This window comes from Lolium perenne, chromosome 5 (assembly GCF_019359855.2).
Source record: "Lolium perenne isolate Kyuss_39 chromosome 5, Kyuss_2.0, whole genome shotgun sequence".
In the NCBI taxonomy this organism is placed as follows: Eukaryota; Viridiplantae; Streptophyta; class Magnoliopsida; order Poales; family Poaceae; genus Lolium; species Lolium perenne.
Genome location: NC_067248.2, coordinates 43,019,447 through 43,091,535, shown reverse-complemented (window position 1 = coordinate 43,091,535; position 72,089 = coordinate 43,019,447). Strand labels below are relative to the sequence as shown.

The 72,089-nt window shown below is 42.5% G+C and overlaps 1 protein-coding gene across 1 annotated transcript; it reads left to right on the top strand.

Moving 5' to 3' along the window:
* The first annotated feature begins 26,955 nt into the window (after positions 1 to 26,955).
* Positions 26,956 to 32,740, top strand: LOC127298491 (transportin-1). Its single transcript, XM_051328340.2, has 15 exons — positions 26,956 to 27,203; positions 28,138 to 28,478; positions 28,570 to 29,146; positions 29,231 to 29,518; positions 29,594 to 29,725; positions 29,813 to 29,887; positions 29,982 to 30,035; positions 30,119 to 30,232; positions 30,469 to 30,567; positions 30,645 to 30,770; positions 30,838 to 30,927; positions 31,094 to 31,162; positions 31,322 to 31,444; positions 32,113 to 32,214; positions 32,398 to 32,740. Exons 1-15 carry the CDS (start codon positions 27,018 to 27,020, stop codon positions 32,485 to 32,487), a joined length of 2,466 nt encoding a protein of 821 aa, XP_051184300.1. The 5' UTR covers positions 26,956 to 27,017; the 3' UTR covers positions 32,488 to 32,740.
* Positions 32,741 to 72,089: the final 39,349 nt, after the last annotated feature.

The following is a 72,089-nucleotide window of genomic DNA, read 5'->3' as shown; positions in this document are numbered from 1 at the left end:
CATTCGCGTTGGCAGCACCAGAAGTGCCGAATTCACCGGCATACGTCGTCTACAAGATCGGTGGTGACCCTAGCGACTACCAATTCTTGCATGAGGCGCCTAAGGAGATCCCTCACGGATACACGTGCACATACGTGCTGCATCGCAGAATCGGGCACTCACAAACCAGACTGCAACAGCAGGGACTTCTGGAAAAACAGGAGGAACTTCAGCGACAAATCTTGAGAAGCAGACGTGGCTAGCCAAGTATGCCACTCCGACAAACCTCAAGAGCTCAGCTCCTGCAGTTGGCTCAGAGCTGGAAAAGCAAGCATGGCTGGATAAGTATGCCACTCCGGCGAATCTTCAGAGTTCGACTCCTGCAGCCAGCACCGCGGATCAGATCAGTACCATCCTGAGAGACCAGTTCGGCATGGTGCCGAAAAGGAGGACAATCGGCTATTCCAAACCGTACCCCAACGAGTACGAGTTGATCCCGCTACCACCTAAATATCGGCTCCCTGATTTCTCCAAGTTTAATGGATCAGATGGTTCCAGCTCCATCGAGCATGTGAGCCGATATTTGGCACAGCTGGGCACGATCTCAGCAGCAGATGAACTGCGTGTGATGTTCTTCGCACAGTCCCTCACAGGATCGGCTTTCGGGTGGTACACATCGCTGCCACCAGATTCAATCCGGACGTGGAAGTAGTTGGAAGAGCAGTTCCACATGCAGTATCACTCAGAGGCTTCCGAGGCCGGCATTGCCGATCTAGCACAAGTACGTCAGAAGCGTGGAGAAACTGTGGCAGAATACGTCCAGCGCTTCAGACTTGTTAGGAACCGATGTTATTCGGCTCGTGTAACTGAAAAAGAAGCAGTCGAGTTGGCAGTGGTGGGCCTTGCATCACCAATCAAGGATATGGCCTCCCAAGCAGACTACCCTTCACTGGCGCACATGGTTCAGAAACTGTCGTTATATGAACAACGCCATCCAGACTTGTACCAGGACAAATTCAAGCGTGCGGTAGTCCTGGTTGAGGCAGATGAAGACGAAGGCTCTGCGGGAGATCAAGAGGTAGCAGTGGCCGAATGGACTCGGGGGGCAACCCCCGTATCCTGCTAATGGGTTAAGCCACCAGGTCCGCCCAGAGGGTTCGATTTTGACGTAACTAAAACTGAGAAAATCTTCGACCTCTTACTCAAGGAGAAGCAACTGAAGATACCCGAAGGCCTCAAAATCCCCACGGTACAGGAGCTGAACGGAAAGCCATACTGCAAATGGCATAACTCGTTCTCCCATACCACTAACGACTGCAGGGTGTGGCGTCAGCAGATCCAAATGGCGATAGAACAAGGACGTCTAATTTTCAACCAGTACGCCATGAAAGTCGACACTCACCCCTTCCCCGCCGTTAACATGGTGGAGTACACTTACCCTGGAGGGTGCCAGCCAAGATTCTCGTTCAACATCAACATGGTAGGACCTGGACACCGCTCTGGTAAGGACGGAGACGAGGGCAGCTGCTCTCGTAGCAAGGACACAGAGGAAGCTGTTCCACGCGATCGGCTCCGTCACGATGGCAAGCGCTACATCACAGAGGGAGAAGTGAGGAACGTAAGATATCAGCGACCTCTCTCTGATCACCTCCTCAACAAGTATGTGAGTCAATATGACCAACGCCGACGACCCAACGACGATGATGAAAGAGATCGTCTGGCTAGGGACGCCAGGAGACGTCGTCGGCATGATCGCGACGAGGAGAGATACGAGCGCCGTGCCAAGGGAAAGTCAAGGGAGCAAGACGACGAGGATAGGCACTGGGACTGTCCCTTCTTCAAACACTGCTGGGATTCAGGAATGAGCCGATTGCCTACAATCGGTAACTGCCCGGAATGTAGACAGAAGAGGAAGGATGCAGCTAACGTGTCCGTGTTCAAACGTCTAGGGCCTCTCCCACCTCGGAACAAGCACGCTGAGTCCCCTCGGGTGGAAGATCTCGAGGATTTGGAAGACGATGATGAAGAAGAAGAAGACAGGTACCACCGACCAAGGTGGTGCCCTGATGGACTCAGCCGTTCCCAAAAGCGTAGGGTTCAGCGACTGCGTGGCTTGGAGGAAGCCGAAAGGTTATACCTGCACACGCCAAGGAAGGCGCGGCCTGATCTGGCCGCGAAAATTCAGCGAGCCTTGGATGAAGAGGTGATACGCGTTCAACACGCGTCCGTTGGGAACCCCAAGAGGAAGGTGTGATGCGTACAGCGGCAAGTTTCCCTCAGTATGAAACCAAGGTTATCGAACCAGTAGGAGCCAAGAAGCACGTTGAAGGTTGATGGCGGCGGGATGTAGTGCGGCGCAACACCAGGGATTCCGGCGCCAACGTGGAACCTGCACAACACAACCAAAGTACTTTGCCCCAACGAAACAGTGAGGTTGTCAATCTCACCGGCTTGCTGTAACAAAGAGTTAACCGTATTGTGTGGAAGATGATTGTTTGCAGAAAACAGTAGAACAAGTATTGCAGTAGATTGTATTTCAGTATAGAGAATTGGACCGGGGTCCACAGTTCACTAGAGGTGTCTCTCCCATAAGATAAACAGCATGTTGGGTGAACAAATTACAGTTGGGCAATTGACAAATAAAGAGGGCATGACCATGCACATACATATCATGATGAGTATAGTGAGATTTAATTGGGCACTACGACAAAGTACATAGACCGCCATCCAACTGCATCTATGCCTAAAAAGTCCACCTTCAGGTTATCATCCGAACCCCCTCCAGTATTAAGTTGCAAAGCAACAGACAATTGCATTAAGTATGGTGCGTAATGTAATCAACAACTACATCCTTAGACATAGCATCAATGTTTTATCCCTAATGGCAACAGCACAACACAACCTTAGAACTTTCTATCACTGTCCCAGGTGTCAATGCAGGCATGAACCCACTATCGAGCATAAATACTCCCTCTTGGAGTTACAAGCATCTACTTGGCCAGAGCATCTTCTAGTAACGGAGAGCATGCAAGATCATAAACAACACATAGATATAACTTTGATAATCAACATAACAAGTATTCTCTATTCATCGGATCTCAACAAACGCAACATATAGAATTACAGATAGATGATCTTGATCATGTTAGGCAGCTCACAAGATCCGACAATGATAGCACAATGGGGAGAAGACAACCATCTAGCTACCGCTATGGACCCATAGTCCAGGGGTAGACTACTCACACATCACACCGGAGGCGACCATGGCGGCGTAGAGTCCTCCGGGAGATGAATCCCCTCTTCGGCAGGGTGCCGGAGGCGATCTCCTGGATCCCCCGAGATGGGATCGGCGGCGGCGGCGTCTCTGGAAGGTTTTCCGTATCGTGGCTCTCGTGCATCGGGGTTTCGCAACGGAGGCTTTAAGTAGGCGGAAGGGCAGGTCAAGAGGCGGCACGAGGGCCCCACACCACAGGGCCGCGCGGCCAAGGGGGGGCCGCGCCGCCCTAGGGTGTGGCCCCCTCGTGGCCCCTCTTCGTCTCTTCTTCGGACTTCTGGAAGCTTCGTGGCAAAATAGGACCCTGGGCGTTGATTTCGTCCAATTCCGAGAATATTTCGTTAGTAGGATTTCTGAAACCAAAAACAGCAGAAAACAAAGAATCGGCACTTCGGCATCTTGTTAATAGGTTAGTTCCAGAAAATGCACGAATATGACATAAAGTGTGCATAAAACATGTAGATAACATCAATAATGTGGCATGGAACATAAGAAATTATCGATACGTCGGAGACGTATCAGCATCCCCAAGCTTAGTTCTGCTCGTCCCGAGCAGGTAAAACGATAACACAGATAATTTCTGGAGTGACATGCCATCATAACCTTGATCATACTATTTGTAAAGCATATGTAGTGAATGCAGTGATTAAAACAATGTATATGACATGAGTAAACAAGTGAATCATATAGCAAAGACTTTTCATGAATAGCACTTCAAGACAAGCATCAATTAAGTCTTGCATAAGAGTTAACTCATAAAGCAATAATTCAAAGTAAAGGTATTGAAGCAACACAAAAGAAGATTAAGTTTCAACGGTTGCTTTCAACTTGTAACATGTATATCTCATGGATATTGTCAACATAGAGTAATATAATAAGTGCAATAAGCAACTATGTAGGAATCAATGCACAGTTCACACAAGTGTTTGCTTCTTGAGGTGGAGAGAAATAGGTGAACTGACTCAACATTGAAAGTAAAAGAATTGTCCTCCATAGAGAAAAAGCATCGATTGCTATATTTGTGCTAGAGCTTTGATTTTGAAAGCATGAAACAATTTTGTCAACGGTAGTAATAAAGCATATGTATCATGTAAATTATATCTTACAAGTTGCAAGCCTCATGCATAGTGTACTAATAGTGCCCGCACCTTGTCCTAATTAGCTTGGACTACCGGATCATCACAATGCACATGTTTTAACCAAGTGTCACAAAGGGGTACCTCTATGCCGCCTGTACAAAGGTCTAAGGAGAAAGCTCGCATTGGATTTCTCGCTATTGATTATTCTTCAACTTAGACATCCATACCGGGACAACATGGACAACAGATAATGGACTCCTCTTTTATGCATAAGCATGTAACAACAATTAATAATTTTCTCATTTGAGATTGAGGATATATGTCCAAAACTGAAACTTCCACCATGGATCATGGCTTTAGTTAGCGGCCCAATGTTCTTCTCTAACAATATGCATGCTTAACCATAAGGTGGTAGATCGCTCTTACTTCAGACAAGACGAACATGCATAGCAACTCACATGAAATTCAACAAAGAGTAGTTGATGGCGTCCCCAGTAAACATGGTTATCGCACAACAAGCAACTTAATAAGAGATAAAGTGCATAATTACATATTCAATACCACAATAGTTTTTAAGCTATTTGTCCCATGAGCTATATATTGCAAAGGTGATGATGGAATTTTAAAGGTAACACTCAAGCAATTTACTTTGGAATGGCGGAAAATACCATGTAGTAGGTAGGTATGGTGGACACAAATGGCATAGTGGTTGGCTCAAGTATTTTGGATGCATGAGAAGTATTCCCTCTCGATACAAGGTTTAGGCTAGCAAGGCTTATTTGAAACAAACACAAGGATGAACCGGTGCAGCAAAACTCACATAAAAGACATATTGAAAACATTATAAGACTCTACACCGTCTTCCTTGTTGTTCAAACTCAATACTAGAAATTATCTAGACCTTAGAGAAACCAAATATGCAAACCAAATTTTAGCATGCTCTATGTATTTCTTCATTAATGGGTGCAAAGCATATGATGCAAGAGCTTAATCATGAGCACAACAATTGCCAAGTATCACATTACCCAAGACATTAATAGCAATTACTACATGTATCATTTTCCAATTCCAACCATATAACAATTTAACGAAGAAGAAACTTCGCCATGAATACTATGAGTAGAAACCAAGGACATACTTGTCCATATGCTACAGCGGAGCGTGTCTCTCTCCCATAAAGTGAATGCTAGGATCCATTTTATTCAAATAAAACAAAAAACAAAAACAAACCGACGCTCCAAGAAAAGCACATAAGATGTGATGGAATAAAAATATAGTTTCAGGGGAGGAACCTGATAATGTTGTCGATGAAGAAGGGGATGCCTTGGGCATCCCCAAGCTTAGACACTTGAGTCTTCTTGATATATGCAGGGGTGAACCACCGGGGCATCCCCAAGCTTAGAGCTTTCACTCTCCTTGATCATGTTGCATCATACTCCTCTCTTGATCCTTGAAAACTTCCTCCACACCAAACTTAGAACAACTCATTAGAGGGTTAGTGCACAATAAAAATTAACATATTCAGAGGTGACACAATCATTCTTAACACTTCTGGACATTGCATAAAGCTACTGGACATTAATGGATCAAAGAAATTCATCCAACATAGCAAAAGAGGCAATGCGAAATAAAAGGCAGAATCTGTCAAAACAGAACAGTTCGTATTGACGAATTTTAAAATGGCACCAGACTTGCTCAAATGAAAATGCTCAAATTGAATGAAAGTTGCGTACATATCTGAGGATCATTCACGTAAATTGGTATAATTTTCTGAGTTACCTACAGGGGAAAACAGCCCAGATTCGTGACAGCAAAGAAATCTGTTTCTGCGCAGTAATCCAAATCTAGTATGAACTTTTCTATCAACGGCTTTACTTGGCACAACAAAACACCAAACTAAGATAAGGAGAGGTTGCTACAGTAGTAAACAACTTCTAAGACACAAAATAAAAACAAAGTACTGTAGGTAAAAACATGGGTTGTCTCCCATAAGCGCTTTTCTTTAACGCCTTTCAGCTAGGCGCAGAAAGTGTGTATCAAGTATTATCAAGAGACGAAGTGTCAAAATCATAATTTGTTCTCATAATAGAATCAAAAGGTAACTTCATTATCTTTCTAGGGAAGTGTTCCATACCTTTCTTGAGAGGAAATTGATATTTTATATTACCTTCCTTCATATCAATGATAGCACCAACAGTTCGAAGAAAAGGTCTTCCCAATATAATGGGACAAGATGCATTGCATTCAATATCCAAGACAACAAAATCAACGGGGACAAGGTTATTGTTAACGGTAATGCGAACATTATCAACTTTCCCCAAAGGTTTCTTTGTAGAATGATCAGCAAGATTAACATCCAAATAACAATTTTTCAGCGGTGGCAAGTCAAGCATATTATAAATTTTCTTAGACATAACAGAAATACTTGCACCAAGATCACATAAAGCATTACAATCAAAATCTTTAACCTTCATCTTAATGATGGGCTCCCAACCATCCTCTAGCTTTTTAGGAATAGAGGCTTCACGCTCTAGTTTCTCTTCTCTAGCTTTTATGAGAGCATTTGTAATATGATGGGTGAAAGCCAAATTTATAGCACTAGCATTAGGACTTTTAGCAAGTTTTTGTAAGAACTTTATAACTTCAGAGATGTGGCAATCATCAAAATTCAAACCATTATAATCTAAAGCAATGGGATCATCATCCCCAATGTTGGAAAAAATTTCAGCAGCTTTATCACGTGCGCTTTCCAGCTTTAGCAGCTTTCAGGCGGTTTCTCGCTTTGCATTAGAAGTGGAAACATTGCTAACACCAATTCTTTTATTAGTATTAGTAGGAGGTGCAGCAACATGTGTAGCATTAGCATTACTAGTGGTGGTAATAGTCCAAACTTTAGCTACATTCTTCTCTTTAGCTAGTTTTTCATTTTCTTCTCTATCCCACCTAGCACGCAGTTCAGCCATTAATCTTATATTCTCATTAATTCTAACTTGGATGGCATTTGCTGTAGTAACAATTTTGTTATCTAAATCCTCAGGTTTAGCAGCCATTTTATTAATTAAATAAGATTGTGATGCAGACATGTATGAGATTCGGTTTTCAGCATTAGCAAGTTTAGTTTGCAACCCCGAGATCTCCCTATTCAGATTTTCAAGTTGATTCCCTATATTCTTCAACAAGGTAGATTGCTCATTCATAGTTTTAGTAAACAATTTATTTTGCTCATATTGTGATTGCATAAAGCTCTTGGTGGATCTTTCAATTTCTAGCATCTTTTCTTCATTAGATGAAGCATATCTACCATAAGAGTTACCATTAGCAGGATATGGCCTAGAATCATTATGATTATTATTTTTAATGAAATTCACATCAACATATTCTCTTTGAGCAACCAATGACGCTAACGGAACATTATTAGAATTAACATTAGGCCTATCATTCACAAGCATAGACATAATAGCATCAATCTTATCACTCAAGGAAGAGGTTTCTTCGACAGAATTTACCTTCTTACCTTGTGGAGCTCTTTCCGTGTGCCATTCAGAGTAGTTGATCATCATATTATCAAGAAGCTTTGTTGCTTCACCAAGAGTGATGGACATAAAGGTACCTCCAGCAGCTGAATCCAATAAATTCCGTGAAGAAAAATTTAGTCCTGCATAGAAGGTTTGGATGATCATCCAAGTAGTCAGTCCATGGGTTGGGCAATTTTTAACCAGAGATTTCATTCTTTCCCAAGCTTGAGCAACATGTTCAGTATCTAATTGTTTAAAATTCATTATGCTACTCCTCAAAGATATAATTTTAGCAGGGGGATAATATCTACCAATAAAAGCATCCTTGCATTTAGTCCATGAATCAATACTATTCTTAGGCAGAGATAGCAACCAATCTTTAGCTCTTCCTCTTAATGAGAAAGGGAACAATTTTAATTTAATAATATCACCATCACCATCTTTATATTTTTTCATTTCACACAATTCAACAAAATTATTAAGATGGGCAGCAGCATCATCAGAACTAATACCAGAAAATTGCTCTCGCATAACAAGATTCAGTAAAGCAGGTTTAATTTCAAAGAATTCTGCTGTAGTAGCAGGTGGAGCAATAGGTGTGCATAAGAAATCATTATTATTTGTGGTTGTGAAGTCACACAACTTAGTATTTTCAGGGTTGGCCATTTTAGCAACAGTAAATAAAGCAAACTAGATAAAGTAAATGCAAGTAACTAATTTTTTTGTGTTTTCGATATAGCAAACAAGATAGCAAATAAAGTAAAACTAGCAACTAATTTTTTTGTATTTTGATTTAGTGCAGCAAACAAAGTAGTAAATAAAACTAAGCAAGACAAAAACAAAGTAAAGAGATTGAGAAGTGGAGACTCCCCTTGCAGCGTGTCTTGATCTCCCCGGCAACGGCGCCAGAAAAAGCTGCTTGATACGCGTTCAACACGCGTCCGTTGGGAACCCCAAGAGGAAGGTGTGATGCGTACAGCGGCAAGTTTCCCTCAGTATGAAACCAAGGTTATCGAACCAGTAGGAGCCAAGAAGCACGTTGAAGGTTGATGGCGGCGGGATGTAGTGCGGCGCAACACCAGGGATTCCGGCGCCAACGTGGAACCTGCACAACACAACCAAAGTACTTTGCCCCAACGAAACAGTGAGGTTGTCAATCTCATCGGCTTGCTGTAACAAAGAGTTAACCGTATTGTGTGGAAGATGATTGTTTGCAGAAAACAGTAGAACAAGTATTGCAGTAGATTGTATTTCAGTATAGAGAATTGGACCGGGGTCCACAGTTCACTAGAGGTGTCTCTCCCATAAGATAAACAGCATGTTGGGTGAACAAATTACAGTTGGGCAATTGACAAATAAAGAGGGCATGACCATGCACATACATATCATGATGAGTATAGTGAGATTTAATTGGGCATTACGACAAAGTACATAGACCGCCATCCAACTGCATCTATGCCTAAAAAGTCCACCTTCAGGTTATCATCCGAACCCCCTCCAGTATTAAGTTGCAAAGCAACAGACAATTGCATTAAGTATGGTGCGTAATGTAATCAACAACTACATCCTTAGACATAGCATCAATGTTTTATCCCTAGTGGCAACAGCACAACACAACCTTAGAACTTTCACGTCCTTGTCCCGGTGTCAATGCAGGCATGAACCCACTATCGAGCATAAATACTCCCTCTTGGAGTTACAAGCATCTACTTGGCCAGAGCATCTACTAGTAACGGAGAGCATGCAAGATCATAAACAACACATAGATATAACTTTGATAATCAACATAACAAGTATTCTCTATTCATCGGATCCCAACAAACACAACATATAGAATTACAGATAGATGATCTTGATCATGTTAGGCAGCTCACAAGATCCGACAATGATAGCACAATGGGGAGAAGACAACCATCTAGCTACTGCTATGGACCCATAGTCCAGGGGTAGACTACTCACACATCACACCGGAGGCGACCATGGCGGCGTAGAGTCCTCCGGGAGATGAATCCCCTCTCCGGTAGGGTGCCGGAGGCGATCTCCTGGATCCCCCGAGATGGGATCGGCGGCGGCGGCGTCTCTGGAAGGTTTTCCGTATCGTGGCTCTCGGTACTGGGGTTTTCGCAACGAAGGCTTTAAGTAGGCGGAAGGGCAGGTCAAGAGGCGGCACGAGGGCCCCACACCACAGGGCCGCGCGGCCAAGGGGGGCCGCGCCGCCCTAGGGTGTGGCCCCCTCGTGGCCCCTCTTCGTCTCTTCTTCGGACTTCTGGAAGCTTCGTGGCAAAATAGGACCCTGGGCGTTGATTTCGTCCAATTCCGAGAATATTTTGTTACTAGGATTTCTGAAACCAAAAACAGCAGAAAACAGCAACTGGCACTTCGGCATCTTGTTAATAGGTTAGTTCCAGAAAATGCACGAATATGACATAAAGTGTGCATAAAATATGTAGATAACATCAATAATGTGGCATGGAACATAAGAAATTATCGATACGTCGGAGACGTATCAAGAGGGTCGACCACAAAAAATGGAGTGGCACCCCAAGCAAAGGAAAGCCGACGATGAAACATCGGCTGGCACAAACATGGTGTTCATCCTTCCGACGGAGTTTAGTGCTCCAGGATAGGACGAAGCACCTGTGGCACAACTTGACTGCGGCCCACGGACGGTTATCTTTGAGAAGCCACGAGAAAGAAGCTACAGACATCTGAAGGCCCTGTACTTGCGAGGTTATATCAATGGGCAGCCTGTCAACAAGATGCTGGTAGACACCGGAGCGGCAGTCAACATTATGCCATACTCCATGCTACGTCGGTTGGGACGCTCTAGCTCGGATCTGATCAAGACCAACGTGACACTGAGCGAGTTCAACGGCCAAGCGTCTGACGCACAAGGTGTTCTGAATGTGGATCTGACCGTGGGAAGGAAAACCATCCCTACGACGTTCTTTATTGTCGATAGCAAGAGCACCTATGCTGTCCTGCTAGGAAGAGATTGGATCCACGCCAACTGTTGCATTCCATCCACGATGCACCAATGCGTAATACAGTGGGATGGAGATGAGGTAGAGGTCGTCCATGCAGATGACTCAGCCGAGATTTCAACGGCTGGCATGAACGCTTGGGAAACAGCAGGCCAAGAGCCACTCTCAGGCATCAATTTGGACGACTGCGAGCGCATCGACGTGACAAAGGATGGGGTTAGGCTGGTCTTATCCACCGGCCTGACCGTGTAGCAAGAACAAGCCTATGGACAAACGTGGCGAGGCCGATCCTTGGGATCGGCCCCAAAGATTTATGGAGGAACATTGCAAAAACCTTCATGAGCGATTCAATTAACGTGGAGGCCGATTCCAGCAATCGGCCAAAATTATCCTCACCATACGTTATGCCTGTATTCAACATCGATCTAATGGGCAGCGGTTACGTCGGCTGATGAGAGTCAACACTAGTCCTAACGGAGCCGACGTTCAAATACAGTGCCTTGGCTAACTACAGAGCCGATATCCGCAGTTACCTGGCAGATTCGGCTCGGGGGGCACCTACACAGATGAACATGTGTGCAGCGAAATATTGGGGGCCGATAGAAAAATCGGCCAGTAAAAAAAAATTTCATAGTATACAGCCGACGCACGGACATCGACTTTAGAGCTAAGAAACAAAGCCGATGCACAGCCATCGACTCTAGTACAATTACACAAGATCTACCAGCTGCGTGTTCAAGACACGGATTTCGACCAGGTCGGTTTTCAGTTCAGCTGTGAGGCCTTCTGCTTCCTCGAGGGAGTGAACAATGAGCCGATTTTGGTGCCGGAACCTTCTCTTCGAGGACTTCCAACCCTTTTCGCCAGTTCAGCAGTACTGTCAGAAGCGTCAGTTTTGGCATACAAGGCAGCCCTTTGCTCATTAAGCCGTTGGTACTTCATCTACAATATCGGCTTTCAAAGGAAGAAAGGTGATCGGCTCTGGTGCATCCTCACCGATATTCTCGCCTTGATTGAGGCTCGGGGGGCAGCTGGCCTGGTAGATGCTCTGTTTTAGAAGCCGATTGGGGTGCCATCGGCTGATCCTGCGTCGCAACCTTCTTCAAAAATTGTGAGTTCTTGCAGAAGAGGATCACTGGACCTGGTGGGAGGAATTTAAAGGCTCTCTTGAAGACTCCACATTATCCACCAGATCTCAAAGTCATCAGTTGAAAAATTGAAGGATGGATTGTGAAGAACCGATGCGTTGCTATCGGCTCATTGAGCATTGGCTAAGGGAACAATCGGCAAAGTCAGTATGAAGGGGAATCGGCTAAATTAGCTTAAAGGAAATCGGCAAGATCAAATTGGGGGAAATTCTTCATTGATAAACAGGATTTCTTACATGAAGAGCTGATTGCTCTCAAAAGAAAGTACTAGGGGATACATTGCCCCATCTACTACTACTGATCCTATGCTAATGGTCCTATCTACGGGCCGTCGCTGCCCTCGTCGTCGCCGTCGTCGCCGCTGTCGGCGCTACTCCCAGCGGGCTCGTCATCGCTGCTGTAGCGGCCACCGACAGGACCCTTGTTGTCCTCATCCTCCTCGTCAGCGTCGTCGTCGTCGCTGTCGAAGTCGCTGAGGTTCCCCGGCCAGGGACAGAAGCGCTTGGCCGGCGGTTCGTCGGAGGAGGTGTCGTCCTCCTCCTCCTTCTCCTCCTCCTCCTCCTCGGGGGAGGTGAAGTCGTCGCAGGAGAAGCGATCGTCATCGCTCTCCTCCTCCGTTTCCCCGTCGGCAAGGAAGCGGAGGTCACTTTCCCCGTCGGTCGAGGACTTGTCGTCCTCAGACCAGACGGAGAAGTCGTGACTAGATTCCTCCCCGGCTTCGATGGCGCGGTGGATGTTGGCCGCGTGGGCCTCCTCCGGGTTCCACTCCGGCGTCGGCTCGCGGGAGGAGGAGGATTGGGTGGAAAGATCCGATGAGGCAGAGGAGGAAGAAGACATGGTGGCGCAGGAGGGCTTTTGGGAGTGCTAATGCGAAGGGGATGAAGAAGTAAACTGTTTGGAGCGGTTAAATAAAAGGGGATATAGTGGAGATTCAATGCCACAGCAGTTTCCGAGGAGGTGGTGCCCAAGAAAAAAAAAACCCTGCCAGGTCACGCGGAGAAGTTGAGAAGGCAGGGCATCATGATGAAGGATGCTGCGACGGTTCTGTTCTGCCACGACATGACCCGACGAAGAAAAAGCAGAGTGATTTTGGAATTATCAATTCCAAAACCAGGGGGCATGTGTTATCACCAGAATTTGACCGAGTTAGAGGTGGGCCGCGATCAAGATGGGCTTGAAGAATATACATGGAAGAATATACGTGAATCAGCCTTATATGCAAAGTTTGGGCTAGTTTGCCCTTGTATCTGTAATATAGTAGGATACGTGTCGGTTAGTTAGAGTTTGTCTCGTGCACGGTTGGGATTATTCCCACGTTAGAAAGTCTACGGACTATAAATATGTATCTAGGGTTTATGAAATAAACAACAATCACGTTCACCACAAACCAATCTAGGTGCATCGCCAACTCCCTTGTCTCGAGGGTTTCTTCCGGGTAAGCATCATGCTGCCTAGATCGCATCTTGCAATCTAGGCAGTACAAGTTTATTCGTTGTTCATGCGTTGCTCGTACTGAAGCCTTTTTGATGGCGAGCAACGTAGTTATCTTAGATGTGCTAGGGTTAGCATTGTTCATCGTATCATATGCTATCGTCGTGCAACCCTTAGACATCTAGCCGCCCTTACGCCTATCTTAGGTGTAAGGGCGGCACCCCGCTTGATCATTATTTAGTAGATCCGATCCGTTATGGTTGCTCCTTGTTCTTCAAGGATTAGTTTAATATCTGCATAGTTAGGCCTTACAAACGGATTGAAGGATCCAGTGGCGCGTAGGGTGTAGTCTGCTAGCCCTAGACAGGATGTTCCGGGGATCAACCTCGTGTTGGTTTTTAGGCCTTGTCTAGGGATGGTTTACGAACACCGTGCGTGGCCGCGAGGCTCAATCACGAGTAGGATGTTCCGATTATGTGGTGAAAACCCTAAATCGTAGTAGATCGTTTTAGCTTTATTCTGATCAAGCAGGACCACCATATATTCGTACACCTCGTGCGAATCATGGGTGGATCGGCTCTTTGAGCCGATTCACAGGACAACCTGAGAGCCGATCGAGGCTCGTATTTAATGTTTACGTGTATGCCATGCAGGAAACTAAGCGAGGCATCTCCATCACCTTCCTGACCAGGTATAGGTCAGGTGGCACGCCCTTGCACCAGCATCGGACGTGCGTGCCGAGTATTTGCGGGCCGTCGGTCGGAGGGACCAGGGCCAGCCGCAGTCCTGGGAGCCTCCCGGCTCTACTGTGTTGCCCGTCGCTGCTCGCCGGTGGGTTTCTGACCGCAACAAATAGTTGCTACATGAGGTGAACAACCATGAAGACGGCGCCATGGACCTTGACGCTACGCCGACGATGATGGAGATCATGCCCGAAGATGATGGTGATCATGTCCGTGCTTTGGAGATGAAGATCAAAGGCGCAAAGACAAAAGGGCCATATCATATCACATATGAATTGCATGTGATGTTAATCCTTTATGCATCTTATTTTTGCTTAGAACGCGACGGTAGCATTATAAGATGATCCCTCACATTAATATCAAGATAATAAAGTGTTCTCCCCTCGTATGCACCGTTGTACAGTTCGTCGTTTCGAAGCATCTCGTGATGATCGGATGTGATAGACTCAACGTTCACATACAACGGGTGTAAGCCATGTTGCACACGCGGAATACTTGGGTTTGCTTGACGAGCCTAGCATGTGCAGACATGGCCTCGGGACAACGGAAACCGAAAGGTTGAACACGAGTCATATGGATGATATGATCAACATGTTGATGTTCACCATTGAAGCTACATCATCTCACGTGATGATCGGTTTTGGTGTAGTGGATTTGGATCGTGTACCACTTAACAACTATGAGGGATGTTGTATTAAGTGGGAGTTCATTAGTAATTAGATTAAAATATGAACTAATTATCATAAACATAGTCTGGGTAGTATTTTGAATTAATTTTGTAGTATTGGCATCCGTTTACTACTATGCGCTAGTCTTGTAATTGAGATAGAAATTATGTTAAAATCTGACAAGAAACTTTACGGACTGGTACCGTATTGTTAAAGAATCAAAATATAATTAAGTCCTATTGCAAACTTTTAGTAAACCTCACATTGTTGATTCAAAGAACTATGGTTTCAATTAGTACCTAAAGTTATCTTGTCTCCGTGAAACTTGAAGTTCAAATCTGTTTGAAAAGTAAGGAGCTGAAAATTTAGTTTTCAGAAATAATCAAGGTATGAGATATATGTGATATCTACGACCTTATTGCAAGATGATAGAATATAAATTTGGTGAGACTACATAAACTCATAAGTTTTATGGGAATGTATGAAGGTTGAAGACGCCAGGCGTCACAATCCTCCAACTATTGGGGCACTAACGATATTCGCATATCCATGAAGTGATCGTCCTTAGTATGCACCGTTGCTAAGACTCGTCGTTTCGAATACTGGGGTATAGATTCTACGTGTGCATACAACGGGTGCAAGCCAGATTTGCACATGCGAATGCTAAAGTTAAACTTTACGAGCCTAGCATGTACAGACATGGTCTCGGAAAGTCGTCATGATATGATGGATAAAATTATGAGTGAAATTGTTCATCATATTACAAAGTTACTAATAGTGAAATCTGAAACACTTGTCATATGATGATCAACTTCAAAGTAAGAACCTCAAGGTTATTGGTATTTGACCAACAAACCTAGATGTTATTGAAAGTGAAGTGTTTTCTGAGAATGAGGAAAGCTAAAAGAGAAACTACGAAAGATATTTTGGCAGAAAGAAAGAAAAGACTAGAAAGTCTAGCTCAGGTGTATATAAATGATATACATGTTATGGATGTATTCCTCGTTTGGTCACACAATGAAATTCTTGGGTATTTGTACCATATTGGTTGGTATGAAGTGTCATACAAAACAACACAATACAAGAATACAATGGCCTAAGTGACTGACAAGGAATATGATAGGAATGCACGTCTGGAACAAAAAAAATAAAGTGTTATTATGTTCATCGTTGGCGTTCTATCTAGCCCTTAGAATTTATAATAAAGAACTTAATAATTGTTATTTTGCTCTGGTCAAATGAAAACAATGAGTTGTTCAAATTATGACATTACTCCATGTACAATGGATAAGTTATTATAAATCTTGATGGTGAAACATACACACATAATACTGACGCTAAAATGCCATAAGGCAAATGATTTGAATTCCACTTATTTGTGGAACCGCCATTTAGATCATGTTGGAAAAGAACGCATGAAGAAACTCCATGCAAATGGATTATTGGAGTCATTTGATTTTTGAATCATTTGGCGCTTGCAAAATCTTTTCTAAAAGTAATGACTGAAATACCGTTCATAGGCCGAGAGTTGAACGGGCAACTAACTTAGTGAAAACATACATAATGATATATGTGGTTCACTGGGCATAGTTGTGTGCGGGAGATTCTTCTACTTCATGAAAACTTTCAACAATGAATTGAGTATATATATGAGGATATATTCAATAAGGAAGAGGTTTGAAACATTTGAATGGATTCAAATAAATTTCAGCATGAAGTGGAAATCATCGTAATAGAAAAGTCAAATATCTATGATTGGATCATAGTGGAAATATTTGAATTACTAGTTTTAGCGAACATCTAAGAGAGTTATGAAATTGTTCTACAACTCACGTTTCTTGGAGTATCATAGTGATGATAAAGTATCCGAGAGATGTATCCAAACCTTGTTGGGTCAATGATGAGATAAAATATTAATGCCATTATATTTTTATGAATTATGCTTTAGAGACTATCGCTTTTACACTAAATAGAGCATCATCATGATCCGTTGAAATGACACCATACAAGTTATGGCATGGGTATAAACCCTAGTAGTCCTTTCTTTAAATTTTGGTCTAAGAATTTACAACCAAAAACGGATAAATGTCTTTGTTGGTTATCCCAAAGAATTGATTGGGAATTCTTTCCACTATGAAATAAAAGACAAAAGTGTTTGTCAATGTTTCTTATTTCCAAGAATTTTTTTTCTAGCGAAGTATTTGAGTGGGAGGACAATAGAACTTGATAAGGTTTATGAACCTGAGCATAATGATCAGAGTAGTGCAGCATCGGAAAATTGGTTCCGGAAGCAGTCACGACGATCATGGCTCCCATGACTACAAAGTGTTTTAGCCATGGAGATCGAAGTAGATATTGAACCTTGTAGGTATGGTTTACTTTGTGATCAAATAAATGATTTGTGGACAAAGGATTGATTTTGAACAATGATAAACCAACTAAAAACAAAGAAGTTATGATGGGCCCTAACTCCGTTAAAATGGCTATACGCCATGAAATCCAAGATAGATGAATACTTTTTGAAAGAAAATGGATCTATGAAATTGATGGACTTGGATGAAATATCCTTGAAGAAGCTCAACTTGTCGAAAAGTTGTTTACGACAAAGTTCAAAGAGTTGACTACGATAAGATTAGATCTTCCGTAGCAATGCTTATAGTCTATGTGGATTATTCTAGTAATCACTACATATTTCTTTTATGAGATATGCTAGTAGGATGGCAAAATACACTACTTAACAGAAGTATGTATTAAAGGTGTATACAAGATGCAACCAATTGTTTTGCTAGTCCATGGAATACTAGATAGGTATACAAACTTCAATTGGATGAAGTGAGTATCACAGAGTTGGAATCTTCATCAGATGAAATAGTCAAAAGTTTTTGATTTCATCAGAAACGATGAAGAGGCTTGCATTTGCAAGAAATTAAGTGGGAGCGCTAAGACATATTTATAATACTTTATGTAGGTGACATATAGTTGGTTATAAATGATGTAATTATATACTTGATTAAAAGGTTTCATTGAGAAATTAATGAAAGGATATGGACTGAAACATATCTAGTGTCAAGATCTATGAAGATAGATTGAAACACAAAATAAGTTTAAGTCGAAGTACATAGAATGGATATTGAAATAGTTCAATATAGAAATATTAAGAAAATGTTCTTGTCATGTGAAGTTTTAACAAGACTTGAGTGTATCTGATACTCAATGAGTAAAAACACATGAGTGAATATGGATCACGAATAATATGTATACAATCAGATGTCCTGTGCTCTAAAATGTTATGAGCATATACCAGAATGATTCATGAGATGATCATTGGACGACAGTAAGAGTATCCTTGAGTACTTTAGAAGAACCAAGGATATATATATAGTTTTGTAAGGAGAAATGACAAACAAATCGCTGTAAGGTGATTACACCGATATTTGTTTTGTCACATATAAAAATAGAATTTCAATCTCAAATTAGACTAAGTGTTGTTTTTAAAGGTAGCACAATGAGCTAGAAGTTGTCTATGTTAGATTTAGAAGAGTTCTAAATATTGTGACGGATTCTACAAACGAAGGCAGAGTATGTCATTGTTTTGACAATGACAAAGGATGTTAAGTCAAAAGGTTCTTTGAGAACTTGGTGTAGTTCCGACAGAGTCAGAACTTTGAAGCTATATTGTGTGTGACAATATTAGTGACATATTTCAGACCGCGGAATTAAGGTTCCACCAGAAGACCAAACATATTTAAATGCCGACTCATTTGGAAATGAGTGATGCGTTGAGACGCAAATGAATTGCAAAATACATACGTTTCTGAGCATGTCAGATCCGTTGACTAAAACCTCTCCCGTGAGCAAAACATGATAAAGCACCAGAAGGCCAAGGTGTTATATCTTTATAAATGTAATCTAGATTATTGACTCTAGTGCAAGTGGGAGACTGAAGGAGATATGCCCAAGAGGCAATAATAAAAATGGTTATTATATATCTTTATGTTTATGATAAATGTTTATATGTCATGCTATAATTGTATTAACCGAAACATTAGTACATGTGTGATATGTAAACAACAAAGAGTCCCTAGTATGCCTCTTAACTAGCTTGTTGATTAATGGATGATTAGTTTCATAATCATGAACATTGGATGTTATTAATAACAAGGTTATATCATTGTATGAATGATGTAATGGACACACCCAATTAAGCGTAGCATAAGATCACGTCATTAAGTTATTTGCTTTAAGCTTTCGATACATAGTTACCTAGTCCTTATGACCATGAGATCATGTAAATCACTTATACCGGAAAGGTACTTTGATTACACCAAACGCCACTGCGTAAATGGGTGGTTATAAAGGTGGGATTAAGTATCCGGAAAGTATGAGTTGAGGCATATGGATCAACAGTGGGATTTGTCCATCCCGATGACGGATAAATATACTCTGGGCCCTCTCGGTGGAATGTCGTCTAATGTCTTGCAAGCATATGAATAAGTTCATAAGAGACCACATACCACGGTACGAGTAAAGAGTACTTGTCAGGAGACGAGGTTGAACAAGGTATAGAGTGATACCGATGATCAAACCTCGGACAAGTAAAATATCGCGTGACAAAGGGAATTGGTATCGTATGTAAATGGTTCATTCGATCACTAAATTCATCGTTGAATATGTGGGAGCCATTATGGATCTCCAGATCCCGCTATTGGTTATTGGTCGGATTGAGTACTCAACCATGTCCGCATAGTTCGCGAACTGTAGGGTGACACACTTAAAGTTGGATGTTGAAATTATAGAACTTGAATATGGAATGGAGTTCGAATATTTGTTCGGAGTCCCGGATGAGATCCCAGACATCACGAGGAATCCCGCAATGGTCCGGAGAATAAGATTCATATATAGGAAGTCATTTTATAAGATTTAAAATGATCCGGAAGGTTCTATGGAAGGTTCTAGAAGGTTCTAGAAAAGTCCGGAAGAAACCACTAAGGAAGGCGGAGTCCCGGAGGGACTCCACCTCCATGGCCGGCCAACCCTAGAGGGGGAGGAGTCCCAAGTGGACTCCCCCTAAGGGGGCCGGCCACCCCCCCACATGGAAGGGGGGAATCCCACCCCAAGTGGGATTCCCACCTTGGGTAGGTTTCCCTATCACATGGAAGGTTTTGGGTTCGGGTCTTATTCGAAGACTTGTAGTCCAACACTTGGGGCTTCCACCTATATAATGAGGGGCCAAGGGGAGGGGGCCGGCCACCCCAAGAACCACCAAGGTGGCCGCACCCCTAGTGGCTGGCGCCCCCCCTCCCAAACCTTAGCGGCTCTCTCTCCTCCACCACATCCCGCACGCTTAGTGAAGCTCCGCCGGATTTCTCCACCACCACCGACACCACGCCGTCGTGCTGTCGGATTCAAGAGGAGCTACTACTTCCGCTACCCGCTGGAACGGGAGGTAGACGTCGTCTTCATCAACAACCGAACGTGTGACCGAGTACGGAGGTGCTGCCCGTTCGTGGCGCCGTGATCAAGATCTTCTACGCGCTTTTGCAAGCGGCAAGTGAACGTCTACCGCAGCAACAAGAGCCTCATCTTGTAGGCTTTGGAATCTCTTCAAGGGTGAGACTCGATAATCCCCTCGTTGCTACCGTCTTCTAGATTGCATCTTGGCTTGGATTGCGTGTTCGCGGTAGGAAATTTTTTGTTTTCTATGCAACGTTATCCTACAGATGGCAAGCGAGAAGTTGCGCAAGAGTACTCCAAACTTTACTCACATATAGGTAAAGATTATAGTATACTAGCGAGTCATTTATCTATCCGTGTATATACACCGAAACAAAAACCTGTCAACATGAAAGAGTCAAGGTGGCAGTTAGAGATATCTCTAAAATTCCTTCAAATAAGATGTTTGAAATGGAGCAAGGCTTCTTCTTAATTGACTTCATGGTGCAGGAAATGATAGAGGAAGTGGGAAATTAATGATGATGATGGAAATGATGATGATGAGAATTAACAGGATGATGGTGTGGAAGAAGGGCTGGGTGATGACTTTGCAGATCATATGCCTGCCGTCGACTCCGTCACACTTTAGTGCCTCCTTAGTTTGAAGTACCGGCATGGGTCTTTTTTGTAATTATTTTTTATCCATGCCATCTGCAGCACTCACATAGTCTTGAGGCTTTAGCAAAGGATAATTGTTTATTGTTATAAGTCCCGTTTGTTTTACCTTCTATTGCAGCGCTCGTATTTTTCAGAGGCTTTAGATGGTAATTTCGGGTATAGTCATTGAAAACGACCCTCGATCTTATTTATCGAGTTTATGAGTCGCAATCAATATTCACGGTAGTATGCGAAAAAAGTCTTGACGAACTTGTTCGGGTGTCCCGAATTAATTCAATAGTCGGATAAACGAAACTTGAGTCTTTATTAATAAGATGAACTAAGAATGATGTGGCTAGAAAAGCCTTATTGAAAGAAAATTTCTAAGATAAAATTTAAAGATGCATAATGCCGCTCGTCTTCTTTAAGCAAGAGGAGGGTCCTTCTTGTCTTGGGTCTTGTCTAGGGAGCCGGTGGCTCTGGAGGTGTCGATGAGTTCTTCAGGAGTACTTGCGACAAGCACCAGAGTGTTAACGTCTTCGGCTGAAGCTTTATTATCAGTTGCCGAAGGCCCAACCACTGAAACTCCCAATGTAGGGTCATCTGGTTTCTTTTTTGACTTCTTGACACTGTCATTCTCCTTGAGTTTGAATTTTTTTATCTCGAGAGGTCAGTTGTTTAGAGGGGAAGTCGATAGCTTCCTGCTTTATTCCAAACTTAGCAGCGATCCTCTGAAACTCGCGATCACAGTTATCCGAGCGAGAAAAACTTCCATGGACTGTGATATTGGTTCCATTGTTACCTGGCATCTTGAGCTTGAGATACGCATAATGCAGCACATCCATGAACTTGGCATAAGCTGGTCTTCCGAGTATATCATGGTACTGCGATTCCCAATTCACTACCTCAAATTCGATCCTTTGTTTCCTGAAATTATCGGGTTTCCGAAGACGACATTCAAGGAAATCTTGCCAAGAGAATACGCTGGCAAAGTAGGAACGATGCCATGAAAACATGTATCAGATTCTTCTAGCATTTTTATCGTAATGCCCATGTTTCTGAATGTCCTGGCAAATAATAGATTTAATCCGCTTTCGCTATCCATGAACACTTACTGAATCCTCCTATTTGTGCTTCAACTACCAAGACAACATGACCTGGCTTTGGGATGGTCATCGGATGATCTGCTCTGCTAAACAGGATGCTCTATGACGACCAGTCGACATACTCTGGAATATTGCCATGGTACTTTCTGCGAGGTTGATTTCTTGTGTGAGTTTCTTCATTTCTCTTCTCGAAACACCAGTTTTGAGAATCATGCTCAACAGGGAATGACTCGTTAGGATTACGAGTTTGTACTTGATGAATTTGGTGCTGAGGTGGTGGTGGTGGTGGCGGGAGGTTCGACTGCTGCTGCTACCCCTGCCTGTTTCGTAAAACTTTTGCATCTCAATAAACTGTCGATCGGAATATCCGGCGGCTACCATGTTGGTATCGTTGTATCCGCGATCTTTCCTCTTCTTGCGGCGATCTCTTCGATTACCCGAGTCGTGCCTTGGCTGATCGTCATCTTCGTCATCACTGCGCGGTCGAGGTTTTCTTACGTGATCTTCTCCATTAGCCCAAATATTGGCGATCTACATCAACTTGGTGATAGTCTTTGGCTTCTTTCAACCAAGTTCTTCAATATATGATTCCCGTCGGATGCCATCACTGAAAGCATCGATTGCTTTGTCGACAGAAACATCTTCGGCAGCGTTCAATAGTTTGGTAAAATGTCCGATGTACGTGCGCATCGACTCTTTTGGCTTCTGCTGGCAATGACGTAATTCCTCGATTCCGACCGACCTTTTGTATGTTGCCTGGAAATTTTTGATGAAAGCATCGACCAGATCTTCCCATGATCTGATCGAACCCTTTAGCAAGCCTCTCAACCATGCTCGTGCCGAATCCTTTAGGTAAAGCTGTAAACACTGTATTGCTGCTATTTGATTTCCTTTGTGCAAGATCACAGTTTGTAAGTAATCATCTATCCAGGATCTCGGCTCCTGCTGCATGTCATATTTAGCAGCATCAGTGGGAGTAGGCTTAAACCTTTTAGGTGACATTGTCTCCCGAATCTTATAGCTCAAACAATCGGCTCCTCACAGTTCGCCGTTGTAAGCCCCACAGACGGCGCCAATTGTCGAGGGTGCTCCTCAGCAATGCCCACCTTTTGGGGCTTAGGGTTCACGGAATCCTGCAGGCTGACACGAGACATCAGATATCAAACAAACGGGGAGAGAGATTTACCCAGGTTCGGGGCCCTCGATGAGGTAAAATCCTTACTTCCTGCTTGTCTGATCTTGTTTATCGAAATTATATGGTTACAATGGGAGTAGCCGAAGGTTCTGGCTATGAACTCGTTGAGAGGCTGAGATTTCTAATGACCTAGCTCTAGTCTTGCGGTGATTTTGGCTGTAATGATTGTGTGTGCCTCGGCAGACCCGCTCCCGGCCCTTATATTTTAGACCAGGCCTCGAGAGTTCTGTCCGGGTTCGACTAGATTACAAAGAATTCTACATCTAAACTTTCCTTTTATCTTCGCCTTCTTGCCTTGTTCTTCAAGAATCCTTCTTTGGAACCGACATAACGGCCCACCTTGGTCGGTGGATGATCTTCATGAGCCCCTAGTTAGCCGTACGAGGTAGCGTAATACTGGTTACTCGAAGGGTAATGCCCACATCACCGCTGCTGCAAGATTCACAAAAAAATGGAGTTGTAGGTAGTTGTCTAGTGATTTGGGAGAAAACAATGCTTTTGATGTGTCTTGATGGGGTGTTTGAGTGCTGTAATGATACTTTTATTCCCATGGTGTGGTATGAGTGTTTGTAAACCTGAATTGTATGGTTTCATGCAATAGAACCGGGGCGAGGTACTTTTCATCTAAAAAAAAGCAGGAAAGGAAATACACTCAAGTGCCGCTATAGCAACCACATGCCAGCTGCCCCGGTGAAATGAGAACTGCCACTGAATTCTAATAATACTCGTGAATCGCAAACATCTGAATGCACTGCTCATCGGGAGTTTTCCAAATATTTGGATTGTTACCATAACATTGTGGAATGGAAAGTTAGGTTCATTGGTGCCTAATCCTACGAGAATCTGACTAGAGAGCACAATAAGGGTTTAGGGTGGGAGAAGAGAGGCACACCTAGGTGGCCAGGCGAATGACTAGTTGAAGCAATCGAGTTTTGCTAGGTTAGTAGGTTATGTATCCTCGTAAGTAAGAAGAGGGCACGGTTAAGAGGAAGACGTTCTAGTTACTCTCTCCGTTCACGAGTAATGTACGATTTTTTCATTTTTGAAAAGTCAAATATTTTTAAATTTGACCAAAATTTGACAAAAAAATAGGAACATATGTGACATCAAATTACCAATTATTAAACTAATCTATTGGTATTAATTTAGTGTCAAATATTACTACCTTTTCTAGGAAGTTAATCAAAGTTAATAAAGTTTGATTTAAGATATGTCGGAAGATACACTTATTTGAGAATCAACTTATGGTTGGATGGTTAGGAGAGCAGTGGCACCTCCAGGCCACCAGAGTTTGAATCCTAGATTTGACACTTTGTTATCTTATAAAGGAAGAATATTTTTTAGTGCGAGCCAATGTTCCGATCGACATCGCAGAAACTCTCGAAGATGCTCATAGAGGTAGGGTGTATGTATGTGCCTTCATAAGGATAATTGCGGGTGTATGTGTGTGCGTTTATAGGGATAATTGCATGTACGTATGTGTGAGTATCTATGTTCGTACTGTGTTTCGAAAAAAAAATACTTGTTTAAGAACGGTGATCCTTACAGGGCTGCCAGGCATGTATGCACTTTGCATATATAATCCGCACGTTCTGAATCGCATCTCAAGAGATTGTTTCACCATCTAGTCTAGGTCTGAAGGGACATCGTGCCTGTGACCGGAGGCTAATTTGATATACCAGATGTTGAATTATCTCACGAATTTGGATTACAGCCAAATGGTAAGGTAGGTAGCTAAGAGCATCTCCACCGGCGCTCCCAATAGCTTTATTAGGATTCTAGTGAGAGAAAACGTCCGCACCGACACTTCCTAAAAAATGCCGGCATGTTTTGGAGCCCCATAAAAGCGCCGGCACTCCCGAAAGAATCCCTATGTTAAGGGCTTCGATTGGAGGCGCCGGCACCAAATTTCTACTCTAGGTCTAAAGGGACATCGTACCTGTGACCAGTCCCTGCCTGTGACCGGAGGCTAATTTGATATACCAGATGTTGAATTGTCTCACGAATTTGGAATATAGCAAAAATAGTAAGGTTGGTAGCTAAGAGCATCTCCACCGGCGCTCCCAATAGCTTTATTAGGATTCTAGTGAGAGAAAGCGTCCGCACCGGCGCTTCTCAATAAACGCCGGCATGTTTTGGAGCCCCATAAAAGCGCCGGCACTCCCGAAAGGATCCCTATGTTAAGGGCTTCGATTGGAGGTGCCGGCACCAAATTTCTACTCAAAAGATGCTAGACGGCCGCCGCATGTGGGGGGGGGGGGGGGGGGGAGGCGCCGGTGTGGGAACATCATCCCTAAATAGAGGATGTTGTGCTGCCGCTTACCATATGGTAGTGCCGGTGCCTCTACCGGCGCCTATTTGGGAGGACACCGGTGGAGATGCTCTAAGCTTAGACAAAGTGAAATTCGCAGCCATGTTCTAAGCCGCCACGTTCTAAGCCACGATCCCCAGGATGTCCTAGCCATCAGGTACTTTCTTCTTCCCGAAATATGTTGCATATATTTTTTTTAGTTAAGGATATTTTTATAGAGCTTTACTATGTATAAAGACAAACATAACGATCTTTGCAATATATAATGCTAGGCCTGGCGCGGCCCGGCCCATGGCCAGGTATACCTGCTGTCCGCCGAAATTGCGCCTATTGTGGGACCTAATTAGGGTGAAGCTATACGCCGACCTGGTCGGCTCGTGCGGGTTGCCGCACACCCCCAGCGACCAGGTCGGATAGTTTGGGCCGCGGCCCATTTACTCAGGTATGATTTTTTTCTCTTTTTTCTTCTGTTTTTTTTGTTACTAATATTTTTCTTTTTCAAAATCTAACATTTTTTATGAAACTATTTTTCGAGATTTTTTAAAATATGAAGAAAAAAATTGAACAGTTTTATATTTTGAACATTTTTCTAATTTTGTTTTTCAAAATTTGAACATTTTTCACGTTTGAACAGTTTTTAAATTTGAACGGTTTTTAAATTTGAACATTTTTCACGTTTGAACGGTTTTTAAATTTGAACGATTTTTAAATTTTAACATTTTGAATTTAAATATTTTCTTAATTTGAACAATTTTTTTAAAAAATATCAAATCTAAAAAATAAATATAAACAAAACCGAAAATAGAAAACAGAAAAGAGAAAAGAAAAACGAAAAACAAAAACAGAAAAGAGAGAAAAAAACGAAAACGGAAAGTACCAACCTGGGCCAGGCCCACCCACGCGTGGGGGGTGTGCGGCGTCGGTGTATAGGATTTGCCCCTAATTATGGCACATATGTGAAAGAAACAAGTTTGTGGACCTCTATTTTATAAAGCAATATCATCGGTGTGTTGCATTTTAGCGCGTCTAGAAAAGCTGGACACTGCTGCATGCCCCAAAACAACAAAAATAGCGTTGTAAAACTGTTTCAGCAAGTTATGTTTTTGGTTGCCCGTTGGAGTAACCTGCACCAGCTTTGTGGGCCGTCTCTTGCTTGGTCACGCCCAATTCGTCTCCGTGTACCGCAGGTGCCTGACAGCAGGTGTGTTGTATGATATTATTTTGGGTTGAGCAAAAAAAAAAAAAAAAAACAGGGTTGCTGCTGCTGCAAGGAAGAAAAAGAGACGAATGAGAGAAAAGACGCTGTGCTTTTGCTCCGCAGGAGAATGGGCTTAAAGGCCCAATAGGGTTTAGATGGATGCATAAACCTTCGCTGCCTCCTGTACACAACACACTACACCACACTAGACGACAGTCACCCCAGCAAAATACCACCACCACGCCAAGCGCAGCAGAGAAGGGCGGGGCAGGGGAGGGCAAGAACCAATCCATGCCATGGCAGACTCCGGCGACGTTGGAGAGGAGGAGGTCCATGTGAAGCTCACCATGGAACAGATCGAGAAGCTGATCGGTGAGGACGACCCAGAACTGGGTCTTGAGGCTATGGATCCAAATAGGAAGGAGCTTGCGATGCTGGCGGCAACGCGGCGGATAAGGACGAGGCCTCAAGAGAGCCTACAGGTGCGTTTCTCGGTCGTTCTTTACACACCCCGGCGGTGTTCCGTACGCCGGACTTAGGTTTGGTGCACCGTTCCGTGCAGAATCGCCACCAAAAGACCCACCTTTTTTATTTGCCCGGCGGTCCGTACGTCGGAGCTTTGCCAATTTTAGGGCCTGTCACAAGCGAGCCCAGTAAAGCTCCTGCGATTTCCTTACTTGGCGAGCCGCCAGGTCGTCTTTCAAGCCCAAAAAGCGAGCCCAGTTAGGTCTCACTGGTTCTGGTGCTTCAGGGCGGCGGCCCCAGCCCCCCTTCCTAAGGGCGGCGCGGCGAAGCGCGGTGGCACGTGCTCCGGCTTGCCGGAGGGCAAGTAGTCCAGTTCCCCAAGTTTTGCCGCGGTTGCTTTTGGTGGATCACCGTTGCAAAGGAACTGAAATTCTGCTTTTAGGCGCTTAATTAGAGTTCGAATTGCGTGGTCTGGGACCAAAATCTCTGTATCTAGGGTTGGCTTGCGTGTCGAATGTGCACTAACAATGTAGCTGTGTAGAAACCATTATGCTATTGTGTAATTCGACATATGAGGTGTGAAACATGAAACCAATGCTGGGGTTACTTGTGCAATCACCATAGAAGTATTCATGCTCTGGTTCAGAAAAAAAATCCTCCTTTTACAGTAATGCATCTCTTGTTGGACTGATGTTTCTCCAATTGTAGAAGGCATGAATCACTCAGCTCAAAAATTCATACTTTCAGTTATGCCACTATGTATATATGCAAGCCCAATTGTTTCAATGGTCCCCCCCCCCCTCGTGTGACGATTTAGGCAAAATATTTACCATTTATTCTGTTTGGCATTGTACAAGTCATCCATGGGCTGGAACCTTATGGTTTGTCTCATGATTCCCCTCTAATATCATTGCTTTTACCTATCAGTACTAAGTAGTTTCCTTTTTCCAGGATGTCCCCATTCATACCATTGATGTTGGCACCGATGAAGATGAATATGACACCGTATTGACACATATTCAAGATTGGATGCGTACTGTCCAGTCTTTGGAGCTATATGGCAAGCCTGTAAGCCCTCCCCTGGTGGACCTCAAGGACCAGAAGTATTACATAATCCGGCTTCAGAAAGAAGGAGATCCAAGACATGTGGACCATCTGTTTCAATCCAGTGATATGTACTATATTGGCTTCATGCCAAGTGGGCAGAAATATTTCTTTCGTTTCAAAGATATCAAGTTGCCTTCTTGGATCCCATCTCTAGCCCTGCCAGAGAATTCCTCACACGGAGCAATGTGAGATGTGTATCTCACTTTTCTTTTAAGTGTACTAGCAACGGCTGTGGTGTCAGAAATGCTTAATCCCGTGCTGTTTTGTTATCTGCAGAGTTGACACTATCTATGGTTCACATTGGTGGGATGAGATCTTTAGTACATGCTTGAAATGCACAAAGGACAACTGTATTAAGATCAGCAAATCAAGAGTCAAGGCCCTCCAAAGGACAACTCTGCTCCTAGCCGAGCCACCTAGGATACTATCCCTTAAAGGAAAGGTCAAGAAGGTTATCAGAACAGGAGTACCAGATGAAGTTGGGAGCTCCGAAGAAGGGATTCACAACTGGATGACAATGAGTAAAGTTGGTTTTGTCTATAAGATTAAGCCTACCTACCTCAAGTCCATGAAGCTTCTGCACAGGTTCACTGAGTACAACCTGTTCAACATAGAGAAGAACGAGTTTCAACCTTGGAAGATCATTGGGCCACAAGGGGAAATTCTGGTGTTTAAGTTTGAAGAAACACTTGTGACTGAAATAATCAAGAAGCAACAGGATGAAGCACTAAATACTATATGTAGGATTCTTGAGGAGGAGCCATCGCCAAGCGGCAATTGGAAGAGGTGTATCCATCGAAGTCAACACCCAGATATTTTGATATATCTAGCTTATCTTCTCACACAGGGAGAGGTACTGAGTTTGTACCAACTTTAGATATGTCCTATGACTGCATTTGTTTTAGATTTATTCCGTCACTAATTAAGTATTTTGCAGGGATATTCATTTGAAATAAGGCGGGATGCTGGTCTTCTCTTGAAGAGGAGCCTAAGAGAGGAATTCTGTGCAATGGTCCCTGCCTATCAAGATTATATTAAGTCACAACTGATTCCATGCATATGGAAAGATAATGCACTAATTCAGTCAATAGCTGGAGATGTAATCACAGAAGTCTTGGAAATCATCCATGCTGAAAAATGGGATGAGCTAATTACATCCCTGCAAATGTGTATAGCTAGTGGTGTGTTTGAGCAGCTAAAAGGGGCAATGAACCTGATTTTCAAGGTAATAATCTCGCCTTATGGATTAGTACATAAATACCACATGTTATTCTTAGTTTATTGTTGTTGCTGTTAACAGATTTCTGTGGAACTGCCGCACGAGCTTGAGCGTGATGTTGCAGTTTTAGATGAAGACAATGTTGCTGTTTTAGATGCAGATGGAGTTGCTCTTTTGGAACCAGTCTTTATCTTTTTGACAACCTGTCTTGAGGTTTTAATATACCACTTTCTTCAAACTTAACTTAGGTTGTATAATTCATCCAGAACCTTGTTTATGGGTTTTTCTTTCTCTTAACAGATGTTAAAGTCCACACATTTGGATATTAGAAGATTGGCACTTCAATGTATCGATAACTACATAATGAGACCTTCAGTAAGTGCCTTACTTCCTCTCTATCAATAATCAATCGTTTTGATGTTTTTTATTGGTCATGTTCTATCGATAACTCATATTTTTTTATCTACAGCTTCTAGACATGCCCGTTGATAAGTATCTTGATGCCTTATTCTGGCTTTATAAGGTATTTTTTTCTTTTCATGAGCTGGCATGTATACCAGCGTGGATGCATTCAATTATCACTCATTGTACTCTATAAATTTGCAGAGAAATGTGGGTACCACTGATGAAAATGGATTGGAGGAGATGTCTGCCATTGTGAAATCGATGGGCTCTATAGCCCAAAGATGTATTAACATGAAGGTTTCTTATCTCCCAAAGGTATATTAGAAACTTAAAAATCAAACAATGTAAATTACACAAACTAAATGCTTGATCTTTGAAAACAGAGCTAAATGAGTTGTAGTAATTTTCTCACCGGTAAAGATTAAGAAAATGCCTTTTTTAACAAGTTAATGGACTTTAGCTATATACGTTCATGGACTCAGAGGGTTCATGTGCTTACTGCTACCCACTGGCCACCTACATTCAAATTAAGAAGTTTTCTTTCATTGCAGATTATTGAATCGTTAACTCTACTGCTTAAAGAGGAGGTTCCTTCTCTACTGAGTGTTGCATGTGTGACGCTCTCTGAGTATAGCAAATACATTGTGCAGGTCTACTTTTTCTAAGTATAGCCAATTCTCAGATTTTTTTTCTCCTTACCACAATGTTGTTCTCTTTCCTGGCGCAGAGCCTTCGCCATCCAATTGGCTGTGCGCAGTTTGAGGAGATCATCCGCGTTCTACATGAAAAACGGTCACACAGTGACTGCTCTGTTCAGTCCAGCGTTTCTCTTGCATTGGACACTATAGGAAAGGTTGTTTATGTAACTTCAATTAGTTTATTTTGGGTATAGTTTGCACCGTACTGACGTATACTTTTAGGAGGATGCTGCTGTTGTACAAGTCATTAATGAACTTAACTCTGACATGGATACATATTCATTCCTTCAGTGTCTTACATCTGTTTCAAAGGTGCGGCCTTTTGCTTGTTTTTCACCTGTCTAGTATTTCTGTAATTTTCTGAGATGTACAACGAAAAATTCCTTTGTATCTGTTTAGTAGAAGGGTCTGCCCAACTTTCTTCTTGAAGCTATTAATTTGTTTGCTCCTTAAAATTGAGACCCCAATACTTTTTCAGGCAGTGCAGCAAAGTCTTTGCCAGTTTATTCTTCCTGTGTTCCGTGGGTGCACTCTTCTATTGGCAAAGGTCAGTGCACCCTGCAAAGTCGTATTACCTAGCTCAAGCTGTCTGAATTTGTTTATCAACACATTAATCTTTGTTGAGAGGATGCTATAGGGTTCAATTACATAGAGATAGAGATAAACTATGCCATACAATTTCTTGATGGATATCTCTGTTCTACAGGAACACGACAAGAATAAACTTTACACCTGCTTGGAAATATCATCAGACGTACTTAAACATGGATTATCTGCTGGTAATGAAATCCCATCAGCACAAGGGATGTCAGCTGGCATTCAAAGCATGGTAAATCCGACTCTTTGATTAGTGACATTTATTTATTTTTGTTTTATTATTTGAGTTGCATCCACACCAAGCATGATAGGTATAATATCATTTTTGTTTCTGAAATATATGCTTGGGCCACATGATCTCTGGACAGTACGCACAAAATACAGAAAATGACCAGATGTCAATGTAACTGGATAGCAGAGTAGCTGTTCCGGGAGTGTAAACTGTTAGCTCTAATTATAGTTGATATACTCAGTAGATAGTATGGTTAACTCGATTCTTTGGAACGACTTAAGTCCTGTTAGAGGTCTCATTAACAATGTGTCACATATGTGGAGGCTTTCGCAGTCCAGTATAGTACTGTTTTGTTTGAAGGGTTTAACTCTAGCACATGCCGTAAGGTTTAAGCTCTCTGACATTTAGCTCGTATGACCAGGCCCAGGGATTTTTATTTTGTTTTGGTGATTACTAAAAGACACGACACACGCACAAGGAGATTGCTGTGAGAAAATTGACATGGAAGCTTCTGTTATGCTAACGATTAATTTATCATAAACCGAAGTTGCAAACTGTTCTTAATATTGCCTGTCCTTTATTTTTTGATTGGAATTTCAGTTTATATTTTAGTATTATGTAAGCAGCACTCTTTGATATTGTGTGAGCCATATTTATTGTTCGTGTAGATTGAAGATGGCGGCTTGATTTGCATACTTGATCAGTTGTGCTCGGATGAAAATGATGACATCAAACACAGCACCCTCGATCTGCTAGGTGTTCTTTCCGAGGTTGGCTGCAAAGAACCAGTATATTTACTACTATATATTATACAGCTCTGCCTACATATAGGGTTAATATATGTTCTCATCAAAGTTTGCTTGTTCCATTTCATTTGTTCACAAATTTAGACAGCAGATTCAATTTGTTCTGCAATCTATATATGTCCTTGACCTCATTTCATACGTGTACAGATTGTTCAAGATGATGAAAGCCTAGCCAGGATGCAAAACATTATTGCTAGGTACCATGGAAACGCGGATCCAGGCTACAGAGGCATGTAAATGGGCATCTCTTAAACTAAAAAAGAGGAAATGTCGTCTTGTTTTGTTCAGATGGAAAAACAAGAATTGGAGTATAACTGTATGAAGTTAGGGGTGTGTGTGTCCCTCCAAATGCAGCGTAGTTTGTATATAAATCACCTTTCTGGGCAACACCAGTAACTTTTACGTGTTGACAGTTGCCAAAAAATCCCTTTATGTTGCTTTGCAATTATTAGAAAACATGGCGGACAAGTTTGGGTGTTTGTTAATTTAACGTTGGAGATTAGAAATAAAGTTATATCACCAAAGAAGCTGCACGAAATGCATATTTTCGCACGACATCGCCGGAGCGAGAACTGTATCGCGAGGCAGCCCGGCATGGCGACTTCAACGCCGACCAGGTGTTCGACAGAAGGCCTGACCCACGATGTCATGGAATCAATGTCCGCAGTCAGCCCGGCAATGGCCCCGTCGTCGCCCTCAGCCACCGTCAACTCCATCTCCGTGCTGCAGCAAGCGATGGAGTCCTGGACCATGATGCCACCAGCGGCTCTGCATCGATGCCTGACACCTGTTGGACGGATGGTCTGCACCACAACAACCGTGTGGACAGTCCTGTGGCAGTGTCCCTGCTCTTCAAAACAACCCCACCCTGTCAATCGTCCTTCGCTCTGGAGCTCAACATCATGGCACCCGCAAGGTGTCTGAAGAAATTCCCTGAGGGAGTCACCTTCGAGTTCGTGCCCGCAACCATGCCGTGCTCTGTGTTGGGTCCTTCGCCGGCCATCAGCGTGAGTGAAGACGTCAGCCTGTATGATGAATCACTGCACCCGACTAGCACGAATGCTGTTCCGCGTGACACGGGAGTGGGCGTGGCTGCTGCATGTGCCATCCGGTCCTCCGGATACACCACACTGCACTTCAGGCTTGTTTTCATCTTGGCAGGCATTTTTACCCGCCCCAATTCCAAAGCTGCCATGGCTACTATTTGAGAGGGTACCAGGACATGGACACCCAATGCCTGTCTTTGATGGTGCACTGCATGTGTTCCATGATAAATTTTCCGCAGTGGTTGTGAAGAGGAGCCATTCAATAGTTGCAAGTGGTGAACAAGAGCGAAGTCACTATCTCGCTTGAAGAGAATGAGTTTGTTATTCTGACCCATCAGCAGGAGGCCTCCTCCAAATTTCTACCCATCAACTTCTCTAGACTCGCAAGGTAAAACCTCTTATATAACCAAATCCGTATGCCACTATTGATTTGCATATTGCAGCAGACACAGAACACTTGCAGGCTAAAAAAAATTGGGCAATCCTAGGACTTGGCCTTTTGGTCATATGATGTTGCAAAACTGAGCAACATCCATTCTACTAATTAGTTTCTCAAGATCCACCTATTTTTTGCCCGACCCTTTGGGATCAGAATTTTAGCCATTGCAAACCTTCTGCATTCCTCTGATTAGTTAGTGTTGGGCAAGATTTAACAAGTTCTCCCACGGATTTTATTTTGGTTTGTGTTCGCACACGAACACGTCGCCGTGTACCCTCGATGCCGAGCGAGATGCACGACAGCACGCGCCGAGGGAGGCTCGTTGGAAGCGAGGTACGCAAGACAGTCTGGTGGGCTTTTGAGACCCGAAACCCTGCTCGCCCGGGAGGGACCCCGTCAGGGCTTGCGGCGGCTATGGGCTGCCCTAGGTTGACCCGACCGCCCCTAGGACCTTGTGGATTCGCAGCCTCCAATCCTGAAGAGCAAGGAAGAACGAGAAGAAAGATACAAGGAAAGAGAGTTAAAAGTAGATGAACACGAAAAAGTAGTAGATTGATTTGTTCGATTGGTGTTGGTTCAGTCGGCCTGCACCCCTCAAGTATATAAGAAGCGGCTGGACTTTCCGTGCAAGAAAGAGGGTTGGATTCATGTCCAAAACCCTAGATTGGGTCCAACTCGGATGGTTTGGTCCGAACTTTCCAAAACCCTTCGGTTTAAAACTGGTAGTACCTTTCCGGGCTACTTTGAGGCAGTAAACAACCTTAAATTAGAATCTCGTAAACAACAAAGTTGTTCGTCTTAAAAACGAAGAACTTTCATGTTAACCACTTTTCCATCTGACTTTATCTTGACTTCTGAAAACCGATCGAACGTGGAACAGTTTTTCTAGTTCGCAGATGCATGATTAAACGATTTCTTTACGCTCTCCACCAGACACTGGAATCTTCCATGTCTGATAAAATGCGTTCATTCCAGAAGTTGCATACTATCTCAGCTCGCGATGACCCAAAAAATCAAAGTTGCTTGTTTCGACGAGATGCACAACTTTCGTTTCTATCACTTCTTCATTTGAGGTTATTTTAAAGGAGCTCTAGTGGAAGCCTTCAAATATTGATCCTCGAGGTTACCTTTGACTGTTAGCATAATCGTCTATCAAGTCGGATCATGGCACAACTTGACATGGTGAACATGATGTCTCCTCAATGAGCAATAAAATCTCTTCAATTGCGTCTCATCCATGTTCATCTGTCATGATGAGGTTATGTCTTTGATTAGCTATCGGTCCAAAATGTGTGTCAACACATGCCCCCTGTTTTCCGGCAGAGCTTGCGTGCCAGAAAATAACTTGCTCCATCTTTAGCTAAGGACAATGTCAACACTCCATCGGCCATTGGTTCAAAGGGTGATAATTCTGTATCGTCCATTTATGTTCAGGTTGGCTGCCATTTTGGTAGAACTTTTTCAAATAATTGCCTTTGAGAACAACCGCTTTATCTCGACGATTGATGGATATCACAAATGCCTTCATGTACATCTCTCATAGCAATCATTGACAAACATTGAGGTTCACTCTTTTCATAAGATTTCTCATGTAAACAAGAATGAGCCTCATCTGGTCTTCATCACCTGCACTCTATCTTTTATCAGTAGCCGAATCAGTGGGATCCAATATGGCCTTACCTATTTTGGCGAAACAAAGCATCGGCTCTCGCAGAATGTGAGATACACCATGAAAAACACGGTAGCCAGATGATAGTTGATCCTATTCATTTGCTCTTCAGTTTTCATGTCTAAATATATGAGAAATGATAAAGCAATTCAAGATAAGAATAGCTAGACATTTATCAAGACAAACAACAACTGATTCGTTGAAACATTAGCAAATGTTGTATTCCGTGAGTCTTCAAAACAGAACCATTAGGAGATAAATAAACAATACCAAATAATTGGCTATTGCTTTCAAAAACTGAAGCATCAACATACAATATCCATGGTAATAGAGAGACAAGATCAACAACCATACTATGCTCATAATTAGTTCTCAACAATGAGAAAAATTTAGAACAATTTGGCCTTTCATAGATTTAGATATTCATAAGCCAAATTACAAAAGCATAAACATAAGCATACTATTCAATGAACTCATACCTTGTCTCGTGTTTCAATAGGACTAGGGACGATGTTACCACGCCACATCGTCCATGATTAGATAATTCTGTCAGGGCGATAGGAGAAGTATCGGCCATATATGTTGTTTGCCTCAAGAGGCCTGTATAATTCATCCACTAAAGTATGTATAGTCAAAATAAACAAACAATAATTCTGATTTTGAACTTCAAATATTTCGGTCTCTCAGATTAGCAACATAATTGCAACTAATCAAATGAATAGCGATTTGGTAATACCCTTTGATGATTGAAAGAATTATGATGTACCCATGTTTCAAAATAAGACCATGTAGGGTAACTGGTCATACCTGAGGATATGTTATATGGAATATGTATAAATGGCATAGCTGAGTAATATGCACGATGTGCCTGACTGAAACTTCTTAAAATGTGATGGAATATTCATGGTTAAGTTTTTATCAGCCTCGGTCTTTTCTTGTTTCATCCTTGCTGCTATCGCAATAGGAACTTGCACATGAGCACATCCTCCTTGCTTTGAGGACCTCCCTTAGGGACTGTAACATCCCAAAAATTCAAATCAATGAAGAAGAAGATTTTCCAAATACTCAAAATTTAGAACCAACAAAAACTTTTATTTTGCATATAGTGCTATGCATAGGATTTGTGTATTATTGTGTGAGATGTCATGATGATTACTTATGTGTTTAGGTGCTACATTCTAAAACCCTAACTTGATCAGGAGAAGATCATCTAGCAAAATCCAAAATCAGAAAAATAAAGACAAATGGAAAATTCACAAAAATCCTCACATATGGTTTATGCCATTTTTGCAAATCTTTAACCTAGACCATTTTGACTTGCACCATTAGTTGTATAAGGTTACTAAACACTTATAAACACTTTTGGAATCAAAGAAACTCAAATCAAATCAAATTTGAACTCAAATTATGCTCACATGCACTAATGGTCAAATCTGCCATTTTTAATCTGATCACTACTTTGAGCCTCTGTATTTAGAGATTTTCAAACCAAACAATTCCAAATCTTTGCACCTCATCCAAGTACACATCAAGGTGAACAACTTTGGTGAATACCACCAGTACAAATTCATCTTAGATCAAAAGCTATGCTCAAGCCAAGAAGAGACTCTGAAACAAAATCAAGATTATCCCACTTTGAAATTTTTGCTAATCTTTTTATTTTTGAATGCCACCACCACCTTTGTGTGTCTCTGGTCATTTGAAGAAAGTCCAATCCATCCCTCTCACAATTTTCAAATTTACTTTCATAAGGCAAATTGGACAAAAACTTGGTGATCCAATTCAAATTCAAACCCAAAATCACTACTCTCAGTAGTGTTGGCCAAACCCTGGCCACCACTTGATCTCACCATGTCCCCTGGTCCCCTCTAACACTAACCCATGCATAGAAACCCTAGGAGGAGGAGGGCAAGCATGGCCAAACCCTAGCCATGCCGGCCATGTTCCCCATAGACATGCCTCCCCTCTTTTCTCTCCACCCTAACCATATCAACCATGCCCTCTAGCCTCCCCTTGCTCCCCTGGACCCACCTGAGTTGGCCATCGCCGGAGAGGAGGCCGACAGGCGCCATACACGCGCGCGCCCATGGCGCCCAGAACATGCCGACGACAGCGTGGGCACGTGCACGGGCACGCGCAACACACGCGTCGCCTCGCCACCTCGCGCCACCTCTGCCCCCCTTCTCTCCACCTCGAGCATCCCCGTGCCACCGCAGCTCGCCAGACATGCTTGCGACACCGATCCGCGCCCGCCGCTGCCGGAGAAGACGACCGAATCTCGCCGCTGCCGCGCAGATCCTCGCGACCGCCTGACCGATTTAGGCACCGCCTAGCCTAGCCGTCGCCGCCCAGAGGACCGCCAGGACGTGTTGAAAAGGAAGCCGCCATCACCTACCTCGCTAGCTCGCCGTGACGCCCGCGCCATGGTCGACCTTGCCGCAGCACCCTGGTCCCCTTTCGCCGCTATAAATAGCGAGCTCCTCTCGCTCAACTCACCACACCAGCGCCTTCCCCTCTCCTCCCTCGACCTCCTAGCCACCTCGCCGCTCGACATTACCCCGTAGAGCCGCCCAATTGCACCACCACTATCGTGCTCCGCCGCAGAAGCTCGCCGTCGATTTCGGCCACAGTTGGAGACGCCGCCGGTACCTGGAGCCTCGTCGTCGACTACACCTTCACCGAGCACATTGCCCACCCTCGCTGGAGCCACGGTGAGCCCTCCGACCCCCTACCTACGCCACGCCAGTGAGTTCTTCTCGCCGGCGACGACGACGAACGAGAGCCGTTAGATCTGGTTCTAATCCAACGCCTCGCAGCCCCCGTACCGCTTCGCGTGGTAAAGAGAGGCTGACGAGTGGCCCCCACCTGTCAGGCAGCCCACACGTGCCAGACGCGTGGTGGGCTGGCCTTTGCGCCATTTAAATGAATTGGGCCCAGTAACGTTTCCCGCGCGGGCCTAAATTTTGAATCTCGAATTTCTGTTTTAAAATCAAATTGCTCACAGATGCTTTTTCAAATTTAAATAGAATTAGTTTGGCTCAACAAAATTGGATGAATTTCATATGGTTGGAAAGCTAGGAAAAAGATCTATCCAACTACACTGGTCTCATCACGAGATTCGTTGTACAATTGATGTGACAAAAATAACAAGGCAGAGACTTTTGCAACTTCAAACAATTATTAAAAATCAACCAAAAATTCTTTTGAGTTGATTTCAACTCTCATAGATCACATTTCACATACTATAATTGATTATGTAAAAATATGGTATGGTTACTTTGTGTGATCATGGCCTAGTTTCAATAAAGGACTTTATGGCTATTCTAGTCAAATGATATTGTCCAAAACTATTAATTAAATCTTATGAGGGGTTTGCTCCCATTTAAATCTTGTCCCAAGTAACTTCATATGAGGTTGTGACCTTGGTCTACTTACTCTCACATTGAATTACTTGGTGATGTTATATCATAAGGGGTATTGATGAATCGTATGAGGTATTCTACCTCATTTCAATCATTCTCTCAAATGATGATTATGAATGGGTGACCTTGGTCAACATGGGTTCATACTTTATTTGTTTGAGGAGATTAAATCTTAAACAAGATGCAATGAGAGGAAATTATTTTTCTTTTAAGAAGAAAACCAATGCAACCCGCATGTTGTGTATGTGATGATGCTAGGATAGTTTGTGTGAACCCCTTTGTGTGTGTGCATAGACTAGATCTTAAGCTTGTTTGGTGATTGTTACCTCGTATCCGTTTTTAGACGCTAGTACCGAGGAGTATCGGGAGGAGGAGGTCTACTACCAGGAGGAGGAAGACCACTGTGATCAGTACACCAACCAAGGCAAGCTAATATTCTTGCAAGTGCAAAGCTCTATCGGAGCAAGGCACCATTACTCTTACCTTACTTGCAAAGATCCTATCCCAAGATTTTATCTTACAAGTTTGTACGTTGGTTATCAAAGGTTTACTTTTATAGTTAACTTTGGTCTAAGTAGAGTGTTACAAGAGTAGTAAAGATAGCCTCACAAATGGAGAAGCAAGATAGCACCCCTCATGCTTAGTGCTAGTGCTAACAAATAAAATTGACTACTCTAGATGGGAACTTGTGATTTGAAAGGAATTTGAAAACCTTGGAATGTGGAGCCATTCTATTGAAAGATCTTTGAAGGGAATATGACTTGAAGGATATGATGGATTTTGATTAAAACTGATGTTGGTTTGGATGCGATACCTTTCCAATTTTTGAGTACCCCCACAATACCTGATTATGGGTAGGGCTTAACTGGAAGTTTATACATCTTAGTATGGGTTCCCTCTGAACAAGCATCATAGGGTTTATGCCGAGGCTGCCTCCGTAGAATGTGAAATGATGTGAAATGAGGTGAATGTACGGCCCAAGCCCTGTGCAGTTCCCAGGCTGACGGTTTGTCTTCACTGGGAGGCCAAGCTCACGGGGAGAGGTACCTATACTAGGGTATGTAAGTGAAAGGTTATGGTTGATGATTCGCGTACTGAGTTACGATGATTCGGGGTTATCCCTGATGGATGGAATCAAATGTTGTGGCACAAGTGTGCAACCTTTGCAGAGTGTAAATCTATTCGAATAGCCGTGTCCACGGTTACGGACGGTTGGAAAGGCCATACTGTTTCCGGTGTCAGATATTTCTTGAAAATGGTTGATGAATTGAATGGTGACTTGACTTGAAACACAACGGAGTTGTGGGAATGACACTAATGTTCCCACTTGAGTTAGTTAGTACATGAAGAGTCTTTTATCAAATACTTGTGAACTAAAACTGGCTTTCTGCAAATAAACTAGAGCCTAGCACCCCCTTACTAGAGTTGATAGTACTTACACTAGTATTAGTTTGCGAGTACTTAAAGTACTCACGGCTGTGTCCCTGGCTATTCAAATGGCCAGACTATGAAGAGGAGCAGCACTACCAAGGTGATGACCAGCAGGACGCCTACGAAAACTAGGAATCTTCTCACGTCAAGCGTTGGCATGTGGACTAGAGAGTCCCCTTCTATTACGCTTCCGCTATGTATTGTGTTCGTTGATCATTAGATCAACTATTTGTGTAATATTGGATCATGTGATCTGAATTTGTAAGACAAGGATGATTTGTAATGAATGATGACTTATGATATCAACTGTTATTTCTCGCAACAACAATCTTCCTGGGATTGCGATGTATGGCATAATAGGCATCTGGACTTAAAAATCCGGGTGTTGACAAGTTGGTATCAGAGGCATTGTTTGACCTTAGAAGACCCTAGTTAGAGTGGACGTTCAGAAAAACTTAGTTTTGAAACCAAATGAAGGGACTATTTGTAATATCCCAGGTTTAGAGGCAACAAAATGAGAGAACACCAAAGTGTGCATTGCATTCATGCATAGAAAATCCGGGGAATTTTCGCGCTTTCAAATAAAACTTACCACAGTAACTGAAGTTTCACTTGACTTGCTGGAATTGAAGTAGATCATCAAGTCAAGCGCTATAAACTTCACTGTGATCTTTGCTAAAACCCTGTTTTGGGTAGAGATGATTTGATCTATGGGCTAGATCAAATGGGAATAGCTTCACAATAATAACACCTTAAGTAAGGGTCAATTACAAGATCTGATAAGGGATCTCAACATGACATTCCTTACAACAACTCATGAATAATTATTCAACTATAAAACTGTAACATCCCTGTTGTGCTAAACCCTAATTAGGAATTGTTTGTGCATTCATGAGCATCATTTAAAATGCATTAAGAAAATTTTGCAAATAAAATAAAGTGGAAAACCCTAAATTTCAAAGTTTCTACCTCTGTTTGAAATTTGTTCAAATGTTTGAAACCTCAACACAAAAATATGTGGAGCTTCAATTATTTTAGGAAGTGTCCTAAATATTTTCTGTAAAGTTTAGAGTGTTTTTGGGGTTGCAAAAGAGTTCAAAATAACCAAATGGAAGTGATTTTAACCCTGTTTTAAAATTTCCAGAGAAAACCCTAAAATCTAGGGGGGTTTTCGCAAAAACCCCCTTTCTTCCTCCTCCAGCTGGAAGCAGCTCGGTGGAGCTCTCCCTGCCGCTGATCCCGCCGGCGGCCAGGATAGCTGCGCCAAGCTCCGCCGCCCCCGGCGGCCTATAAAGCTCGCCGCCGCCGCAGGACAACCCCGGCACGCCTCCTCTTCCTCTCTTTCTTCCTCCCTGCAAGCTCCACCCCAAACCCTAACCGGCCGGCCACCGCTCGTCGTCGTCGCTCCGGCCATCCCCGCGCCCAGCCGCGACCGCCACTCGCTCCGCCTCGACTCCCTGGGCCCCCTCGTAGAAGGAATCGGCGAGAGAGGGCCGGAATCGCCGCCCCAACATCATCTTCCCCGCGGCCGGCCACGGCCTCCGTCGACCATGGCGTCGCCGTCCGGCCACCTCCGACCTCGCCGTCACCGCCATCGTCATCGGGGTGAGAAGCCGCACCTCCTGGTGCCCTCTCCTCTCCCTCTCCCCCTCTGTACCTCCGCCGCCATGAGCTCCTGCGCCGGCCTCCGCTCGGCCTCATCGCCGGTGGTGCTCCGACGGCCAAATCTTGGTGGCACCGCCACCAGGTGGTTGCCCTCGTCGGCGCGCATCCGACGCTCACGGCAGCGCGTCCAGGCGAGGCCTGGAGCGGCTGCTCCGCTCGTCGCCGGCGCCAGGCCGTCGGCGGTTGACCACGCGGTTGACTCCGGTGGGCCCTGGCTGTCAGCGGTTTTTGTTTTTCCTTTTTGTTTTTATTTTCTGTAAATAGAAAAATCCATGACAGGTGGGCCCCGTCCGTCAGAGATTTATTCTTTTCCTAAATGTTTAGGAAATGAATAAAACCCTGACAGTGGGTCCGACTGCCAGACTTTTATTATTTTCCAGAAATTCCAGAATTTGAATAAATCTTGTTTAATTCATAACTATTGCATTTTAAATCAGAAAAATGTGTATAATATATCAAAATCTTCAGAAAAATGAGATCTACACTTTAGTATCAAAAGCATGCATTGTTAAACAACTTTGAACCCTGTCCTTAATAGAAGAACAAATGAACCCTTTTCTTTAATATGCGGGGTTTATGGAATTGCAAAGTATTATACATTCCAACCCTATTTAAATTGATGAGCATGTTATAGGATCACTTTCATTACCATTAACATGTCATATCATCATCCTTGTATGTGCATTGCATCGATGCCATGTGTTGATTGTTGATCTACCTTTCCGGTATTTGCTTCTTCGCGATCGATAGAGCACGTGCCCGAGACGATGAAGATCGACAACGACGGAGATCAATAATTGTCCATCAGCGAACAAGTCAAGCATGGGATCCTCGAAGATCCATATTGGTTTATCAGGGACAAAGGCAAGCCCTAGCCTAGTTCATATATGTTTTTGAAATGTTTTTACTTCTGGTTCCTACATATTGCACACGATTCAACTATCTTTTATCGATAGGTAGAGTTATCCTATCTATTGCATGCTCCACCCTTGTAGCCTCAAATACCCGATCAACTGCTCCTAGCATAACTAGGTTTGGCATGTGTGCGTCGCTAGAGCCTTTATATCTTTATGCTTAGCCATGCTTAGTTTGTTACGGTGCAACTCCAGTCTTCGGACTGGAGCCATACAATGAAATGAAACTAGCATGGCAGGTGGACGTGGTAAGTATAGAGATGTTGTTAAACATGATTAAAGGCTCAGACGAGAGGCCACATTGGGATGTGGTGGGTTGTTTCGTTTCTGTCGACCCTAGGAACCGAGTTCTCGCCTCTTGAACCAAGACTGAGCGTACAACCACACGAGGCCCTATTATGGTACCCTCTCGACTCACTAACTTGCCTAGTAGATTCCATGAGTCCCATAGTTTGCGCGTTACCTGGTCATATGCATTGCATTTTGCTTGGGGGTTAAAGGTACATAACAGGTAGGTAAGCGTGGCCGTGGTGGCTGGGGGTTGCGGCCTCTGGGGAAACCCACCTCGCCTCACATCGTTAAGGACCGACTTCGGGACTTGACCCGTTACGGCGGAACAATCCTTAGCGCGTGACTCATGGTCTCGGCGACAGCAAGGTAAAGGTCGTGGTCGACCACCCTCTGTCGGCTTTCCAAGGAAGAGAGCTAATAATTTGGCATTAAGAATCGGTTGGCACGTGTGGGTAAAGTTGTGCACCCCTGCAGGGTTATGAATCTTTTCGAAAAGTCGTGTCCACGGTTATGGACGACTTGGGAACGGACGTGGAGATCATAGAGAACATAAACCTAAACGTAAAACTTGGCAAACAATGTGTGTTTACGGATACCTTCTTCGGGTGTTGAGGGGGTAATCCGAGGATAGTGGTTCGAGATGATGAAGATTGGTGGATACAATATGATGATCAGTAGAGCTAGAGATGTCGCTCTCTTATCCCTTTTAAAAGGTGCTGAGTAGTCGAACTTCTTCTCCCTCTTGTTTAACAAAGGAAAACTGGCTTTACGCAAAAGAAGCTCTCTGTAAAGCCCGCATACCCGCTTTGCTAAAAGGTTGTACTAAGTCTTGCTGAGTCCCTGTACTCAGCTTTGCATGCTTTTGTTTCAGAAGAAGTCGCTCCAACAGATGGTGGTTTCTAGTCGACATCGACGAGTAGCTTGGGGTTCCCAGGTGGCAGCCTGGAATCCATGGGCTGGGACGTCGCCGTTATGCTCCTGGCCTCTTAGGCTTTTGCTATCTTGCTATGTCTAATAGCATAACTTTGCTTCCGTTGATTGATGTATGTCAGGTCAGTGACCTCTGCTTGTAATTCTTTGGTTCTTTGCTCTGTTATGAGCTTGTATTACTTTTTGAGTCGTAGAGTCACTGTTGTGTTACCGATTCTCTCACTGTAGTCTCTCGAGCTCTAGGTTAGGCTTATGTCAGACGAAGATCTGGTATTTGTCTAACCCTGATCCCGGGGGTGCCACAGGTTTTGGTATCAGAGCAGGACTGCCTGTAGGAAGCCCTTTCTACTGGTCGATGTTGAGTCTAGTGTTTGTGAAAACTATTTGAAAGTAAAAGTATTTGCGAAATATGATTAGGCTTCTTTTTACTCCTTATCTGGTATCGCTCTAATTCTAAGGTGCCTTACCTTGTGTTGATTTGAATGTTTTCTATCTCTTCCAGTCTTTCAAACTTAGGTGCCTCAAGGGCATGTCGTTTCTAAACCAGTTGACCTAGTGCAGAGTTCTGTAGAGTCGTGTGTGTTCTTTGCTTCCTCTTTGTTTTGTTTGTTTTGATAGAAAGATCTCCTTCCATCATGGTCTTTCTATTTTGTGGGTTCCACATCCTTCTGTTCTCGGTTTCGAGGTTTCCTTTCACCTTGGATGCCTCCTTTTCCTTTTTCTTGGGTACTTCAGAAGCTATGCATTGCTTTTAGATGGTACATCGTGACTACTACCTCGAAGTGTCTTTTGTGTCACTCATTTAGTAGTTACTCCTTTCTCGGGTTTTTAACCCTTGGACTTGAACCGAAGGTCCCCGATTGTGCTGGATTCTAGTATGCAAATCTTAGTACATGAAGTTGGCCTTTAACCCAAGATCCATGCCATTAAACATTGATGTTAATGTTCAAACATTATATCGGGATGGCTAAATTCAAATCAAGCTAGCCTTCAAGCTTGTGGTTATTGTCGTGTTGAATTGCAGCAATAAATATCTTTCCCTTCCACTAGCTATCCGTAGAGGTTCTTTCATGAAACCAAATGGATCACGACAAGAGTGCTCTTTGTGAGTCTTATATCTATGTCTGTGACTCTGCCACACCTCCCTTTTCAGCATGAGTTTCACAAAAGTGTTATCTTGTGCATCTACCTCTCAGGAATTCTGATCCTGATCGTGTTCTTCTTCTTTAGTTGCTTTCCAACTTTTGTCTTCTAGTTAGCAACCAAGTAGTAAATGTGCATTGGTATTTCCAGTGTATGTTACTCTTGTGGTTCATCAAGACATTTCACCTTAGTATGTTAGGAGAAACAAACTCCAGTACCTTGTCCATTTCTAAGACTTGGTCAAAGTGTTGTATTCCGCAGATTAAGAGGCCTCGTTAGCTTCTGTTCTGTTCTACCTTAGAGTATCACCCTCTTTTATATCATGAGGTCGTGCTGAGTCTCATGGCCTTATTGATGAAGTGATTCTCTTACAAATCTTTACTCGCCCTTCCTCCGAGCTATCAGTGCTTGGGAATGTTGGGGTGTACTTATTGATGTGGCTATCCGAGATTCTTAGCAATTCTCATTGCTTCGAAATCCAAAGACATTTGTGTCATTCTTAGCAGGATTGGTTCGCCAATTATTAAGTGAAGTTTGATTGTACTGCTAAGTCCTTTTGTTCAGGCGCACATATTCGGTCAAAGATTTAGGTTAATGCCAAATCTCTCAAGACCATATCGTTTGCTTTGTAAAGCAAGTTCCCCTATTGAATTCAGTGATATACCGGTGGTTCGTGATATTCTGGATGTCTTTCTAGGAGTATCACCATGTTGTTACATGACCGTATTGTCGAGTTCATGAATACGTTGGTTCGTTCAACTACTCCTTCTCCAAGAGCCGTGCTGGATAACCCTGGACTAGTTGGTATAGCTTAATCAACAACTTGGAGAGTTGAAAGACAAAAGGTCTATCCAACTTTGTTCCTTTATAAAGGGATGTCTAGTGTTGCTTGTGTTGAAGTTAGAAAGTATCTCCTTTGTGGATATGCTATCTTCCCCATATTTGATTTGAGCTTGGGCTATCGTCAAATCAAACTCAGTTCCAAGGACTATTTTGATGATGTTTATACTCATGGTGTCTCGTCTGCGTATGCCTTCATGTCCTTTGGTCTGACCAATATTTCTGCCGAGTCCATATAGAATATGAGTCCCTCATTGGAGTATCTTGATAAGTTTGTTATTGAGCCCATCGATGACATTCTTAATCCCTCCATGTTCAAAGAGGTTCATATTGGACGTTTGGCACTAATGTTGGAAACTTTTAAGAACCATCTTTGTGTCATCACGAAGAATTGAATGTGTTCTGGATGTTGGAAGTGACCTTCTCTGGTTCACGTGCATTTGCTGAAAGGTGTCGTCGTGGATCCGAGTCGAGTTCCCTTTGTTTTCCTCGGGAATCATCGCAAGTCGGACAGGCATGTGGGAAGTATTCTTGAGATGGAAGGTTGTTACCTCCATTCCCTGAAATGTTCCTTTATGCACCCTAAGCCACTGACTGGTTTGTTCAAAGAGAAGAAGCTTAATAACTTCATTATCTTCTTTGATGTCCCCACAATAACTCAAAGGTATTACATTGCAAGTTCATATGCGCGCAATTGCCTTTGGCAGTCGCAACCATATGGATTACGCAATCTGGCTCAATCTTTTGGAGCTTGACATTATAGTCTATACCTTGAGAATCTAGCAACTTTACCTTGGTGGTAGTTGTTGCAATTTCTATTCGTACATTCTGAGTCTGAAATATCTTTACACCTAACCTAAGCTGAATCTCAAGCGGCAATGATGGTTAGTGTTTCTCAAGGATTTTTGACATAGGTCTCTTTGTAAATCCGACAAGATTGATGTCGTGGTTAACACATTAGTCGGAGGGCCTAATGCCATAATCTCTTGAATTATCAAGAATAACCACTCCCCATAAGGATCTTGTGCGACTTATTCTAGGAGTTGCCCTTATGATGTCTTTTTAATTCCGAAGTCTGACCTTCACTTGATGACCTATTGAAGGCTATTCAATAGCCTAATATTGGTGTCTAGAACATCAAGAAGAACCTTATAAGAAGAGCTGCTAAATGTCTCTAGGTCAATCCCTTGAAATCATTTATTCGATGACAACAACTTCGCTAGGACAAATTTCACTCCTCGGTGATCCTTGCTACGTCGATCGACAATGCTTTTCCCCTACATTTGTCTTATACCTGAAATTCCAATCAATTCACACGTTGTGTGAATTCGTCAGCCATCTATGATCCCTAGCCTTTTGAGTAGACAATAATCGTTTCATGTATCCTTGACCAAAGAGTGACTACGATTTTTAAATCCAAAGTTCCTCTGGTTTGAAAATTAGTCGTGTTTCTACGAGTCGCCCTCTCTAAGAGTGCCTCGTTATGGTATCAAAGGCAGTTTAACTCTTCGCTACCTTGTCTCTTCGTATTCTTGCAAAGCGTGGGGTAATTGTCTACCAAAAATTTGAAACTTCTTCCGTCTCCGCCGTTACCTTGATGTGTTTCATGATGTCATCTCAAGAGGTGTTCTTATACACCCGTTCCCTGAGTTGACCATGAGATACTCGATCTTTATGAAGATCCACTGTCTAGTGTCATTCCCTCTTTCCTTTAGAGTGAAGAAAGCAAAATGAAGAGTTCTTCATGGTGTCATGGATCAACTTCTCCAACAAAGAAGAACATCGTGGTATCGACAATCTCGTTGAAGATCGGTGTAGTCCCTGTTACCTTCTCTTTTCCTATCTTAGGAATCTCGGGGACGAGATTCTTGTAAGGGGGATAGAGTTGTAACATCCCTGTTGTGCTAAACCCTAATTAGGAATTGTTTGTGCATTCATGAGCATCATGTAAAATGCATTAAGAAAATTTTGCAAATAAAATAAAGTGGAAAACCCTAAATTTCAAAGTTTCTACCTCTGTTTGAAATTTGTTCAAATGTTTGAAACCTCAACACAAAAATATGTGGAGCTTCAATTATTTTAGGAAGTGTCCTAAATATTTTCTGTAAAGTTTAGAGTGTTTTTGGGGTTGCAAAAGAGTTCAAAATAACCAAATGGAAGTGATTTTAACCCTGTTTTAAAATTTCCAGAGAAAACCCTAAAATCTAGGGGGGTTTTCGCAAAAACCCCCTTTCTTCCTCCTCCAGCTGGAAGCAGCTCGGTGGAGCTCTCCCTGCCGCTGATCCCGCCGGCGGCCAGGATAGCTGCGCCAAGCTCCGCCGCCCCCGGCGGCCTATAAAGCTCGCCGCCGCAGGACAACCCGGCACGCCTCCTCTTCCTCTCTTTCTTCCTCCCTGCAAGCTCCACCCCAAACCCTAACCGGCCGGCCACCGCTGTCATTGTCGCTTCTCCGGCCATCCCCGCGCCCAGCCGCGACCGCCACTCGCTCCGCCTCGACTCCCTGGGCCCCCTCGTAGAAGGAATCGGCGAGAGAGGGCCGGAATCGCCGCCCCAACATCATCTTCCCCGCGGCCGGCCACGGCCTCCGTCGACCATGGCGTCACCGTCCGGCCACCTCCGACCTCGCCGTCACCGCCATCGTCATCGGGGTGAGAAGCCGCACCTCCTGGTGCCCTCTCCTCTCCCTCTCCCCCTCTCTACCTCCGCCGCCATGAGCTCCTGCGCCGGCCTCCGCTCGGCCTCATCGCCGGTGGTGCTCCGGCGGCCAAATCTTGGTGGCGCCGCCACCAGGTGGTTGCCCTCGTCGGCGCGCATCCGACGCTCACGGCAGCGCGTCCAGGCGAGGCCTGGAGCGGCTGCTCCGCTTGTCGCCGGCGACAGGCCGTCGGCGGTTGACCACACGGTTGACTCCGGTGGGCCCTGGCTGTCAGCGGTTTTTGTTTTTCCTTTTTGTTTTTATTTTCTGTAAATAGAAAAATCCATGACAGGTGGGCCCCGTCCGTCAGAGATTTATTATTTTCCTAAATGTTTAGGAAATGAATAAAACCCTGATAGTGGGTCCGACTGCCAGACTTTTATTATTTTCCAGAAATTCCAGAATTTGAATAAATCTTGTTTAATTCATAACTATTGCATTTTAAATCAGAAAAATGTGTATAATATATCAAAATCTTCAGAAAAATGAGATCTACACTTTAGTATCAAAAGCATGCATTGTTAAACAACTTTGAACCCTGTCCTTAATAGAAGAACAAATGAACCCTTTTCTTTAATAGGCGGGGTTTATGGAATTGCAAAGTATTATACATTCCAACCCTATTTAAATTGATGAGCATGTTATAGGATCACTTTCATTACCATTAACATGTCATATCATCAGCCTTGTATGTGCATTGCATCGATGCCATTTGTTGATTGTTGATCTACCTTTCCGGTATTTGCTTCTTCGCGATCGATAGAGCACGTGCCCGAGACGATGAAGATCGACAACGACGGAGATCAATAATTGTCCATCAGCAAACAAGTCAAGCATGGGATCCTCGAAGATCCATATTGGTTTATCAGGGACAAAGGCAAGCCCTAGCCTAGTTCATATATGTTTTTGAAATGTTTTTACTTCTGGTTCCTACATATTGCACACGATTCAACTATCTTTTATCGATAGGTAGAGTTATCCTATCTATTGCATGCTCCACCCTTGTAGCCTCAAATACCCGATCAACTGCTCCTAGCATAACTAGGTTTGGCATGTGTGCGTCGCTAGATCCTTTATATCTTTATGCTTAGCCATGCTTAGTTTGTTACGCTGCAACTCCAGTCTTCGGACTGGAGCCATACAATGAAATGAAACTAGCATGACAGGTGGACGTGGTAAGTATAGAGATGTTGTTAAACATGATTAAAGGCTCAGACGAGAGGCCACATTGGGATGTGGTGGGTTGTTTCGTTTCTGCCGACCCTAGGAACCGAGTTCTCGCCTCTTGAACCAAGACTGAGCGTACAACCACACGAGGCCCTATTATGGTACCCTCTCGACTCACTAACTTGCCTAGTAGATTCCATGAGTCCCATAGTTTGCGCGTTACCTGGTCATATGCATTGCATTTTGCTTGGGGGTTAAAGGTACATAACAGGTAGGTAAGCGTGGCCGTGGTGGCTGGGGGTTGCGGCCTCTGGGGAAACCCACCTCGCCTCACATCGTTAAGGACCGACTTCGGGACTTGACCCGTTACGGCGGAACAATCCTTAGCGCGTGACTCATGGTCTCGGCGACAGCAAGGTAAAGGTCGTGGTCGACCACCCTCTGCCGGCTTTCCAAGGAAGAGAGCTAATAATTTGGCATTAAGAATCGTTTGGCACGTGTGGGTAAAGTTGTGCACCCCTGCAGGGTTATGAATCTTTTCGAAAAGTCGTGTCCACGGTTATGGACGACTTGGGAACGGACGTGGAGATCATAGAGAACATAAACCTAAACGTAAAACTTGGCAAACAATGTGTGTTTACGGATACCTTCTTCGGGTGTTGAGGGGGTAATCCGAGGATAGTGGTTCGAGATGATGAAGATTGGTGGATACAATATGATGATCAGTAGAGCTAGAGATGTCGCTCTCTTATCCCTTTTAAAAGGTGCTGAGTAGTCGAACTTCTTCTCCCTCTTGTTTAACAAAGGAAAACTGGCTTTACGCAAAAGAAGCTCTACAGAAAGCCCGCATACCCGCTTTGCTAAAAGGTTGTACTAAGTCTTGCTGAGTCCCTGTACTCAGCTTTGCATGCTTTTGTTTCAGAAGAAGTCGCTCCAACAGATGGTGGTTTCTAGTCGACATCGACGAGTAGCTTGGGGTTCCCAGGTGGCAGCCTGGAATCCATGGGCTGGGACGTCGCCGTTATGCTCCTGGCCTCTTAGGCCTTTTGCTATCTTGCTATGTCTAATAGCATAACTTTGCTTCCATTGATTGATGTATGTCAGGTCAGTGACCTCTGCTTGTAATTCTTTGGTTCTTTGCTCTGTTATGAGCTTGTATTACTTTTTGAGTCGTAGAGTCACTGTTGTGTTACCGATTCTCTCACTGTAGTCTCTCGAGCTCTAGGTTAGGCTTATGTCAGACGAAGATCTGGTATTTGTCTAACCCTGATCCCGGGGGTGCCACAAAAACAAAGAACTCAATTAATTAAGAAACTATTCTTTATTTATCTTTTCCATGTCTTTACTAAGTAAACATTTCTACCATGATTCACATGGTATATCTTTTCAACTATAATAAGGAATCCATGCCAAGGACATTCATATTCATTCTTCATTAACTTTGACCATTCCAACCTTGTTTCTCAACTCATTCCTATTAAACCTCCAAGAAAGGAGAGGATCATTTTATTATGTTTATACCATTCATTGAGTAGAGCCACATGATAATATTCAAACCCTGTTTAAGTGAGGTAAGCCATTGATTTTAATTAATGCTATAAGGAGTACAAGTCAAGTATTAAACCCTAATTGACCTAGCTCATACTTGATAGTAAGAACCTCTTTTACTAGTGATCCAAGAGAGAGACAAGTGTGGTGATTATTACACCTTGGTAATCGATGCTCCTAAACCCTAGAGGAATCCTACCTGTTTTCAGAAGAGCTCAACCTAAAGAGGTATACTCAAGTATATGGACTTATACTTGATCTTGGAGAGAGAACCATGATTCACTAATGAATTATCATGAGGCCAATACTTTGATCATTACAAATTGGGTGACAATCATAAACCCTAAGAACCTAAGTGAATGTGATGAGAGGAATAATAAAGTGAAATTAGTGGGGAATAGTTGATCATGTCTAATGCATGATCTTACCTTATAAATTGAGATGATAAGTTAAACCTATATATGTGATCCATAGATCTCATTCTTCTCACGAAATGATAAGTAAATCACTAGTAATTAAACAAACAAATCCTCATGCCTTGTGTAGAGTAGTAATGTTATTGTATTTAGACCTTGCCTATCCAAACACTTGAGACAAACCTAGCATTGCCTTGATACAAGAATTCTACCTAAATGAGGAGTAGTAAACCTAGCCAATTAAACATAAGCAAGCTTATGCTTGTATCCTAATCTTAGTTGTGTATCACATTGGTGATCATTACTAAAACCCTAACCCCATTTGAGTTTCAATCCAAGTATCACTTTGGATCATAAGTAGAGCCCTGCCATGCCTCATGCCTATTTATACTTCAACTAGTGAGCATTACCGAAACCCTAAACCTTTTCACATGGGATCCATCCCACATAAAATAACATGTCCTAACTTGTGTATCATGGATCACAAGTATAAACCAAGCTATAGATCTAGACTAAATGCCATTTGGTGATTGTAAAGTTTTTATCACCATTCTTCTTAAACCCCAAGAACTATTATACACATAAAATCATAAACTCACCCCATTCTCATTGCCACTTATTTTAAACTCTAGCCATAATTAAACTATATGTGAATAATCACTATTGTTTAGCACTAGAAAAATATAATGTGGTCATTATGCCTAGGTTATAAAATTCAAATCAACTAAATACATTTGGTTCCTAAATTAAAAGGAACTAAAATAAAAACATAGGTCCATGTCTATTTTCATTAAACCTCACAAGATATCAATCTAATCATAAATTAAATAGTTATTTAAAAAGCAACACTATGTAGTAAGCAATTGTATCAAGTTATCTTGATACTCAAATATTTTAGCACCTGCAGAACAAAATAGAAATTAGATTTGAATTCAAATAACAAAATTTAAAACAGAAAACAAAATAGAAAAATGAAAAGGAAAATAGAAGAGAGGAGGACTTACCCTGGTGGACCTCAGCAAATGCAGCAGCCCAACAATCATCTCCACGCTAGCCCATCAACTCGGCCCAAGCCACCCAATACCAGCCCATGCAACGAATCGGTACCGAACAGAAGAAAACCATTGTCGTCTTCTTCTCTGTGAGCGACACCGCGACGAGCTCGCCGGCCATGTCCCTCGTCGACGATAAGGATGTCCTGGACATCGCCCATCATCTCAGAACCGCGTCCAATCCTCTTCACGTACGTCTGATCCTAAATGCGTCCCGATTCGTGCCCGTTGGCCGTGTCAAAACAGCCGCAGCATCTCCGCCGTCACCGACGGTGAGATGATGAACTAGCCCCCATCCAGCTCTATAAATATGTCTGGAGCATCTCCTGGAAACCCTAAAGCTTCGCCGCCCATCCATTTCTTCTCTATCCCTCTCTATCTCTCGCTATCTTCCATAGCATCTCGTCGGAGTCAATCAAGAACTCAATGGATGAGGCCACCCCAAGCTCGATTAGGTAGTCCAGGAGAAGCGCCTGGACTCAAGGATCATCTATGTGGAGCCAATCGTCCAAGGGGAGCTTGGAATCGAGCTAATTTTAAAATTCCCTTTCGGTGTACTGCGGAGGTATCGGCGAGGTGGAGCTCGTTGTCGTGCACCGTCTTCACCGGTGAGCATCTCCACGCGTCGAGGGTGAGCATCCGCATCTTCTAAGCCCCCTAGCACATCCCCGCATGCTCTGTAGCTCGAATTTGATCATTCACCGGAGTGCGCCGCCGCAGGACATGGTTGCCGGTGATGCTCCGGTGAGCCTTTCGGTAATCCGTCACCACCGTCGTGCTCAGTAGGTCAAGGGGAATCGATTAGTGTAAGCCACGCATCCTGAGAGGCCCTAAATCGGCGGCGCCGTCGTCTACTGGCCGCCGGCGTCAAGCCGTCGTCTTAGCTAACGTGGCGGTGGGGTCCCAGATGCATGTTGACTGGTCGTTGCCATCGTGACAACTGACCTAGTCAACGGCCCCACTCGTCAGTCGTAGTGGCTAGGGTATGAATCGGTATAAATAGTATTTCCTGTTTAAATTCAAAATCCAGAAAATAACTGAAACTTTGTAGAAATAGATAAAATTCATTTCAGCTCCGAAAAATATAAATAATATATCAAAATGCTCACAAAAATAAACTCTATTCAAATAAAATATAAAATAAAAATGTATGTCAAAATAAAAATTCAATTATTTTTAACTTTATTAAATATGCCTTTGTCATTTGTTTTAAAACCAATTGAGATTCAATAATTATTGGAGTTTAAAAAAATAGCTATTCAGTAACTAAATAAAATATTAAGATTAGTTTTACTTATAATAATTGCATCCACTTAAATATTAGTGATAATTCATAAACCCGAATTTGGAAATTGCTATTTTCTATTTTCTTTAAATGATAATAAATCAAGAAAATACTAAAGGCTAATATTATTTTGGTAATTCCAAAACTTGTTTACTTAAACAATTTTAGTTAACAAGTTAATTATTCTAAAACCTAATAACAATTGTTAAACCCTAGTTTTTAATTAAATCTAAATAGAAGTTACCCTAATTATTAATTCTTGTGAAAATAATAAAATGCTAAAACCATTATTAATTTGTTTCAAAGTAATTAGTGACCACACCTCTATTAACAATTATCATTTCAAGAGTTGTATCATAATTTAGAAACCCTGGTTCTCATTTAAGTAAGACATTGGTCCCATTATTTTATGTGATCATTCCACATTAAAATCAACTCTAAAACCATAGTTATGTGTCACATGTGATCATTTGAGATTTACTTGACATATAGAACCCTAATAAGCAACAATTGAATGCATGCTTATGATACACTAGCATAAAACCAAGTCCCATGAGATTATCATTTCATGTCCCTATTCTTAATTAAAAACCTATATGATTCCCTAGTATCACTTAGGAGCAAACCCTAACTTGTTAATTGGATTAGTACCATTGATCACCACTCCTATATACCATACCATTAAGATCAACCTAAACTATAAAACCCTAGTAGAACCATAATGATGAACCCTAGTACCAACCTTGTGTAACAGTTCACATCACATGCTCCTATTCCACTAAACCCTATTCAGGAAGTAATAAACCACCTAGTTTAGAAGCCATTAGTCAGTACTTAGTGAAGCAAATGTGAAGCCATAGTAAACCTTAATACCTTACTCAAAGCATTATCTCGAACCATCCTTTGATATGATGCTTATGAGAAACCATAATAATAAACCTTCCAATACTTGCTGCATATAAACCCATTCTACTTAACCCAACTAGTTCCTATTAAATAACTAAATGAATCCAATAGTAAACCCTAGAAATCCATAGCTCCTATGTATAGTAGTTCATATTCTTATTTAACCTGTTCTTCAAAAGTTATTCTTTTGAAGTATAATACAAGTAATCATCAACCATGTCTTGTAGGACTTAAAATTGACAATTGTTCTTTACATATTATTCCACTACAATTCTTTGTATGTATGATTGTTATGATGTCTTATATCACTTGATTATGATGCTAATATAACCAAACCCTAATAAGAACCTTGTTTGAGAACCATTCTAAAAGTGCAACACACCCTAAAGAAATCTTTACAACTCATCCATCCTAAATCATCGAGGTTAGGTTACGTTCGGGACGATTTCATCTCATACTATGCATTATAGCATCTTTGCCAGTTCTTTAAACATTGTCCTTACCGGACGATGATGGTATTTCAGCATTTGGAGTTCTCACGTATCGAAGCTTTTGCCTGCATAATCTTGCAGTCAAGAAAGGCAAGTTCATCGCTTGCTCATGTCATTTGATTATTTTTATCAAACTATATGCAAAGTATTATACTTATCACTCTTGCATTGAAAAGCAAAGTATTATTTTACAATTATGAATATGACTATGTGGTGGGCAATGGAACCATGGTATGTGTTGATATGGTGGAGGTTCCATTGCATGGGTTGTATTAACCTAGGAGTAATTACCAATGTCGTCCAGTGATTCTAGCGCCGTACATACCGCGTTAACCATAAGATCTATAATGGCTCTAGGGAAGCCAGCTGTATCTTTTCCCTCCTGCACGCCAACAGACTGGTTAGAGCTGCGGGGTGCTGGAGGCACTGCCGTAGGTTGGGATGGCCTTTTAAATCCCCATCCGTGTGGATGACTGGCTCTAACGTCTATGATGGATTGTCCAAAGTATACCGTGGGTAAAGCCGTATGATTAGGAGAAGTCTACCGGGGCTGTACGGGTGGACAAAAGGGTGGGTTTGCAGGTTCGCGGAGAAGGCGGTGTGGGCTTGGATTTTCATACCTGGCCTCACACCAAAGGAAGTGTGAATGGGGGCAAGTCCCCGCGGATGGCAAAAAGGATGGGATCTCTTATGGGAAAAGTAACGCACCTCTGCAGAGTGTATCAAATTGTGGTTGTCACTCCTTGTTCCGGGAAGGGAACTGCGAACGCGACAGGAAAGGAACTCCATGAAGTTTTGGTCAACCTGTGAAGACTGACGGGCATAGTTTTTAGAATAAAATAAACCTTTTGAAGAAATGTTTATGAAAACTTGCATTGGCCTATGAATTTCTGGTCTATGGCTGTAGCTAGTGCATGATACACCTATTTCCTAATATGAACTTGCTGAGTACGCTCGTACTCATTCCCTCCCATTTGAACCCCCTTCTTAGATCAAGCCACCAAAGGAGAAACTACCGTGGAACTTGAAGACAAAGGAATCAACTGCAACAAGATGAAGAATCCAGTCAAAGAAGTCAATGGAGTCAAATTCTGCATCAGCTATAATGGAAACCTAGACTAGTAATAAAAGGGAACTTTTCCCTAATCCTAGCACCTAAGTAGCTAGATTTCTATAGCAAGCCAAGTAGCTCTTAAACTTGAGTTAGCAATAAGATAGACTACAAGTCGTTCTTCTGGAGCTTTATTTGAAGTTTTACCTCACTATAAAGTAGGAGGTTGTGTTGATCTTATGTAAACAGCTCGTGTGTACTTCTATAGACATGCCTTGGACTCGCATATGTTTCTGGTGTACCACTCCGAGGGATGTAATATGAGTGGAATGGTGTTTCACTTGTGTTATGTCAACGACTTGTGTACTACACCATGTAGTGGTACGCTGGGTCACCGCAGCTGGTATCAGAGCAAATGCTTTGACCCTAGGATTAAAACCCTTTAAAGGAGACCTATAGGTTTGGTAGTGTCTATAGGAAGTGTCTTAGCCAAGTCAACTATGCTAAACCAACTATTCTTTTGACTTGAGATGGGTATTCACTTGAGAATAATCCTGACACACTTGAGTCAATCTTTCTTATCTATCTTTCTTAAGTTGAGTTAGTTAGTTATCTTGTTTCATTCTAAATAAGTAGAACGCCAATGGAGCTTGAGATAATGGGTGGTAGTAGACCACAGTTGGTATACAATACATGGTAGTCCAAAGAGAGGATACAACCATAAGGAAGATATCCTATTGGAAGATGTATACCAAGACATGCTATGGTTAAGTAAGAGTCATTTAAAATGTCGAATGACTGATGTTAAGTAATGAAGATAAGTTATATAAGTTAGTATAGACCATGATGAGTCAATCATGGGAGGTAAGGAAGAGAAATGGGAATAAAATATGCCTACTTACATGGTAGAGATAGAAACACTTGGAAGTATATATAGGAGCTATATCCTAATAAATAGGCATTAAGAGTAGACATGTTAGAACTAATTGTATTATAGGAAGTAGTCCTCAATAGCACATATATATGGTATACTATTTTGTTAGTACTTCCAAAGAAAACTAGGTTAAATTCAACTATCCCAGGTCATTTTGTTTCAAGTTTGTCTCATTGCAAATGTGCAATTAAGATAAATGTTGAGACAAATAGTAGAAATTCACGTATTCGTGCTAAGTATCACAACCTAAACCTATCTTATGTGGTGTTATATATTGCACATCTACGCCTGATGTTTAGGGATGTCTTACCCAACTATTATATTCAGGCATATAAGGATATGTATTATAAGCACAAAGCTGGATTTTCTTGGACTTTATTGGATTTTCATTGATTGACTAGATCCATACATGAAGTCTGATTTTGATATGCAAATGCATGTTGCAATATCAAGCTCTTACTTGATGTTATAGATCTAGAGGGTAAAGGTATTCGTATGAGGAAGTGACGAATTATGAAGATTTTGGAAGACAAGATAAAGTTTCGCTGGAAGAAAAAGTCAAATTGTGGGAAGCAACCACAATACTCTAAAGGAAGGACCAATCAAACTCACTTCTATCCTTAATCAAGGAGTACTTCAACATGGAAGTATCATGAAAGTGAGAAAATTAGTGAATATGGAGCAGTAGAAGGGGAGCCATATTCATTATGGGAGAAGGGATTGCAAGTAGAGTCACTTACGATACTATCTTCATAGTATCAACAAGTGGTTATCTTGCAAAACAAACCCTAGAAGAAGGAAAATACACAAGTGAAGTCGCAGCTGGAATAATAAGACCGCAGATGATATAGGATAATCATGAAGAGAAAGTATGTGAAGTGAGGTATATCTAAACTAAAACTATAAAAGTAGCCACAGCTAATAGGTAGATGTTGACTAGAACCATATATAGTCCAGAACTGGTATCAAATAAGCCACCTCTGGTGCTAGTTAATCTGCAGCTAGTACCAGATAGTCCACAGCTTGGATATTCCTTTACTCTAAAAGAAAGAGGTATTCCGCAGCTGGTAAACATTTAGTCGGAAGATTCACATCGGATACCCACAATTGCGTGGATACACCGCAAAGAATTCTTCGTGAGACTTTAGAAAAGTACAAACTATAAGCCAGACCAAGACCAATCTTCTAACCTTGGAGTTTAATGATAATGAGAAAAGATTATTAGTAAACTCCAAGGGGGAGAGGAAGGCTGAAGGAGAAGTATTAAAATATGATATTTGGAGTATGATGGACTAAGAAAAAGGTCTCAACTGAGAGGAAGTCCGATCTTATTTTTATAAGGTTGTTGGGAAGTATCCATATAATAGTACCCTCAGGAGGATGTCAGACCAGAAGCCGAGGTTCATATCTCGAGGAGGTAAGGGTAAGACTCTAACTTGAGTGGGTAATTGTAATTACTCGAAACCAAGAGAGCTCAAGTAAGTCTAAGATAATGAAGTTGGATGAAGAAAAGGTAAGAAGACAATCAAAGCTTGAGAAGCTCAAAGATCAAAGGAGTTTGACCAAACCAAAACAAATGTTTATTAGAAAGATTCCTTTCATGGAACCTAAAGAAACCAAAAGGAAGATAATTAGTATAAACTAGAAGACATGATTGGATGGACTAAATGAGTCTAATCCATTCGTAGTACTAAACAACCAGGACCATGTCTATTATAAATACCTTACCAAGTACCATTATTATAGTTATGGTAGTAAGCACTACAAGAGATTTGGCCTGTAGAGGCACTATTTTGGTCATGTAGAGACACTTATATTGCCTTTACATAATTCTAGAGACATTTTCCACATTGTCTCAAAAGTGTCACTACGTGCAGTGTGTCTTATACCATAGAGTCATTTCGAGAAATACCTATATTTGACATATGGTCACTTTGTAAAGACACGAGGTTTTGTATCTACACACATAGATGCACTTCTAAGATACACTTGAAATGTGTATGTATAGGTATACAAGCACTTTGTGCGGCATTTTAGCTTGCCTCTAACATTAATTGAAACATCTTGGTGTGGCAATATATCCATCTCTAGAATTGTAGAGACATTTATGAGAGGCATATTATTCAGTCCCTAGAAATGTAATCGACACTATGTAGAGACATACATAGTGTCCCTTTCTAATATGTAGAGGCACCTTATTATTGCATTTTGTTATTTTTTTGAGACATTTATGTAGTCCCTATAGAGGCATCTTGGCATGCCTTGAGAGTGACATCATTGAGGTATTCTTTTATGTCTTTCCTAAGATAAGATGTTTGCTCTCAAAAAATGGACACTATTGAGATTAATTTACATAATACATATACAAAATATCATTATGACACAGAAAAGTATACTCTTGATACACTGAGATTTCAGTAAATGTAAATACAAACTTGAGTATTACAAGTAAAGCATTGACAGGATAGTGTGTCAGCTAGATGCCTATGAAACGAAAAATTGAAGAAAAAATAACGAGTAACAACCTCTCCTTGGTAGACAAAATCACAAAAACCAGACAACAATAGTCAGAATACTACAGACCTAGACCATGTGAGCAAGCACTATAGAGTTCCCTTCCGAGATATTGTCTTCAGGCACCATATGGAGAGACCTTGCAACCACCAAACCACCATCACTTCAGTCCAAATAGCAAACTGCTGATACAGAAATGATGTATTCCTAAGCAGGCGGACTATGATCAATCTAATATCCTGGACTAGCCAAAACTCTTTCCTCGATCAAACAGGTTCTTTATGCAAACTACACAAGAATGTACCTGCAATTGAGAACATCGTAGGATTTCAGGTTTAGTAAGTTATGATGTAGCTATTCAAATCGACGATACGTGCAAAAGGAATTTTACTAATTCTAATTACATATATGGAATAATACTTAATTATGTTTCCACCTTACAATGACTCTCTAAACAGCAATTCTAATCGAAGATACCTGCAATTTGCTTCTTAGTTCAGTTCCAGTCTTATGTTACTCTGCTACAGGAGTCAAGGTGAAAAATGAAACAGAGAGGAATGTTGAGCTGAAACTGATTTGCGTTTTCACTAGTTAAACTGCAGTAAAATACTAATGAACATGAGATCAAATACGCATGAAATTTTGTATGTAAATCATTTGTTATATACTTTATAACCCTCTGGATACTTCTACATGGATGTGAGAAGGAAAAAGTTGCATTCACTCACAAGTTGCAAAAACAAATATACTCGTGATTGGGGCTGTATCTATGCACCACCTCTTACTCTAGGATAACCATAGAACAGGAAATTCATATGTTTTACGCACACAAAAAACATGGATTTAAAACAGGTTCACTGATAACCAATGTTAGTGTAATATGGGGAATTTACGCCCAGATTAAATACTAAGATTAGAGATGAGGGCTTGATTACTAGATGTACCTGCACGCTAACAACATATATCTTAGGTAGAGGTGTAAAATCTAGACTTGAAGCACTCTGTCTCTAGAGTTTAAATTTAGGGATTTTAGTAGTAGTCAAGAAAATGAGAGCGAGAGCACGCAACTGTAGCCGAAGCCAGAGGAGCTCCTCTACGGTCACGCATCTGGTGAACCAATCCTCAAGCGGAGGTAGAAGAGTCCTAGTAGAACCCCAACCGGAATTCAAAAAACAAGAGAAAACTAGAGAATTTGGGGCTATGACTGACCGGGAAATTTGAGGAATAGGTTTAGGAGAGGGAAAGGGAATTAAGTGCTAGTAGCCACAATTAACCCGTGGTCCTTGGCAGCGTTTTTTTTAATAAGCACCCCAACTATATTAAAACGAGATTACAGAATAATCACTATCAAGATCGTTCAAATAGCAGTTCTTGGTGCCACCATGATCCTCATCACCAGCTTCTGGCTATCGCTCCCCTGTTCTGACTCAATTTCCTCCAGATTTTCCTTAGGGTCATTGTCTCCTTGATGTTTGGTTATAACAGAAAAAAACACAAAGGTATAAATGCACTTGGAAAAGACAAAGTTTATGCACATTACTGCAAGTATGCAAGAAGGAATTGGAGTCACCCACTCGCACAAGTGAACAAGTGAGGAAGCGAGTACCTGTCCCCAAACACGAGAAGCCATGGTTGTTGCTTGCTCTTTTCCTTCAACTAGATTTAAACCTCTGCAACAAATAATAGAACTTCAGCAAGAATTAAAATGAACACAGACTACAGAAGAAAGCACACGAAGTAACACAGAAGTAAAATAAGTTCGCGTCAGTGAGCAGATAGCTCGACATGTAACCTAAACATAAACCAAATCGCGAGACAGAACAAGCACACAAACAACCAAAAGGCACGTTGACTAACCCTACAGTCAGCAGGATCCCACGGATTCCTAGCGGCGACGTCAACGGTTAGGGCTGAGATGCAGCGGGAGGCAGGGTCTTGACGGCGATGCAATCAATGGCCCAATGCTAACTCTGATCGAGAATCGGTCGGGTCAATTATCTTGCCTTGGAGCCGCGGCGGTCATCGGAGTCTAACGGAGAACGGAGGCGTAAGGCGGCGGAGTTGTAGAACGCTGTCGGGTGCCTGAGCGGACGAGAATGGAGGCGACGAGGGGACTACGACGCGCAGGGGAGGGTGGTCGCGGCGGAAGGGCTGGAGATTGAATTGGGAAGCAATATGCCGTCACGGCTGTGGCCTCGGCGGTGTAGTCGAGGTAGGCAGACGGATTTGGCTCTGGCCCTGCCCCTTGCTGGCTGCTGCTCTCACGGTGGCGGCGGAATACGGGACTGGAGAGTATGTGGTGGGGCGGCGGATAGATCGGCAGGTCCTTCGTGAGTTGAGGTTGAGCGGGTGCCGAGGTGGTCGTGCGCGGGCGGGCGTGCGTGCAGGGGTACTGCGAGAGTGCGGTTGCACGATTGAGTATACACCGTAGTGAGAGAAGTTTCTAGATCTTTTTTGGCGTATGCCTGCTATAATTGTATTACATTTTACATATTGATCTATGTTCCACGATTTGTACATACATAAGTTTCTATTTTCTACTTGGCATATTTTGTACTACCTCCGTTTCAAGGAATAAGGCGCACGCGTATTTTAAGACGAACTTTGACCATAAAAATTGAGCAACAAAATCTTGATTATATTATATGTAATTAGTATCGTTGGATTCGTATTGAAACACACTTTTCAATGATACTAATTTCGTGCAAACAACCTTTATTTATTTGAAGTTATTCTTGGTCAAACAAAAAGCACGTAAAACGAGGACGCCTTATTCCTTGAAACGGAGGTGCTTCCAATTTTTTCTTCATGATTGTCTTATAGTTGTGTTATACATCTCACTTTTAAGAAATTCTACAATATGTTTCTCTTAGTAAAAGAGACATGTATAGTGTCTTAACAAAATGACTCTACTGTTAAGGCATTCTGAAAGGTGTCTCTCTTAATATACCTCTACAGGGTACTAAGAGACATCATGAGAATTGTCTACAATTACATGTCTCTATTGTAGAAGCAACCTCAAAAATGTCTCTTACAATGTCTTTATATATAACCTAAGAGACATTTTGGACGATGTCTCTAGCAGATGTCTCTACCACTGAGGCATTATCTAAAGTGTCTCTCTTACTGCCTCTACAGCAAATTGCATTAGGATTTAAGAGACATAGTGGGAAGTGCCTCTACCAAAATGTTTCTACTGCACGTTTTTCTTGTAGTGCGGAGGACTCTACACCGCCATGGTCGCCTCCGGAGTGATGAGTGAGTAGTCTACCCCTGGACTATGGGTCCATAGCAGTAGCTAGATGGTTGTCTTCTCCTCATTGTGCTTAATTGTCGGGTCTTGTGAGCAGCCCAACATGATCAAGATCATCTATCTGTAATGCTATATGTTGTGTTTGTTGGGATCCGATGAATAGAGAATACTATGTTATGTTTATTATCAATTTATACCTATGTGTTGTTTATGATCTTGCATGCTCTCCGTTACTAGTAGATGCTCTGGCCAAGTTGATGCTTGTAACTCCAAGAGGGGGTATTTATGCTCGATAGTGGGTTCATGTCTCCGTGAATCTGGGGGAGTGACAAGAACCCCTAAGGTTATGGATGTGCTGTTGCCACTAGGGATAAAACATTGATGCTATGTCCGAGGATGTCATGCCAACTTGAATCCTATGTCAAGATAAATTCTATTTGATTGTGGTTATAAGATATTTTGCATTAGTTTGATCTATTATCATTCTATTTTCCTATGGGATATGACCCTATGAATCAAACAGCCTGGGATTACTTCCACACAATTAAGTTTGACCAACTTTTAGTAGGACAACAAACATAAATAATTAGTCATCATGGGATTACAATCCAACAGATAATTGTCTTCAGGACTCATACATTTTCCAAATAGAAAAATCAAAACAAATCATGGTTCTTCATCTCACAGCATGATACAGAGACAAGAGTCTAATCATCATCATCATCACCTCCGTCTTCATTCTGATATTCGTGCATGGTCTCATCCTGCTCGTCGTGTCCATTCTCCTCCTGAGATTCACCAGGTAGCTTCAGTTTATCCATCTCTTTGTCGACTATACTAACCTCAACAGTGAAATCTACTTCTCCATCATGTGCAGGGATACCTGTATCCAACGAGGTTTCATCAATGTCAGCAACTTTAGTTTGCCTAGAACCAGCGAAATCATCTTGCTGGGCACCAATTATTGGATCCGCATTCTCATCCAAATCATATATGTTCCTTGCCACAAACTTTTGCACATACTGCCATCCTTTTCTAGATCTGTCTTCCAAGAAAAGTACCTTGGCCGCTTGAGGTACCAAAATATAAGGATCATCCTTGTACCACTGAGCAGTAGTATTGACTGATATGAAATACCCATCATTTCTGGCACCTTTGCCCTTGTTTGGATCTTGGTTGTACCAGTAACACTTAAATAGAACCACAGATCGGACAGTAACCTTATCACTATAGAACAACTGAATAACCTCTTCTATGTGACCATAATGGTCAAATGACTCTGATCTCTTCTTTCTGGTTGTCAAGTGATCTCCACTGGTTGTGATGCCACTATTTTGTGTCTTCAAATGTTGTTCACGCTCATAGGAGTTGTAATGGACACCATTGGCATTGCAAGCTGCAGCTACCAACACCCTCTTATCTGGACCACGTGATAGGACAAGGAGATCAGCACTAACAGCGCTTGGATTCTCCGCATGGAGTTTCGAGATCTACGATTACAAAATAGACAAGAGGCACTACAAGAAAAGTTGCCATGGCCGACGAAGTTGAAGTCGCGCCGTGGTTGCTGGTGTACCATGGCCGACGATTTTGGGTCCCTCCGTGGTGCATGTCAAAACTTTTTTTTCTCGTTTTTGAGGCCACCTAGCCCGACGAAAGCGGCCAAAACGTCGCGTATGGTGGCCCGGGACGTGGTGCATCTCGAAATCTCGGGTTCGCCGGCCGAGTCAACGCAAATCCGCACCGCCGAGGGATGTAGGGCCCAGATGGCAGCCTCTCTGGCATTGTTTTTTTTCTCGATCGCGCCATCTCGTTCAACGTTCTCCGATCGAGCCGTTTACGATGCAGGATCATGGGTCCCGCATGTCATCCTCTATGAAGCGCAATTCTGTCTTTTCTTGGATTTTTGACCCCCTGATTTCTGGCTACTTCCTTTTTCTTTTGATCCCTTGCCGCCTTGGAAACGTTGAGACCGCTGCTGCTAAATGGGACCCGCATGTCATCCTCTATGTGCAATCAACTTTCTTTTCTTGGAGTTTTTTTTGGCACCTCATATTTGGTCACTTGCCTTTTTTTTCGATCCCATGCCGCCTCTCAAACGGTGATACCGCTGCTGCTAAATGGGACCCGCATGTCATCCTCTATGTACTATAAAACTTTATTTTCTTTTATTTTTTTGGCACCTCATATTTGGTCACTTGCCTTTTTTTTTCGATCCCTGCCGCCTCTCAAACGGTGATACCGCTGCTGCTAAATGGGACCCGCATGTCATCCTCTATGTACTATAAAACTTTCTTTTCTTGGATTTTTTTGGCACCTCATATTTGGTCACTTGCCTTTTTCTTTCGATCCCCTGCCGCCTCTCAAACGGTGATACCGCTGCTGCTAAATGGGACCCGCATGTCATCCTCTATGTACTATAAAACTTTCTTTTCTTGAATTATTTTTGGCACCTCATATTTGGTCACTTGCCTTTTTCTTTCGATCCCCTGCCGCCTCTCAAACGGTGAGACCGCTGCAGCTAAATGGGACCCGCATGTCATCCTCTATGAGCAATCAACTTTCTTTTCTTGGAGTTTTTTTTGGCACCTCATATTTGGGCACTTGCCTTTTTCTTTCGATCTCATGCCACGTTTGAAACGTTGAGGAACCTGCTGGCTCATGGGACCCGCATGTCATCCTCTATGTGCTATAAAAGTTTCCTTTGTTGGATTTTTTTTCACCCTCTGATTTTTGGCTTGCCTTTTTCTTTTGATCCCCTGCCCCCTTTTAAACGTTGAGTAAGCTGTTGGCTCAAGGGACCCGCATGTCATCCTCTATGTCCATCAACTTTCTTTTCTTGGATTTTTTTTCACCCCCTAATTACTAGCTACTTTCTTTTTCTTTTGATCTCAAGCCGCATTTGAAACGTTGAGACCGCTGCTGCTAAATGGGACCCGCATGTCATCCTCTACGTACAATAAAGTTTCTTTTCTTGGATTATCTTTGGCTCCTGATATTTTGTCACTTGCCTTTTTCTTTCGATCTCATGCCGCCTTTGAAACGTTGAGTAAGCTGCTGGCTCATGGGTCCCGCATGTCATCCTCTACGAACAATAAAAGTTTCCTTTCTTGGAGTTATTTTTTACCCCTAATTTCTGGCTATTTGCCTTTTTCTTTTGATCTCCTGCCCCCTCTGAAACGATGAGGACGCTGTTGGCAGGTCGGTCCCACATGTCATCCTCTATGAACAATAAAAGTTTCCTTTGGTGGATTTATTTTTGACCCCTAATAAATTTCTGGCTATTTCCTTTTTTTCTTTTGATCCCCTGCCGCCTTGGAATTGTTGAGAATGCTGCTGCCTCATTTTTCTTTTGGTCCCGTGTCGCCTTGGAAACGTTGAGACCATTTGCTTCAAAATGGGACCCGCATGTCATCCTCTATGTACAATAAAGTTTCTTTTCTTGGATTATTTTTGGCTCCTGATATTATGTCACTTGGCTTTTTCTTTCGATCTCATGCCGACTTTGAAACGTTGAGGATGCTGCTGCCTCATGGGTCCCGCATGTCATCCTCTCAGAACGATAAATTTTTTCTTTTCTTGTATTTTTTTACCAACTGATTTTTGGCTTTTTTTTTATTTTCGGTCCCCTGCCGCCTTTGAAACGTTGACGACGCTGCTGGCTCATGGGTCCCCGATGTCAGCCTCCCCGTACAAGAAACATGTGATATTTTATTTTGCAGACAATAAACGTTGTATTTCGCTCCGAGCTATTGCAAACGGATAAATTAAATCTTTATATCTACATAAACAAACTTATATGTTGAATCTCCTTGTTTTTTGTTTTTGCGAAGCATAGGACTTTCTGTTTTTTTTGAGAAAAATCCGGCCTTTCCTGTTTTGGAGTGGGCTGAAATTGTACGAGTCAAAAGGCCCAGCAGGATTGTTCGAAGGCCCAGATGTCCATATACAGCCCAATTGAAATCTTTCTTTTCTTGGATTTTTTTTCACACCCTGATTTCTGGCTACTTCATTTTTCTTTCGGTCCCGTGCCGCCTTGGAAGCGTTGAGACCGCTGCTACAAAATGGGACCCGCATGTCATCCTCTATGTACAATAAAGTTTCTTTTCTTGGATTATTTTTGGCTCGATATTATGTCACTTTGCTTTTTCTTTCTATCTCATGCCGACTTTGAAACGTTGAGGAAGCTGCTGGCTCATGGGTCCCGCGTGTCATCCTCTATGAACAATAAAAGTTTCCTTTGTTGGATTTATTTTTTTCCCCTAATTTCTGGCTATTTGCCTTTTTCTTTTGATAACCTGCCCCCTTTGAAACGATGACGACGCAGATGGCAAGTCTGTCCCACATGTCATCCTCTATGATCAATAAAAGTTTCCTTTGATGGATTTATTTTTGACCCTAATTATTTTATTGCTATTTCATTTTTTCTTTTGCTCCCCTGCCGCCTTGAAATAGTTGAGGATGCTGCTGCCTCATGGGTCCCGCATGTCATCCTCTCAGAAAGGTAAATGTTTCTTTTCTTGAATTTGTTTACCAACTGATTTTTGGCTTATTTTTTCTTTCGATCTCCTGCCACCTTTAAAACGTTGACGACGCTGGCTCATGGGTCCCCAATGTCAGCCTCCCCATACCGCAAATCCTCTTCTGCAAAGGTTGTATTTCTAGATAGATAAGGTGGATTCGAATCTGCCATGGTTCGAGCAGCTCGGGTAAGCCTTCTTGCACCGATTAATGGTAGTAGTGTTTATCATGGTCAAGACATGTGGCTCGGTGTAATGAATCTATTTGAATCATGTTGTGGGTTCAATCTGATAGTTCTCTAACAGGTCAGCCAAAATAGAAATTAAGTTTTTTTCTAAAACGGAAATGCAAATTAAGATGAACACAAACATTAGTTATCATAATAGCTGATCATACATACATAATTGCTAAGAGCAAAAGCTTGCCGTAGTTTTACCACCCATACAATTAATTAGCAGTTCAGATAAGATAACCTTATATAAGTATAACTACAAATGCATTTGCTAAGGGCTCATGGGGCAAATGAAACTAGACAACCGCGAACTTTATGACCAGCATGTCACGGTGGCATCGAAAGATCTTGACCTTCAACTTTGATCCATAGCGAAGTTAGGCACCGTCAATGAACTTTTTCCACCTGGAAGTAACAGCCAAGCGGCCATCTCTGGCACTGACGGAGTACCGTCCCTCCACGGTGAGACCTTCACTCTCCATGACGAGGGATATCTTGCCCCTTCGGCCAGCATTGAGATCCTTGGAGATACTTTTAGGCAATTTCTGATTCAAAGCAAGAGATACCACCAAAAATTAGTCAATGGCACCAATGCACCGAACCATGTGAGACTTTGAGCAGAGAAGACATCAAGATAAGAGCGAGTTATGCTGTCATATACTCACGAACATAGCCTTCGGATGCGTCCTGGTCACCACACGGGTGGCCACGGCAATGAGCTGAGACCTCGGTGATCTGGGCGGGTGCAGGAGTCTCGGGCTGGTACACGAGCTGGTGCGATGCAGGAGACTGCTGGGCAGGTCCGATAACGGTGCCTCTAGAGGAACCGGTGCGATGCAGAGATGGGCGAGGTGCGATAAACGGTGCAGCTAGAGGAACCGATCTTGATGCAGGAGCCTGCCGAGCGGGTGTAGTATATGGGGCCTCTACAGAACCAATGCTGATGTAGGGGACTGCTGGGTAGATGCAAGAAACAGCTGAGTACAGAACCGGTGCCGATGCGGGAGAGTGGGAAGCCGGTGCCGGTCTTTGGTGTGGTTGCCCTTTGTGACATCCGCTCATGTTCCATCGGGGGATCTGCAGCTTTGATCATGTTAAACCCAGCAAGCTAGAACAGAGGGAATGGTTTAGAACAACTGCTCGTAACAGTTATCAAAAGATATGAGTAGAAAAAAGTTACATATTATATATTTGGAAGTGTCTCCAACTACGTAGCGATTACGTATATCCGCCCGTTTGAGTTTACGATCCTCGGCTCGTCGCCCTTCTTGAGACCGTAGTCAAAAGCAAACTTTCTCCAATCATGTCCATACAAATATGTGATGGCCTGCGTCTTGTAGACATACACCTCATAGACCGTGTAGGTGTTCATCAATTTGCCATTGCCATGCATAGTGAAAGACCCTTCATGCGGACACATCTGGTTAATAATTGGACGAAGTTCACAAGGTACGATCTCGCATGTGAAAATTGATACAAATGTAAGAAGCAGGAAGACTAAAAACAAGACTTTACTATATGCCAATTCATGCTAAACCACGAGAATACATACCTGTAACTCTGTGAAGGAGCTACTAGAAAGGTAGATAGAGCCATAGGAGGTGTTATATGCGGGGTATGTACATGGGCCCGCCATATTCCCGCAAGCTCGGCATCGGGATGGTGAAGGAAACATGGGAGGTACTACTGGTGCGTAGCGCTGAATGTAAGTGGAAGAATTAGGTTGTGTAAAGTGCATAGTTCAGAGCAATGCAAATGTTGACAAGCGAGTGCATAACACTATGTTACAACACGAGCAGTGAAAAATTAGTGTATGATGAATATAAGCATGCAAATTTGGTGTTTCGAATTCCAAAAAGCATTAGACAGAGCCGGTGATAATATCAGACATAAATCATGGCATGTATATGTGGCTTAAGAAAATATACCCGAACCCTTGGATGGTTACGGCCCGGCTGGTCCTTGGACTTGAGCTTATATAAGCATCCAGAAGGTGGGGCTGACAGTAACTTGGTGGCAGCCTCTGCAGATGCCTCTTCTGCAGCGGTTGCAATCCTTGTGACCAATGAAGGGTTAGCAGTTTCGATGCATATGAAAATTGAAGAGCAACAGACATCAAGTGATATATAAAATGAATCTATGAGACACCGATGCATATAGTGCTGGATGTAAGTGTAAGAATAGGTGTGTGTGTTTCTAAACTATTGGTAAGCATTAGACAAAGCCGGCAATAAACAGACAAAAATCAAATCATGTATGAGGATTAAGAAAATATACCCTTCTTGAAAAGGGTACCACCCAGTGGCCCGTGGCCTTGTGCTTGAGGAGGTTTTCGAGAAGATGGTGGCGGCACCATCGTCTTCACGGCAGCCTCATCGGGATCATTTTTTATCCATTTGAGTAGAGGCACAGAAGTTTCATCCTGCATATGAATAGCAACAGAACTCATCATTGATATTTAATAAATCTATGAGATAGACTGATGCAAATAGTGCGGGTGTAAGTGGAAGAATAGGGTTGTGCATAGAGAACGATCGACAACAATGCAAATGATTACAAAACAAGCCAATGGAAATCCACGGTTTATATCTTTGGATGAGACAGATGAAAAGTGAAAAATTAGTGTATGATGATTGTAAGCAAACGTAGTGTTTCTGAACTTTTGGTAAGCATTAGACAAAGCCAACAGTAATTAAACAGATAATAATGAAATCATGTATGTGGATTAAGAAAATATACAAGATTCATTAAAAGGTCACCACCAGTGGCCCATGGCCTCGTGCTTGTAGAGGTTTTCGGAAGATGGTGCCGGCACCATCGTCCTCACAAGGCAGCCTCATTAGCCTCATTTTGCATCCACTTGAGTAAAGGCGCAGCGATTTCAGCCTGCATAAGAATGGGAACAGATCTCAGCGGTGATATTGAATGACTACGAGACAGACCGATGCATATAGTGCTGGATGTAAATGGAAGAGTATGGCCGGGTATGGACAACAGTTCACAACAATGCAAGGGTGTGTTCGGTTACGAAACAGCGTGGAATGGAATGGAATGGTTCCATTTCGTGAGGACTGGAATGGTTAAATTTTTGTTCGGTTGGGATAAATGGAGAGCAGAAGAGATCGAGGTTAAACTAACCATTTGTCTCAAAATTGTAATTAACAATTGCAAATGACATTTTAATCTCAAAGTCGTAATTAACAGCGCCTAATGGTGCTCTTTTAATCTAAAAATCGTAATTAACATAATTTTTTATTGGGTTAGGGGAACTGGAGTAGATGAACATTACTGTATGATGATTGTAAGCAAACGAATTTGGTGTTTCTAAACTTTTGGCTTCGAGATCTTATGGGTTTCAACTCTAGCCTACCCCAACTTGTTTGGGACTGAAAGGCTTGGTTGTTGTTGTTGTTGTAAACTTTTGGCAAGCATAGAAAAAATCGACAATAAACAGAGAAAAATCAAGGCATGTTTTGTGGATTAAGAAAATATACCATATTCATTAAAAGATCACCACCCGGTGGCGCGTGGCCTTGTGCTTGTAGAGGCATTTAGAAGATGGGGGCGGCATCAACATACTTGGCAGCTTTGATCAGCCGCAGTTTTGATCTTCGTTTTGAGTAAAGGCCCTAAAGTTTCAGTCTGCATATGAATAGCAAAACAAAAGGCGGACCTCGGCGGTGATATTGAATTACCGTATGAGATAGAAGATGCATATAGTGGATGCTCTTAGCCTTTTGCAGCGTGAACACTAGCTATGGACAGACAAAAAACTAGTTAACTCAGCTTTGTCTAGATATGAATGTACTACCACCATCCAAAAGCTTAAGCCTTATTTATTTTTGAGAAATCAAAACAAGCAAAGTTTGACCAAAATTTTAGAACATTCTATCAACAAATATAATACTGTGTAGATACCGTAGGAAAATATATTTTATTATCTATTTAATGATATTAATTTTGTATTTTGCATGTTACTGTTTT

Excerpts from the sequence above, each read along its gene's own strand:
- LOC127298491 (XM_051328340.2), top strand. The coding sequence starts at position 27,018 with ATGGCAGACTCCGGCGACGTTGGAGAGGAGGAGGTCCATGTGAAGCTC. Across the intron at positions 30,036-30,118 it reads CCTTATTCTGGCTTTATAAG|AGAAATGTGGGTACCACTGA; the intron begins GTATTTTTTTCT and ends ATAAATTTGCAG. Across the intron at positions 30,568-30,644 it reads ATAGCAAATACATTGTGCAG|AGCCTTCGCCATCCAATTGG; the intron begins GTCTACTTTTTC and ends TTCCTGGCGCAG.